At 39.5% G+C, this 72,089-nt stretch overlaps 1 long non-coding RNA gene across 2 annotated transcripts; it reads left to right on the top strand.

Annotated features, from left to right (window-relative positions):
• Positions 1-37,982: 37,982 nt before the first annotated feature.
• On the top strand, positions 37,983-69,899 carry LOC146396169 (uncharacterized). Of its 2 annotated transcripts, none has more exons than XR_014829622.1 (4): positions 37,983-38,109; positions 40,203-40,256; positions 41,742-41,806; positions 66,858-69,899. It is a non-coding gene; the product is annotated as an uncharacterized LOC146396169 (long non-coding RNA). The 2 variants fall into 2 exon arrangements; XR_014829623.1 differs by lacking the exon at positions 66,858-69,899 and adding an exon at positions 43,499-44,615.
• The last annotated feature ends 2,190 nt before the right edge of the window (positions 69,900-72,089 follow it).

Here is a 72,089-nt window from a genome sequence, read left to right as displayed (position 1 = left end):
TCACAGGTAAACTAACCCATCCAGAGCCCATACTCCAATCATCTCTTTTCCCTTACTTTTACACACTAAGCCAGTATTCCCTTATCCTAAATTAACCCCAGGCCTGGTGCCAGATGACTAGGGACAGCCCTTATTCCCCAAACTTGCTGGAATTATTCAAACTAGCCAGTCCTAAGCAGTGTACCTTGTCCTGCCTTATCTTTCCCACAAAAGTCACAAGTGAGTCTCTGATCTAGAATTTCCTCTCTCTCCTTCTACTTCCTGACCCAAGCTGGTGCATCCCCATGTGGCCCTGCAAGTGTGGCATTGCCCCTCTTCTAGGGAAATGTAAATAATAAAATTCTTCTTTCAATGGCACTGGTTTCTCCATGTCATCACTCAGTCACGTCCATAAATTAAAATCCTGTGGGAATGTTTTTGAGACATGCAGCCTTGTTGTGTTGTGAATGGGCAGGGGCAAGAACACTTCTCTTAGACTCTATTTTCCACTATTTAGTGTTATTTCAAAGGATCTCTCTTAGCTCAGCAAAGAATGGACCGAGCTTGCATGTCATCACCTTGGGAAGTTAGGGATATTTGGAATAGGCAGAGACAAAGAACTGGCTAAAGAATATCATTGTTCAGCAATAGTCTCAGTTCAGCCAATGCAGACAAAGAAACTGAGAGACTTTATATCAGGAGACCTATTTTAAGAATGCCTTACCCTTTTTCAAAGTCCAAGTTTTCTGCATTGGCTGGACTCTTAATTCCAAGCCTCGGTCTATCAACATACATATGCCAAGCACCCCGCTAAGTGCTGTGGAAGCTGAAAGCAGATCAAAACATTATTTTTACTCTTAAAAGCCACACAGTCTAACTAATAGTAACATCATTTGTGTAATTTTGGGTTTCCTAGAAGTGGAGGCCAAGATGAGATTTGATATGCAAGAAATTTAGTGAATGACATGGGTCTCTTACATTTCTGCATATCTTGTGAGGAAAGACAGTGAGGGCCCTTGGTCCAGACTATCTTTTCAAGGATGTTAGTATGGTGAACATCCTTGGGAATGAGAGATCGCGTTTCCTTTCAGGGTCTAGGACAGACTGCTTCCTGTCCACCATTATAAAGATAACGTTTCCCTTCAAGGTGAAGTTCAGGTGTGAGAGACTCAAATTTTCTCAGTTTGGGAAACATCTTCCATTAAAAACCTTCAAAAATCAAAAGCAAAAATTAAAACAAGTCCCTTCCCCCATCATGTTTAGGGCTGTCACCTGACTCTCCTAATGTCCTCCTAAGGGTTTGGATCTTGGGTAACTAGGGTAAGTGCTAATCCTCTGGCTACTGCTCTTGCTGTGAGCAAGACATTACCCTTTGTCTCTTTTCTTCTGCCGGCATCCATGAAGTGCTGGCAGGTGAACTTGCTAGTTTGCAAGTAGGGATAAACACTCCAGAACCTTCAGAATTTTGGATAGAAGGCCTGCGAAGGAAAATAGGGAGGAAAACAGGATAGCCCAGCCTGGGATGCAGGTCTGACCCTGGTATCAGAGAGAGGGAAGAAAAGAAGTTTAAGTGGACGCATCTTGGACAGTGTGCAGTTATAAGAAAGTTTCGTTAAGCCTGATAGGGCATCCTCCAGCCAAAGTCACTCTTCAGAGCTGTTTCACATCTTGCACAAATAGAATGGCCTGCCCTAGGATCTCTGCTGTACTCTGTCATTGGCTGGGAGCAGCCCTTGGGCAGCGTGGTCATGAATCAGAAGAGCTGGTGGATTCAGGACACAGTGGCTGGGGGCATCGCTCAGGTATCTTCCTCATAAATGGGAGATCTGAGGGGCACGGTCTCATGGCTGCCCCTCAATGAATCATCCTGTGATTTCCACACTCCCTTATTTTGTTTTGTTTTGTTTTATTTTATTTCATTTTATTATCTCTTTAGGGTCACACCTGCAGCATATGAAGGCTTCCAGGCTAGGGGTTGAACGGGAGCTGTAGCTTCCAGCCTACACCACAGCCACAGCAATATGGAATCTGCGTCTGCAACCTACACCACAGCTTATGGCAAGGCCAGATCCTTAACCCACTGAGCGAGGCCAGGGATCGAACCTGCATCCTCATGGATATGAGTCAGATTCATTACCGCTGAGCTACGACAGGAACTCCATCCACACTCCCTTATTTTAAAAATGAGATTGACCACACTGTAATTTAAACCTTTAAATGCAGGGAGTGTTTATAGGTTTGGGTGAAGAGTGTGCTGGACAGGACTCCTGGTTATAAGCATCTGAAACCCAACTCGTAGTAACAAGCCAAACAAACAAACAAACATAAAAACCAAAAAGGAGTTTATGGCTTCGTGTAATTGAAGAGTCCTAGGTGGCAGTGAAGTCTCTCGGGGACAGCTGGGCTGGACGATGCTCTTCAGCTCTGCTTTCCTTGGTGTTGGCTTTTCCTCAGGCAGGCTTTCCATGGCGGTGTTTTATTGTTTTCGTAGTTTTTAATATTGAAGAAAAGGGAGATTATCTTCTCTGATTATCTTCTCTGCCAGCGAAAGCTCTTGAGTTGACACTCATTTGCTGAGTTTGGGTCAAACGTCTTGTCCCATGCAATTGCTTTACTTGGGTGGCAGTGTTCTCTGATGGGTCAGCCTTGGCCAGGTGCTCAGCCTCATTTCAGGAGAAATACAACCAATGAAATCATTAACAGTCCAGCCAAGTGGAAGAACAACTGTTGTTTAAAAGGAAGGATACTGAGTAAATAAATGTGTTCACCAGGACATTTTTCTACTCAACGCTTCATTTACGATGATGACGATGGAGGCGGGGTGATTGGAGAAAGAAGTTGAGAGGTTTGGTGTCAGCTGAGAATACAAGGGTTAAGAAAAAGGTTGACAGAGAAAGCAGATGAAATCAGCAGTGCAGTGTTGGGATTTGGGACCCTCTCAGGCAGAACAGAGCCCGCAGGCTGCATATTGATGCCTCTGACATCATTGCTACTCTTTGTAATGTGATTTGGACACCAAAAGAGATCTCCAGATGACATGGCCTCTAAGAATGAAAGTTATACTGGGACATGGAAGCATAACTATGCAATACGACTTTTAGAAATTCAGAGCGAAAAGAGATACTGTCAAGTTAGCTTTTTTTGGTGGGGGGAGAAAATGTTTAAAAATCTCTCTCCTAAAATATTTGAGTAAGTGGTTAGTGAACTTGACTCTGAAGCCTGTCTTCAAATATGTGGGACTGAATAACAGTTTTTGGACCCCTTGTCATATTTCTTAACCTTCTTTGAAGTTCAAAGTAATGGTAGACTAATCTGACGAATGCAATTCTTGGGTGTGCATTTTATCTAGTATCTTTTTGGATACAATGGTCTCGATATTTCTTTTCGAACTCATTTGCAATGGCAACCACGGTTCTGAATAAGGCTACGTTAGAATACCTGGGTTCTGGATCCCTGCTCTTTGTTCTTAGAAAAACCCTTTAGCTTCTTGAGAAAAAAGATAAGAATGATAATACACTTCTTAAGCAATTGTTCAGCCAGTCAACTGAGATAAGACTTTCAAAGCTGTACCCACATGTAGAAGCCCAGCTCTGTTATCACAGCACTCTCAGGGGTGGAGCATTCAGGGTAAAGGTAAGGATTTAATGGAATCGTCTACTCTGTATCATTTAGATCACAGCATGTAGAATGGAATTTTTTTTTTGTTGCCTGCACATAGGATGATTTCTGCCATTCAGTTTTAAAACAAGAGTTGAGTTTTCACTGGAGTTCCCTGGTGGCTCAGCAGGTTGAGGATTAGGTGGTGTCACTGTTGTGGCTCAGGTTGCTGCTGTGTTGCAGGTTCCATCCCTGGCCCTGGAACTTCTGCATGCCATAGGCCCGGCCAAAAAAACAAAACAAAAAGAATTGGGTTTTCATAATTCAGAACTCAAGCAAACCTGCAAATTCCCATGAGTGGTGTGATGAAGGAACTCACTTGTATTCTCCTCTCTAATTTATTTCCTTTGAGAAAGAGCTATCTCACCATCAACTCATTAGTGACTTAACACAGAGTAAGTGGATCATGCGCAGGCTGAGCAGGGAAGGTTTGCGCTGCAGAGTGATCACACTAATAAAAATACCTTTTGAGAATCTTCCTCCTGGATCTGTCATTTTGACCAGTCTTTTTATATTGTATGTGTTTGGGCATCTTCAGGGCTTCTGACCACTCTGCTCTTGGGATCCAGAGTATACTGTGGTCTCCCCAGAAAATAAAGGCACATGATGCTACCTGTTTTAAGGGGAAAGGAAGTGAACTTGCTTATCCATTACCTCTTGGTTCTCAGTTTGTTACTTGGTCAAGATTTCCCAAGATGCAGTCCAAAAGGAAATATGAGAGAGTGTTTCTAAAGGGTGCAGAGATGAGTTGGAGAACTTAACTAAAGCGAAAGCAAAGAAGATGCACACTGAGACCCCAGGGAGAAATGATTGCATTTGAAACCCATCCGAACCTTTTCCTTTTAGCCTGTCTCCAAGAGGCTAAGACATCTGGTGACTCACGTCAAAGGTTCAATCGCTTTCATGATGCCAGACATCTGGATTGACTGAGCTTCTCTTCTCTTTAATGAAGTCAACTGGTTGTTTTGGCTTCCTGCAAAACCAGCTTTCGTCTAAATAATGCACATCGTCCTCCTATTTGTACTCTCACTTGGGATCCTTTTTGTTTTTGCTTTAATTTCTATTAATTTAATGATAGATTTAAAATAGTTTTGAATATTGTATTATACATTTGAGCATTAATATGCATATTAATAAATAAATCAGAGAAACAAAAATTGACTAGACTGTTTTCCTTTTTTCTAAAAGGAACTGCTGATATTGCCTACAGTGAATGGTCAGTGAGAAAGTTAAAGAACAATGTCAAGTAATTACACAGTTAGTTCTCAGCAGAGGTCAAAATAGCTGCTTTGATGTAAAGACAGCTGGTACTGACAGTAAATTTAACTGTGTGTAAAAAGAGCACACAATTTATATAATTTATGCATTCCTAGGCTTTTCAGTCCTCAGGAATTTGGTCTGGTTTTATATTATTTTCAGATACCCTTTGCATTCTTATCTGGAATGGCTTATGGGCAAGCTGAGGACTGGAGGAGATTTAAAAAGAGATGAAAAGAAACCGTGAACACACACTGGTTTAATGAAATATTATATTTTCTAGGAGAGAAATCAAACATCCAAACAGACAAAACAAAGTTTATCACTCTAAATATGTGACAGAAAACAACCCAAGAATTTCAGAATAACATTTCATACCTCACTCCTTTATGTTTTCGTGGGGCATGCCTAGAATTCAAGACAAAACATGGATGTTGATTTCTTACTAAGGCAATTCTGTTCTTTGATTTTAAAGAAATAAACTAGCAACAGAGAATAAAATGCTATTGACACAATTGTAGTTAATTTGGAAAGATGGATTACGATTTTAGGATTCTAAACACTGAGTTAAATGGGCTGTTTTATATTTAAGTTGTGAGAGTTATAAGAGATATATCTGCATAAAATACCTAAAAGTTTCCACCAAAATAAAACACCACATCATTCCTGCAGAAAAGTCCTCCAAGGTATCTTAAGAGAGGTAAGTCACTTGTTAAAATAAAATTAAAGTCCACTTCGATGCTTCCTTGCTAGACGTGGCTATATCTTTATACTTTTTCTAGGGTTGATTTTGCAGTTATTTCTAGCGTATTAAGCAGAAAAAATTATTCAAAAAGCCATTTCTTTTGCATATGACCTAATTTTTTGTGTATAAACGTCTAAGTACACACATATATATATATACACACACACAATTTTTAAACACTTACGTCCACATTTAAAACTTAGATTCAGAGAACATTAATTTTAATTTTCCTTTTTGTAAATATAATTGGCAACTTTTTCCATAGCATATTCATTTCTCTATAGCAGGGATCAAAAAACTCTTTCTGTAAAGGGCCAGATGGTAAGTATTTTATGATTTGTGGGCAAAAATATCTTTGTCCCAACTCTTTAACTCTGAGAAATCAGCCACACACAGCATACAAATGAATGGGTGAGGTCGTGCTCTGGTAAAACTTTATTGACAAAAAACAGGCAGTGGGTCAGCTTTAGCCTGTGGATCATAACTTGCGATCCTCGTGCTGCAGACTCCTTTTAAAAAATGATATTAATAGTCGTTTATCACACTGCTCTATTACTATTTACTTTTAAGCCTTTATTTGCGTCTGTTTAGTAACAAGATTACCATGAAAATTCATAGAACTGAAACTGGGTATGAATGTACTAGATTTTCCTCAAGATAATTCTCTAGAAGAATTTCTTAGTGCAATAGGAAGTCTTTTAATAAAGTGCTTGATATGTATTGCTAGATTATTGCCCACAAAGTTGTAATTTCCATTCTTAACTGTGCCATAAAGGAGGATCTCTTTATTCATATGCCCTTGCTGACAAAGCGGACTATAGTTTTTACAAAAATCTTTGCCAATTTGAGAGAAAAAGAAACAATAGCCACATTGTTAAGGTTTCTTTTGGATTGATTATTATTGAGATTAATTACATTTTATTTACATGCTTACTATTTGATCATAAATCAGCGATTTTCTTCCAGTCAACCTAATTTTATAAATGAGGGAAACATGCAAATTTAGTTTAAGCACAGTAAATGACTTTTATCCTAGTTAAGATGAACACAGAACATAGCACATTAACACATAGATGCTATTGAAACAGACCCTGCAAGTCTTCATTCATCTACTCTAATGATAAAATCTACGGTTTCTTTTCTAATCTTGATTCTTTTGACTTTTGTCCATAAAATAAGAATGTGTCTTTCTTGAAAGTCTCTGCCCTTCTTTTCCCCCTCACTAGACCCTCTCAGTGGAAGGCGTATTTTATTTGACTTACTGGAAGGCTCAGTTCTGACATCCTTTTATCCTGGCTTCTCTGTGTGGTGGGATAAATGTGCCAAAGGCACGGGCATTGGTGTGGGTTGAATTGTGCCCCCCCCCCCTCAAAGATACCTGGAACTCCTAACCCCTACTACCTAAGAAGGGTGAACTTATTTGGAAATAGGGTTTTTGCAGGTGTAATCAAGTTAAGATGAGGTCATTAGTTTGGGCCCTAACCCAATGTGACTAGTGTTCTCATAAGAAGTGGAGGAATTCTGGTCATGGCTCAGTGGTGATGAACCCAAGTAGTATCCATGAGGACGCAGGTTAGACCCCTGGCCTCGCTCACTGGGTTAAGGATCCAGCATTGCCGTGAGCTGTGGTGTAGTTTGCAGATGCTGCTCAGATCTGGCATTGCTGTGGCTGTAGTATAGGCTGGAAGCTGTAGCTCCGATTTGAACCTTAGCCTGGGAACTTCAATATGCCACAGGTATGGCATTAAAAAGACAAAAAAAAAAAAAAGGGAAAATGGCCAAGTGAAAAGTTGAGACTGGAGTTATGTAGACACAAGCCAAGGAACACCAGGGCTGCTAGAGGCCAGAAGATACAAGGAAGAATCCTCCCTAAGAGGATTAGCAGGGAGCACAGCCCTGATAACACTCTCATTTCAGACTTCTAGCTTCCAGAACTCTGAGAGAATGGATTTTCATTGTGTTAAGACACATGTTTGTTACAATAGCCCTAGAAAACTAACACAGGCATGAGTGGCCACCAGTTCTTTTGCAGCAGGACTGTCCAGAGGCTCTCTCTCCTCTTTTCTCCTTCAAGTGGAGCTCTTAGCAGCCCAGCTCTCTTTCCCTGATGGCTGATCTGCCTCTGGCCAGTGGGTTATTCATTTCAAGGAAAAGGGTCCCTGGGTCCAGACCTTCGTCTCAAACCTAAACATGTTATCCTCACAGCTGATTATTTTGATCTCCTATAAACATTTCTCCAGAAATCTCCACAGGTTGTATACGCTGTGGGTCTAAAGAAAGACATGAAGGGAATGGCATTTTGGTGACCAAAATAAAACCCATAGATGTCCAGTCCCTTGCTTTGGGTGTGGTGGCCAGGGTCCGAATGGGCGTATAGAATATTTAGCTTGGGTTTCAGAAATCTTGACTATAGAATCCTCTAGCTGATATTGATCCAAGAAGGCATATTGTGATCACATCTGGTATCACAGGATATTTGATTGTTGGAAAGGGTAACTTTTAATTCCAGTTAAGTCTTACCTTAACACACATAACACACGGTGCAGGCTTTTTAGCCACTGCTGGAGGAAATGATTTGTTTCCGTTTGTCTGTATCTTTTTTCAGACAAGACTAAATTGTGAAAGCAGGTAAGTTTTCCATGAGCCTCAGAAAATGTGCGTGAGGTTTGAACTTTTATTTAGTACTATCACGAGTAGGTAGCCCAAGGTGGGCTGCCCTAAATTGATTGCCTCTTGTCCTACGGTGAACTACTTCGAGGAATGAGGAAGGAGATAGGGAAGGGTGAACTTCGGGATTTCGTGGAAACAAGAAGAATGGACGTCCTTATCACATATCAGATATATAATCTTCTTGAGCCAAGAAAAAACTCAGCAATTATTCTTAGAAACTCAAAGGTTGGAAAGAAATTAAAAAGGCTTGTCCCTCGAACACCAATTTTAGAAAAACTGACCCAGAAAAGCTGGGGGAAGGGGAGAGCAATTAGTGTATGTAACACACTTTCACCCTAATGTCAAAACATGAGCAGTAGAAGAGAAAGTAAAGGGAGAGACACTAATTTCAGGGTGACAGGTGGAGGATTTTCTTATTAGAAACGTTAAAATCTTGGTGCTAGGTGAAAATGAAGTAAGTGAAGACCTAACTGTTTATAAAAGTGGGACCAGCGCATTCTTGGTGATGAGGGCAAAGAGCCAAGTGTGGGAGAGGACATGGGAAAGACTTGGGGTGGGCGGGGGGTCTTCAACGACGTGACAGAGAGTTGAAGTGAGGTCAGATCAGCTGGGGTACACAGCCAGCCTGTGACCAAGCTGGGAGAGTTCAAGCCTCCAGCTCTGCTATCACAGGCTCCAGCCACAGGGCAGGCCCAAGGATGTGGCCAAGAACAGAGCAGCAGGGTTAGGGTGGGGGCTGCTGGGGTCAGCCATTCTGCTGCAAGACCCAGGGGGTCACAGAGGGCACCACGTGGATTCAAGGACTTCATCCTTTGCTCCTTCATAAAGTTCCGTGCCTCTGCCCCATGTAGCCAGTGGCCATCACAGAGAAGAGTGTTTGGGAAACCAAGCTTTTATCTCAAGGGACTCTTTAGGCTATGGCTTCCAACCAGGTTAATCAACTGGACTGAATTGTAATTTTTTTTCCCTGCTACCCATCAGATAGGACATCATAAATGATGAGATATTTCTCAGTTATGGAGAAATAAAGGATGTTCTCTTCTTATTTTCTCTTATTTGAGCACAGTGTGAGAAAATCAGGTCTTCTAAGGCACAGAGATTTCTTTTTTTATGACTTTTAAATTTAATTTAATTTAATTTAAAACATTTTTTATTGTCATTTCCCCAATACAATTTTTTTTTTTTTTTTTGCTGTACAGCATGGTGACCCAGTTACACTTACATGTACAGATTCTATTTTCACACATTATCATGCTCCATCGTAAGTGACTAGACATCGTTCTCAGTGTTACACAGCAGGATCTCATTGCTAATCTATTCCAAAAGCAATAGTTTGCATCTATTAACCCCAAGCTCCCAATCCATCCCACTCCCTCTCCCTGCTCCTTCCCCTTGGCAACCACAGGTCTATTCTCCAAGTCCATGATTTTGTTTTCTGTGGAAAGGTTCATTTGTGCTGTATATTAGATTCCAGATATAAGTCATAGCATATGGTATTTGTCTTTCTCTTTCTGACTTACTTGACTCAGGATGAGTTTCTAGTTCCATCCATGTTGCTGCAAATGGCATTATTTTGTATTCCATTGTATATACATACCACATCTTCCTAATCCAATCATCTGTCATGGACATTTGGGTTGTTTCTATGTCTTGGCTATTGTGAATAGCACTGCAATGAACATGCGGGTGCATGTGTATTTTTTAAGGCAAGTTTTGTCTGGATATATGCCCAAGAGTGGGGTTGCTGGGTCATATGGTAGTTCTATGTATAGTTTTCTAAGGTACCTCCACGCTGTTCTCTGTAGTGGTTGTACCAGCTTACATTCCCACCAACAGTGCAGGAGGGTTCCCTTTTCTCCATACCCCCTCCAGCATTTGTTATTTGTGGACTTAATAATGATGGCCAATCTGACTGATATGAAGTGGTATCTTGTGGTAGTTTTGATTTGCATTTCTCTAATAATCAGGGATGTTGAGCATTTTTTCATGTGTAAAGTACAGAGGTTTCATTTTGCAAAAACTGGTTCACATGCATATGCTATTTTTATTTTTCATTTTTTAAAGTTTTATTAAAATATAGTTGATTTACAAAGTTGTGACAATTTCTGCCGTACAAAAAAGTGATTCAGTTATGCATGGACACACACCTATTCTCTTTCAGAATCTTTCCCCACATAGATTATCACAGAATATTGGGTAGAGTTCCCAGGGTTATACAGCAGGTCCCTGTAGGCCAATAATTCCATATAACTCAGTGTGCATATGCTATTTTTAGCAGTCTCCAGTAAGGAAGTGAGCTTTCTTCTTGCTTAATGGTTCCTATACTTTGTCCTAAGACCACAACCTCTGCATGCCCTCCCTTTACTCCTGGACTCTTCCAAAATGTTCCTTCCTTGTTTGGAATGCTCCAGAAATAAGCAGGGAGAACAAGGCATCAGGGAGAGCTACCATCTTCTCTCCAAGCTGTCCCTTTGTTCAGCTTTGGAAAGTTTGCTAACAGGCCTCAGGGATGTGACTCCCTCCATTATCTGATGTGGGCTCACGGACCTAACCCATGACCTGCCAGCCGTGAGTCTGGGGCTGCTGACCCCTCGTCCATTTATTTCTTCACTCAGTAAACACGTCCTGATGGGGCCAAGTAGTGACCCTACAACTGGGAAAGACAAATTGTGATACTTTTTTTCCCTCATGGAACTTACAGTCTGGGAGGTAAACAAGCAGCAAAAAAGGTAAAGATGCTAAACTAAATTGATGCTTTCCCACACCAAAGCTGCTTTAGAAGTTGAACCTGGAGTTCCCGTTGTGACTCAGTGAGTTAAGAACCCAACATAGTGTCCATGAGGATGTGAGTTCAATCCCTGGCTTATCTCGGTGGGTTAAAAATCTGGCGTGGCTGCACGCTGCAGCGTAGGTGGAAGATACGGCTTGGAGCTAGTGTTGCTGTGGCTGTGCTGCAGGCCAGCAGCTGCAGCTCTGATTTGACCCCCTAGCCTGGGAATTTCCATAAGCCACAGGTGTAGGCTTTAAAAAAAAAAAAAAAAAAAAAAAAAATTGAACCTGGGAAAATAGAGATGCGCAAAGCGTGGAAAGGAAACGGTATATTTGAGTTGAGTCAATAGGAAACTGGGACTTTCTGAATGGCTTTAGCAACCAGGTATTATCAGGATCAGAGAAAGAACACTGATCTACCATGACCTTATCCATCTCCGCATCTGATTTAATACAAGAGTTTCCTACTGAATGAACTACTTTATGCAGTAACAGTGAACGGAGGAAAGAGTGGCATGGTATCACAGAAACTTTTTGCTTAATTTGAAGAAAAAGAGGATTTTTCCTATTCATTTGTAATGTTCTCTTCGAATACCAAGGAAAAATTATATTTATACACACCAGGGAAATGAAGCCCAAGAATATTCAATATTTATGCAGGAAATGAGCACAGCATGTGGAACTCAAACTTGTCTTTGTCTTATTTTCCAGGCCTTCACTATTTGGCCATACTTGGCCACCCAGTTTCATTGACTTTGAGGCCCACCCAGGGGATCTTGGTGTCAGCAAGGAAGGATGCAATTGCAGTTAGGCGTAAACACGAAAATTTGTGTTAAATCACAGCTAATGAGATTCCAGGCATTTCTCTGGAATGTGCAATGGAATTTGTAACAATGTGCTTGTATAAAACTATGCTACTGGAACTCCTGGGCTTTCCTTATAAATAAAAAATAAAATTAAATATGAAGATACTTCATATGAAGAAATGTGGTGATAATACAAATTACACTTTCCAGAAGAAATGAGGGAGCTTTGATTTTTGGTCGTCTGACTTCTGTTCTCCCACTTTGTCTACAGAGCTAGAAAAACATATCTCTCAATCTTTTTTATTAGTGGTTAGACTTTTGGGGCTAGCTTAAGAATGGTTACAATGGTACCTTTAATTAGTAGGTTGTCCTGTGACATTTAAATCTATGATTATCTAGAATTTATTTTGGCTTAAACTGTTCTGGGTAGAAGAATACAACTTTCCACATTTTGTGGCACTTTGTGGTATTCGTTATATGAAAAAAGTGCCTCGATCGTCATGACTTAGTATCTACACCCGGTGAAATTAACTCTGTGAATGGAGCCATTGTTTCTTGAACTTTAGCTTATATGACCAAAGAAAAGGGAACTATGAGCTGAGAATGAGGGGGCCCAAAGCCCACTAGAAACAGAGAGTTGACCTGAGATGGGGAAAAACTGATGCTATCATGCATCTGTTTTCTGAAGTGAGAATGTTGAGTGCTGGAGAAAGTAGATTAGTTAAGCCCAGGCTGTGCTCTTCTTCCACATAAACTGTGCTCTTTCTGTTCTTGGTGCTCTGGGACCTGGAGTCAAGGTAGGCTAGGGCTTAATGCTAATTTTTTTTTGTCTTTTTAGAGCTGTCCGTCCAGGTTAGGGGTCAAATTGGCACTATAGCTGCCGGCCTACACCGCAGCCACTGCAACGCCAGATCTAAGACGTGTCGGCGACCTACAACACAGCTCACAGCAATGCCGGATCCTTAACCCAGTGAGCAAGGCCAGGGATCAAACCTGCGCCTTCATGGATACTAGTGGGGTTTGTTAACACTGAGCCACGATGGGAACTCCAATGCTAAAATTTTGTAATGGACTTATTGTCCATAAAAAGGTCACCTATATGGTTTCCTTCCTTTTCACTTGAAAAAAATCTAATTAAGGTACTTAAGAAAATGAAGTATAGTTGACTGATAATAGTTATATTAGTGTCAGAAGCATAGGATAATTATTCAGTATTTTTATAGATTATGCTCCATTTAAAGTTATTATAAACTGTTAGCTCTGTTGCCTGTGCTGTATGACAAATCAAGGTAGCTTATTTATTTTATACACTGTAATTTGTACCTTTTAATCTGCTACCTCTATCCTGGCCCTCCTCCATTAATTAAGGTACTTTTATAACATATTTTATTAACTGGAAAGTGCCTATTCATTATTCCTGGCTTTCTAAAGTATTCTGTCTATACACCTGTACTTATGCTTTCAGGTGAATTTTGAATGACATTAAGTTCCCACTTTCACCCCCATCCCCATAACCTAAAATTCCTAGCTTTTATTTGGAGTATCTTATATTTATAGCTTAACTGGAAGAGAACGAACTTTCTTAGAATGTTAGAACTTCCCTTAAAGGAAGACCCATTGGTGATAAAAGTCCGTCATGTATGGAAGTATTTTGAGTGCATGAGCAAGGTTCTAAAGTTACTTTTTAAAATCTGGGCCTTTAGCATTTATGCTTAAGTTTATTTAAAAGTATTCTAAGTATTTGTATGTAGAAAAAGATCTTTTATCTATTACATTTTAAAAATGGTAGTTATTAATATATTAGGTAGTGTTAATTCTGCTTTATTTATTTTGTGCTGATTCTATTGCAAAGAAGGATAGTTTTGTTTCTTTGAAATGTTACCCACTTTACTTCATTACAAGGCTAATTGTATTAGCTAGTCTTTCCATAAATTGTTTTCTAATGGTACAAATATGTCCAGTGTTTTAATATTAGATAGGCCCTTATACCCAACTCTCATAACCAAGGCATACTCTTCCTCTGAATTTCAGAAGTTATTCTGTTATAGTAGTTTCATGTTTTTCTTTTCCCTTTGCCTTTATTTCATACTTTTACAATGAAAGGCCATTTGCCATAGCAAGAGTGGTTATTTGTCCTTGTTACTGCCCTCTACCTTGCTGTGTAATGACCTATTATCTTTCTCAGATTTTCAGATGGGGGGGGCAGGCTGTTTTGAGCAGGATCTCATTTCTAGAAGGCTTTCATTTAGAGTTTTCCTGTACATTTACTCTACTGTGGAAGTATCTTCTCTGTGCACCTATTTTTTGATAATAATATTAAATATAAAACAGCAAAAAGTACTCCACCCCATCCTGCTCCAGAGTCTTGGACATCCCTGCCTCATCCCAGTGTGCTGTGCCTGCTGTCAGCACTGACTGTGCCTCGAAGTAAATGTTGGCCTCTTAGAACAATTCCCAGGGGTCCTAGTGCCATCTGCCTCTTCTCTGCTAAGTAGGGGCTCTGCAAATCTGCATCTGGCCAGCAGTGATGTGAGAGGTGCAAAGCCTCTTTGTCAAGCAGTCATTCTTCATTTACCAAGCCATGTGTTTAAGCCTCAATATATATGTCTCAATCCAGATCCAACTCCTCTATAATTTATGCCAATTCCTCCTAGATTCTGTTTTTAAGTTGGCTATCCATCATAGATTTTTTTTTTTTTTTTTTTTTTGTTAGTTGTCAAAGTGTCCTTTTTTGTAAGCGTTCACTTGTATTTAAGGAGAAGTTGGAGGAGAATGGCTTGCCATTCATCATTGTGAACTTGTCTAATGTATGTTTACTCCTAAAGATACCTGTTTATATTTAACTTACCCTGGTTGAATTTCATAGGTTAAGTTTGGTCAAAACATGTTGGTTGTGTTTCAAAACCTTGTACTCTGATCTCTTTGAAAAGTTTGCAGAGTCATGCTGAGTCATTTACAAGAGGTATTCTGGAGCTGGTTAATTACAAATAGTTTAAATGAAATCTTTCATAGGAATAAAAGATAGGTACAGAGGATAAGGCAACAGTGATTAAAGAAGAAAAAGATAATTCAAAATTTAGCAGTTACCAAGATCTTTTTCTCCTTTGCAGCGCTTATCTTATCACCATTGTGATTAAATTATCAAGCAATTGGATGTTAAATGTCTTCCTACTCCTTTTAGTGAAAATTTGATGAGGATTGCTGCTTTCACAGGTGTATCAACAGCCTCTAGCATAGGACTTTTCATATCGTAAGTGCTCAAAAATATATACCAAATAAATGAAGGAGGTTACCACTGGCCTGATCCACTCCCATGCCACACCCAAGAAGGCATTCCTGCCTCAGAAGAAACAGGGGTGTTGAGTAGAAACTAGTCCTTTTGACAAATCTCAGATGAGTCATGGCTGACAATTCTGTAATACTGCAAAGAAATGCATTTTGGGGCTTCACCTCTGGGATGAAAAAAGGCTAAGACAGAGGGGACCAAGGGGAATGATCACAATTAACTTTATATTTCTCTAAAAAAGTAAGACAGGAAACCAAAAAAATCCCTACCCCAACAGTAAAACAAAAACAAAAACAAAAAACAAACAAAAAAAACAGTCTAGCCTCAAAAATGTAAAGTTAGTTTAAAAAATTAAAAATAACTTAAAACAATAGTCTTAACCTCCCATATGTGTTTGTACATTTTTGGATCCGCAGATTTTTGGACAGTGTTGTTAGAAACATAAAGTGATTGCATCGTCTTTCCAAACATTCTCAAATTATGGTCTAATGTCTTAAATCCTAAGAAGTACCTCTAGGCACTAAAGTAAGCGTCTCCATTTGGCTTGATGTATGTTTAGTCTATTTCTTCTTGGCAAAAATATTTTAGCGTAAGTGTCCGAGTGTAAAGCTGACAAAATGTTTTCTTTCACACCCATTTGTGTGGCCTTGTATAAGAAAAATTATATAAGAAAACAAAGTAGGATTTGTTCAGAGGAGAAAAAAAATATATCTATATAAGCAGTTGACTTGGTATTAAGAATAATCCATGAAAGATAAGTGAGTTCTAAGTGAGAAAAAACAAGGGAACATTTCTTGACCTCATCCTCTGTTTCAGCTATTTAATTACAAGTTTGCTTCATTTCATTAGAGAAAGTGAAAATCACTCAGTGAAAAGGAACTCATTTTAATTTTTGTGAATAATTTAATTTATAATACCTTTCCATTTTTTTTCTACTTTTGTCTTTTTTGAAACTTTGGGCAGGAAATTCTGCGTTCCTATAATTTTATTCTTACAATATTAGCTTGTAGGTACCTGGGATGAAAACTAATATTAATTCAGAAGGGGTATATTGAAATTTTCTTGTGTTTATAATATGTTCCTGAAGCATTCTGAAGACTTCACAGTATAAAAGACAAGACAAGATATCCTCACACGTGATAATTGTATGTCGCACAAAGAAGGATGCGACAAGGTACTGCAGTGGACTGTTGAAATCACTATAGACATTAGTACAGAAGAGAAGCATCCTAGTGGGTTAGAAGAGCTTGAGGATGCCTAATTTTTTAAGCCTAACATGCATCCTGAGAAAAGAATGTTTAAGTAAAATAAATGAATGGGGGAAGGTCACCTCCTCTGGGGAAAATGGTGTGAAGAAAGATTATGAGCTGAGAGTGGGCTTAGGGCAGGAAGCTTGAGTGTGGTGAGGTTGGTCAGGAAGGGTGGGACTAATTTCAGGAGGATCCTGAGGACCAGACTCATGGGTTTGATTCTTTTTTAGTCCATTAAGAGGACATTTTTGAAAAGAGGAGAGAAATGTTGACATTTATTTAAATTTGGCAACAATATACATGCTCAATAGGATTATGGAAGGAGTCTACATACGGCGTTCAAGAAGTAACGTTCTGGGATGACGATTATGGCAGTGGATGGAAGTACCCTGCTTTACTTTCTTTTTCGTCATACACCTTGCGTTCTTAGATGGCTTCAGACTTTATCATGGAGCAACTAGGAAAATGAAACCGTTAGGGAGGTTGAGGTACAAGGCTTCTTTTTTTCTGGGTGATGAAGTTAGTTTTGGTCTTGTTAATTCGGGGGGTTGTGCAAATAGGAATGTTCCTTGAGGTGCCCGGAGATCCCAGGCTAAAATTATCCAAGAGACAGAATGGAGACATGGATCAGAAGAAGTGATGAAAATAATGAGACACTATAATGATATTTGATGCTTAAACAAAGGGTTAAAGACAGCTTTGGAGAATTTCTTGTTAGCGGCTGAGGGAAGGCGGGAAAAGCTGAACAGTAGGAAGCAAGAAAAAAAATCTTAGTCAAGGATAGTCTTCAAAAGAAATGGGTGTCCACTGCCCCATTGTGTTTAAAGGTCAAGTCTGAAAACTGGGAGAAAAAAATCTTGGCTTTAGTCAGAAGAGAGTAATTTAGCTTTTCTTGACCCGGGTGGGGGGTGGGGAAAGGGAGGGCCACACGGAGGTGGAAGAGCGTGAACAGAAAGATTGAAATTCAGAGCGCAGGGGAGTGAATTGGGATTGCAGAAACGAGTCCATGGTTGATGGAAGCATGGCTTTAATTAGAGAAAACTGAAGAGTCAAGAAAGACATTTTCCAAATGCTTTAATGTGTGAGATACACACCATGTAGTTTTCATCAGGGGAAATGGAGGTTTAGAAGATGACTGGAGAGTGGAAGAGTGAATATTGTGAGCTGTGCAAAGATAGGAATTAAGGTGATAAGTGGAGAGATCTTTAGACAGGGATGTCTTTTCAAAATTTTTTTTACACACATTGGGAATAGGGTAGATGAGAGAGCTAAGGGCTGATGGCCTTGTTTTTTTTTGTTTTTTGTTTTTTTTTGCAGGAAAATAAGGGCAGGAATTTGCTGGCAAGAATAGAATGCAGGAGTGAGAGAAATAGAAATATTTATACATAGAGTCTCATATATCAGTCCTACATTTAATTTATGTGACTACTCCCAAATATGCTTTGGGAATGAAAAGGCAAGGTAACAAGTGCCTTCAGTTTCATATGGATAAAATGATTGAATCTGTTTTTCATGTAAAGAATGATTTATTTTTAAGTTTTTCTTTGGCCATGAAATGAAAATACACTTATTTTTGAGTTTTTCTTTGGCCAGTGTATGATAGACACTGTGCTATACACCCAAATCTTCCATCTGGATTCAAAGATCTATTTCCCCACCTGCTGGGAATGCCAACAGACAATGCTCTTTAGCTGTCATTCCACTTTGGAAACTGCCTTGCCTGAAGATACATGCCTCATCGAACAAAAGTCATATCCCCTTCTAGGTGGCTCACATTTAGTGAACGATCAATATCCGATATACAAATCTGAACTCCTCCTCCACCTCTCCTGGTTATCAATCTGGGTCCATGGCTTTCCTTAACCAATAGAAACAGATAAATGGCCAGACAAGAAATTCAGGCAAGGCATTATTGGGGCCCTTGCTGCAGCAGGGGGGCACAAAAACTAGCAGTAGTTTTCCTTCCTTGCTTGCTTAATCCTTGAAGGGGATAGCTGGTTCTTTGTACGGGGTGAAGGTAGAGGGAGGTCCAGGGGTGGGCCAGAGGGGTGGTTAGGTAGTTTGCTGGCCCCTTTGGTGGTGCTGTGTGCAGGGGGCATGTGCAGTACCATGTTTTTGCTCCTGACACCCTGTTTTTTTCTCTCTGCTCTGTAGAAGTGGCATTTGGTTTCTAAGGTTTTTGTGTATGTGTGTCTTATTGTGCATTATTTGCCCCAGCTGCCAGGTACACAGCTATTTTTAGTCCCTTAGAGGTTCTTTGTATTGTGTTGCTAGAGGATATGTTTGTCTAGGTGAAAGCACTGCAACAAAAGGTCCCAGGTCCCAGGTTCCAGCCTGTCTCATCCCCAGTAGAGAGCTAGTCTGAAGGTCTAGCCTGTTCTCTCCTCTCCTCTTCTCCCTTCTCTTCCCTTCCCTCCCCGTCCCACCTTTCCTTTTCGTTTTAGGAGAGCATAAGTATTTTGTTAAGTGCATTTCCCATTCCCCCTTATAGCTAGGTATGGCCATGTGACTCAATTCTGGGGCTTTTCAATGTGGATGGAAGTGACACATGTGACTTCTAGGGCAGGAGAACTGCCTGCGGATGGATGTGAACACAATGGCAGGAACTAGAAGAGTGATCCTGGACCATCTTGAGGATGGCAGAAGAACAAGACAGATGACGTCTGGCTTTCAACACAGGCCACCACATCAGCCAAGACTTTTACATGAGAAAGAAAGAAACATGTCGTTATTTAAGCCATTATTATTTCGAGTCTTTCCATTACAGTAACCAAATCAATTCTTTAATCTTCTAGAAATATGCGTCTCTTAGGATACTTCCTAATGTTATATTCATGCAATCAGTTAGTAGTTGTTTGCCAATAGTTTGGAAAATACATGGATTCTTCTAAAACTATGCTTATTAACCTGGATTATTTGTGCCCTCATGGGTAAGTGGTGGTATGCCAAAGCTCAACGACCCTTAGGATCAATATAATTTATCTTCAAATAATGACGTTACTCAAAGCTAAATAATAAAATAAATTTCAAATATGTCCTAAAGAAGAGATCCTTCTGTGGTGCATAGAGTTAAGGATCCAGCTTTGCCACAGCTGTAGCGTATGTTGTAGCTTTGTCTTGGATTCAATCCCTGGCCCACAAACTTCCATATGCCCAGGGTATAGCCCCCCGAAAAAATTCCCAAAGATAATTAAATAAAATCATTTTAATAGTCAAATAGATATACATTAACAAATAATGCAAAACTACCATGATGTTTTAGGACAAACACAAAACCTCAAAGACATTTAATGTTTAAGATGAGCTGTTTTTAGTGTGTACCCCAGCCTACCGCTGGGATTATGTTCCCAACCCTTTGCTTTTATGGTGTTTCCGGGGAAATTTTTGAAAAGCACTTTCCACAGGGATATTCTGTCTCAATGTCAGAAGTTCCCAGGCTTTTCTTTATTTACATCAAATTTTGTTCCATATGGGTCATGATATCATGCATTAAATTGTTGCTTTGATATTTTAGAAATATATTTTAGAAATTGTAGAACTAATTTTTGTGATTTTTTTGACTTTATTCTTTGAGTTTTTTTAGATATCCTTATTACCATTTTCAACAGAGGTCTTATTTATTCCAGCTCAGTAGTTGTACATGGCTGAGTCTGGCTCAGACCACGGAGGCCAATTTATTGTTTTTGGCTGTCCTTTTCCAACTTTGTTATTCATACCCTTGGGTGGCTGCATGCTCGTTTTAGAGCGTCTGATAGAGTTTGAGAGATTCCAAGCTCATAAAACAGAACGTTGGAATGTTACTAGAGTTCTATTTGGTGACATAAGTTTTGGTATACAGTTCAGAACTGCAAATATAGATGGGTTTTCTTCCTGATTGCAATCAGACTTTATCCACATTTCATCCTTCAGAATATTCAACCTAAAAGCCAACAGTGGGGACAATGTTCAGATGGAAAGTTGAATGTGCCTAATAGAGTTTTGAAGAGGGACCTTTTAGGGCAGCTTTGGAATGTTGAGAGGAGCTAATAGAGATACACAGCACCTGGCATTTCTGAAGTCCAGGTAGAATACCTTTGCTCTGTGTCCTTCTAAAATGGGTATATTCATGAAGGGGATGCAGAAAAGTTTGGAGAATACTTTTGCTTCATATGAATTATCAGCAAGGGGTCCCTTCTCCTTAGCCCAGTGGCTACTGAAGCTGAAATGTTGGCTAACAGGAGGCAATATCCTGTATTTGTGGTTGCAGATCAACCTCAGAGTACGAACCTTATGCTGAATAGCATGAGGAGTGTAAAGAATAAAGGACAAAACAGACAAATGGGAGAGATGGTACATGGAACTAAGAACAATGCAAAGCCATCAGTGATCAACTGCCAAAATGCTGTGGCCATGGCATTTGGAGTATGCTGGCCAATAGATCATGGCACTTGGCAAAGTCAGCTTGCAGCCAAAGAAGAGAATGAAGAGAATGGAAGAATTGTAAAGGGACCCTTTACACAATCACAGTTATGTTTCAGTGACTCAGTGACAAAAACTGTCACTTGGCAAGGAGCATGAAGTGAAGACGTGAGCATGAGAGGGGTCCTGATAGGTGGAGAAGCTTGAACAAGTTTCCAGTCTGCTCTGGGTCTTGTTCTTGTCACTCTAAGATGTTTCTTGATGATTCAGCTAAGGGCACTTGGTCTGCAACCACAGGAACCCATTTTGCCTGCGTAAGCAGAAAAGCGATTTACTGGAAAGATGTGTGCTTGTTTACAGAATCTAGAAGCAGGCTGAAGAAACCGAATTCACTTTGGAAGTCCTAGAAGTAAAACAGCAAGAATGTGACCCCTGGGATGAATCCAGTTTGTGTGTCCTTTGCTCTAAGGTCAACTTTCAGACAGACAGAAGCCAATCCAGTTTGAGTCTTGAGGAGGAGACTGGGGATGGACAGAATACTTTGCTTAACAGACTCCCTATGCTGTATTCCATGAAGAGAGTATAAAACGAAAAATTGACGGTCCTTTGCCATCTCCCAGTTACTACACAGGACTCTTCTGGCTTTGGGTGTTGTGAGTTACATTACCTTGCACAAGTTAATTAAAACCATTTGTATATCAGTTTCCTCATCTGCAATGACAGTGCCTAATTCAAAGTGTTGTTGGGAGGATGCATTGATGTAATGATGTTAAATCTTCTGGAGAATAGAACCTGGTAAACACTCAATGAATAGTCATTTCTTTCTCTTAATGTTTGGGGAAGGACCGGTAGTATGGTTTAGGTGTCATGAATATCTACAAGCGTGTTCTCTGCACGGATATGTTCATGGCTCTATCATGTCTATCTATGCTTGTCTATTTCTGAGTGTGTCATTATCAATGATTGTTTATCAGTACCTCTTTGGGTGCATAGTGCTGAGCTACAAAGATGTATATATAATATGGTGTTTTGAAAAATTTTAAAATGCCAAATAAATGCAAGTTAAACATAAGTTAATAAAACATCAAATACAAAACATATATGGTAATGTTTCTAAGTGCTAAAGAAGAAATTCTAAGCAAAGTATAACTTCTGAAGGTTAGAGTGGTTATATAGTTTGTTTTTTAAAGAAAACTTACCTATTCAGAAAAATTCGCAGGTCATGAGTAGATGGCTCAATGAATTTTCAAGGAGCCCGCCCATGTAACTACTACCTGAGTTGAGAAGGACAATGTTTCCAGCAACCAAGAAATGTCCCCTTGGGCTCCTCCATCTTTCCTGAAAGGTAAAATATACCTTGATGTCTATCACTACGAATTAATTTTACCTGTTTCTGAGCTTCGCCCAAGTGGAATCGTACAGTGGTACATTTCTTTATATCTGCTTTCTTTTGCTCATTGTTATGCTCGTGAGATTCTTGCATGCTGTTGTAAGTAGCAGTACTTCGTTTATTTCCACTACTGTTCAGCAGTCCACAGTATGAAGATATTTAACATTTATTTATCTATTCTACTATTGGTGTACATTAGCGTTGCTTCTGGTTTGGGCTCTTATGGATGGAGACGCTATGAGCATTCTTGTATAAGTCTTTTGATGCACCTACGCACATATTTCTTATAAGTGTATTCCTGGGGGTCGAGTTGGAAGGTTTTGGCTATGATATCTTAAAGTTTAATAGATATTATTTTCCAAACCAGTCATACCAGTTTATAGTCTCATCATCAGTATTTAAAGGTTCGAGTTGCCATGCCTTTTAATAATGTGTTATGGTTATCCTTAATTTTATACTTTGTGGTGTGTGTGTGTGTGGTGGATCTCATTGTAATTTCAATTTGCATTTCCAGCATAACCATAGTGATCTTTAGCAAAATTTAGCATGCTAAAGGATGGTCTTTAGCATCCATAATGGTCTTTAGTATCCTTTCCTTTTGGTTTTTTGAGCATGTGGATATCCTTTTGTGTGAAATGCCCATTCAAGTCCTTTGCCCATTTTTTTCTATTGAGGTGTTAAATTTTTCTCATTAATTTGTAGACATTCAACATATTTTGGACACAAGCTGTAATAAAAATCTTTTCCTCAATGTGTGTTGCCTTTGTAATCTCTTAATTTACTGATGTACTGAGGTACATTCAGTTTTAATAAATTATGAAGTAATTCTTAATTTTAATGTAGTATAATTTATGAATCTTGTATGGTTAGGTCTTTTTTTTTTTTTGGTATCATGTGTTGGATCTCCATGAAGGACCTGACAGGGTTTTTCCCTTCTGAGGGCTCTGAGGACAATACAATCCTTGTCTCTCTCCAGGTTATCATCTTTTTTTTTGGAGACACGACTCAACACAGAGTGTGAGGTTCTTTCAGAGCACATTGTTGTTATCCAGAAGGGTCTGGTATTTCAAGTGGGAAAGAGAATTTGTTGTGGAATGATAGAATTGCATTGTCTCCTTTGTCCCTGGCCCACTATGGCAAAGCATTGAAGTGGTGGGCATGTTACAAATTTATTAAAGTGAAAATACATTTTCAGAGAGAGAGAGCCCCGTGAATAAGAGAGGGCCCACCCTGCTTTATTTTTTTTTATTTTTTATTTATTTTATTTTATTTTTTTGTCTTTTTGCCATGTCTTGGGCCGCTCCCACGGCATATGGAGGTTCCCAGGCTAGGAGTCAAATCGGAGCTGTAGCCACCGGCCTACACCAGAGCCACAGCAACGTGGCATCCAAGCCGCATCTGCAACCTACACCACAGCTCACTGCAACGCCGGATCCTTAACCCACTGAGCAAGGCCAGGGATCGAACCTGCAACCTCAGGGTTCCTAGTCGGATTCACTAACCACTGAGCCACGATGGGAACTCCCCACCTTGCTTTAAATTGTTTTTATATGCCAATGCTGCAGGCCTGATTGAGGACCTGATTGCTTCTTCCCCAGCCCAGGCCCACAGATTTCTATTGCCCCAGCTCCCTATGCCATAAGGGCTAAGTATCCTTTAATCTCTGTATGGGGCATATTTGACCTTCTGATTGGTCTTGGGCAGGATACCTTATTTGCATGGGGATTGGGTTATATAGAGGTGGGGTGAGGAATGGGCAACGTTCCTGCCCTCCAAGGAAGTGAGCAGGCCTGGTTGCTCAAGGTGGGGGAGGGGCATTACCATGAGACACGGCCAGAGGCTTTTGAGTTTAATCTCCTGGAAGTGGACTTGAAGCCTATAACAGGAATATGTTCAAATCAGCTATTTTATTATTTTATGATAATTTATCATATTTTATCATATCTTGTTATATATGTGTCTATGGACATGCAAATATTGACCATCAGATTGTAAGAATATCTGGTGACTGTCTACTTGTTTTCTACTGAGTAATAATTTCTATCTTAATTCCTTTTCCTATTCCTTCCAGAATTGCCTGCAGCTATTTGTATGCTAGATTCTGCCCAAAGATGTGTTGAATTTCACTATTGCTTTTAATGGAGAGTTTTCTCATCTGCAGCTGTTTACTAGCTCCATCCATTGTCCTTTCCTTGCCACTCTCTGCTTCTCAACAATAGGCAATTGGCTTCCTGAATTTGTATGTTTTTAAAAATATTTATTGGTGTCTAGTTGACTTACTATGTTGTATTAGTTTCAGGTGTACAGCCAAGTGAATCAGTTATACATGTACATCTATACCTTCTTTTTTCCCATATAGGTTATTTTAGAATATCGAGGAGATTTCCCTGGGCTATTCAGTAGGTCCTTGTTAGTTATCTATTTTATATACTTAGTGTGTATATGTTATTCCCATCCTAATTTATCTCTCCCCCATGATTTCCCATTGGCTAACCATAAATTCATTTCGAAATCTGTTTGCTTCTATTTTATAAGTAAGTTCCTTTGTATCGTTTTTTATTACATCCCATATATAAGTGATATCACAAGATATTTCTAATCCTACAGGTGTTTAATTTTTTATTATTTTTTTTATTTTTAAGGCTGCACCTGCAGCATGTGGAGGTTCCTGGACTAAGGATGGAATCAGAGCTGCAGCTGCCAGCCTATGCCATAGCCACAGCATCACTGAGTCCTTAGCCCAGTTAACGAGGCTTGGGATCAAACCTGCATCCTCACCGACACTAGTTGGGTTCTTAACCCATCGAGCCACAATGGGAACTCCAAGACCCTATATGTTTGAACCATTGGAACTGAGAACATTCTCTACACCAGCTGCTCCTGCCACCTCCACACTCTGAAAGTTTCTGCCAAGTTGCTAGATTATGGAATCAAGCTTGCCCAGAGGAAGGGGAACTTGGAAAGATTTTAGTCCAGCTAACTGAACTCACTGTGGCTAGTTCAATCGTAATCCCGTTTCGTGGTGTCTGCATTCCTTTGTAAACATACACTGTCCTTTCTCTTCATGTACAGAGTCTAGACCTTTCAGTCTTGCGCTTCTGAGTCCCATTTACTTGCACCTTATCTAGAGGCCTCGGCCCCCAACAGAAGACTCAGCCAGATGAGAGGATGCAGAACCGATGGGGCTAGACCACTAAGACATTCCTGCACTTACAGTTTTCTGTCAAATCTCTTTTGACATATCCTTTGTATGTGAGCCCCAGTCTGCTACCCAGCACTTGTCCTCAGAATATACCTTAAAATATATTTTAATTTTTGTCCTCGAATATACCTTTGAACAATATACCTCAGAGTAAGTAATAAATAAAACAATATACCTCAGAATGTACCTTACAACAATAAAAACAATGTTTTATTGTTGTCACTGGTTCTGTCCAACCAAGAAATACTCTCCCCAACACTCTCCATATTCCCTTTTCTGTGGTGTCATCACTCAAGCCCTGGGCCCTGCAGTGGTTAGCACTCTTGGAAGCCCTGTTCCCTCACCTGGAGTCAACACCCCTAGACTAAAGTCCTCTGCATGAGTCTCAGGGTTCAAGGCTGGAACCTGCCTACCCGCTTCTAAATGTGGGTGTGGAAGCCTTCATATAATTGAGAAAGCTGTCTCTTCCATACCCCTGGACATACTCTGTGGTGAGTGGAGTGGGGTCCCCTCACTCAGCGGCCCTCCCTCGCATCTTTGTGCAGGGAACAAACTGCAAAATGGGACAGTCCCGTGCCTGGGTGTTTCCCTTTTTCTCTTGAAGGAATTCTGCCCTCCTTTAGTTGTTTTTCTCCCCCTCTAAATCGTCCTAAAAGTTTATCTCCTGAATCCAAGCCTCTTAGCTCTGGCTCACCCTGCCACTAACTAAACCATCATTGTGGATTCAGGAACAATCATAGGGCAACTGAAATATTCATTTAGTCATGTTGGGTGGCCGGTCGGAGTTCCCAAAGTCATGGGTGGGAAATTTGATACCTAAGACGAAAAGTTTAAAGATATATGGATCTATTGAAAGACTGGGTCCAGTTCACATCTACTATTTCAATACCCACAAGCGAGTGAGATTTAATAAAACCAGAAAGGAGAGATTGATATTTCTTATAACATTACATATATACACTCAGAATCTAGGCCTCTAATTGATTCAAGAGAAAATATTAAGGCAGCCTATCCCTTACAACAAGGTCTTGGTTTATTAAAAATCCATTATACAGTTTGTAGTAAATTGACCACTTTTCACGAAGGAGTGTTTAAATATAGCAATAACAAAATGAATGCATATTAAAAAATTGGGTGCCAATAGCTGGTTCTGAAGCTCATTAAAACAAATGAAAGACTTGGAATGTTTTCTTGTTTTTTTTTTTTTTTTTTTTTGGCAGAAATTACGCATCCACATTGCAAGTTTAATGATTCTATGTTTGTGATTAAAACTTGAGTAATAATTTTTTTCCTTTGAAGAACATAATAAATGCATGTGGCATGCATAATATTCATTACTTCTCTGTCATATGGTAGGATTTCTGGGTGCTTAAAAATATTAACTCCTTTGCAAAATACCACTCGAGAATAATTTTCATCTTATGGCTCCCATTATAGCAATGAGGAAATAAAAGTAAAAGGATCATGTCAGGTCAGTGGTAGGATCCCAAGACAAATTCAATCACACATGTAACTCAAAGCCCAGGGTCAGGGCCCCCTGTGGGGAATTGGGAAGACCGTATTGGGTTGGCTGCCGTAGGGGTTGTGACGTCAGAACCATAACACCTTGCCTCCCTCCCCTGCTTCCTTTAACATGGACCCTCCATGGATGATATTTATTTATAAGATTGCACTTAATATACACAGAATTGAAAACATAAATCTTGTTGCCAAAGGGCAATGTAAAATATACTATTGATGAACCACTCTATGTTCCCACTTGTCTGTTTCCCAGACATACCAGTTTATTAATTCATTAGTGTGAATGAATCTTTCTCCTAAAATCTCCCCCAACCCCCAACAAAAAGCAAATCCAAAAATAAGCTGTAGGTCCCTAAATCACATAGAGACATAATCAAACTGAAACCCATTACAGGAAACCTAACGTTTTCTGCTTGATGGGCCTCACTTCCCATTCCTGCAGTTCTCAGCCTACCTGGGAACCAGCCTGGTTGGCTCTGGGCATTAAAGAATGACCTAGGTTGTATATTTGCCGAAGCTGGGGGGTTTATTCTTGGTTTTGCTCAGTTGCTTGGCCAGTCGAGTAGGAGTCTATTTAAAATAGCATTCCCTCTCCCCAATATTGGCCTCTGAAATCTTCCATAGTATTGGAAACCTGTTAAAGCATGAACATATGTCCTGCAGAGAGAGGGAGAGTCAAAGAAATCAGGTTGGCGGAGTCAAAGATGCAAATTAAAACCCGGGAAGAATCAATTAAATAGGCACCAAAGGTCTGTTTAAATGATTAAACAAGACGGAAGTGCATCTTGAGATGAATAAATTATAGGTATGCGTGAAAAAATGAAATGAGGGCATGAGAGACTTGTGAAGGGAGCATAAGTGAATAGATGTGAGAGAGGAGAGTTAATACGGGGGATGTGTGCTTGGTCTCAGGTTTTGGTTATTAGATTGATTAAATATGCAGAAATGTCACCATAACCTCTGGGTAACTGTGCAAAACAGGGGTACAAAAGGCGAACTCCCCCAGCTAGAAGAATAACAAGAAGAAGCCGTTGCATTCCTCACAGTGTTAGTGAGCACGTGTCTCCTGATACTCCACTGCTCCTCTTTGTACCCAGTGCAGTGTGTCCTCAAGCTTAATCATGAAGAACTGAGTCTTTCCGTCTCCCACCTGCATGGCTGAAGAGACCTAGGTTAAGCTGCTTTGTAATAATCTTTGTTATAGTAGATGCTTCCCTGAGTGCTTTTTGCGTACCTCACGTACTCGCCCAAACAAGATGAGAATGGCAAGCACCATTACAATTCCAGCTTGCTAGGGGCCGAAACTGCAAAGCAGAGAAACTTAGTTATGTCCACATAGAGCTAGGAGCTGCCCCACGGTGGCCACGTGCAATTGGGCAGGTTGTGCAGTGCACAAAATTGCTGGTTAAGAGGAGGAAAAGAGTCTCAAGTGCTTACAGTTGTGGAGTCTGGCTTGGAGGGCAGATGTGGATCCCTGGTCTGGGCTCTTTCCACCAAGCAATATTGTCTCGGGCCCAGCTTCCCTTGCCAACTCCATCATGGTCTCTCCCGGCCCCTTTCCAAGTGACTGTACCTCTTTTTACATCTTCCATGAATCTATTCATGGTTGAACCAGATAGGCCAATAATAGCCAGTTTCTTTCCTGATGAAATCTGAGGAAATGTCCACTTAGTCTTGGCCCAGGACTGGAGCCCTGGCTTAATTCCTTTTGATGATTTTATGTCAAGTTTCCATGGGATCTGTCACTCTTCCTCTCTCTTCCTCACATAAGCTTCTAAAGGGGCCAAGTGATCCCATCTAGAGGTTTCCTCCCACCAGACCGAATTAGTTCAGAAATCGTTTCTGGGGGAGGGAAAAGAGAAATAAGTTTTAGTTATAGGTATAAAGAGGATATGACTGAGATCCAGCACCAAGTTGTGACTACCCACCTTTCCTATCACAGGCTGTGTGGTGGGGGCAAGGCCTCCCACGAGGCAGGAGACGGAAGGAAGCACGTGCTTGCTGGAAGGGCAGGTTGTTTCCGGGAAGAGATCCATGAGCGAGATGCACTGTCCCATCAGCCCCCAGCCCCCATTCCTGAGAGAGGCTCTTGCCACCTTCCTCCTCACTTGGGATGAGCAAGTGCTTGATGGGAAGAGAATGGGAGCTTCTTCCTGGGTCCTTCCTTGAGAGGGTAGAGGGGGGGATGGAAGAGCCAGTTTTATGGGCCAGGGAAGGATGCTGGGCTGTAGGATGATTTCATTCGTAGGACTGGAAAGGCTTTAGGGGAGCACTACTTTCTCAGAGCATCTCTGAGGGCTTCCCTGCCCTCCGTTCCAACCCCCATCCAGGAACCTCATAGAGTGTACCACTTCTGCAAGATGCCTCTACGGAGAAAGGCTTTTGGAATAAAATGCAGTTTATAGAGACTGAGCCACTCCCGTGGCTGCTCTGTGTAAGGGGAGCTCCCAGCTTGTGGGTGTATTTGCAGGACTGATGTTCCTGGAGAGGGGAGAGGACAGGACTCTCCTTCTCCTCCTCTCTCTGTCTCTGCCCCTCCCTCTCTCTCTCCGTAAGCTATTGATGATTTTGCCTGACAATCCCAGGAGGAATTTTATCCTGTATGAATAGCAAAACAAAGAACACAATCATTATGAAGTTATTTGCATATCAATATGTTAGCAGTTGACTTGAAAGCCAGGAGCCCTGTCCTGAGACAGGGTGGACTCGCCTTCTGATGTGAGCACTGACTACCTGTGGGGGGTTGGCTAGGTCTGGGTGTGACCCATAACCACTTGGGATGCCAGTGCTGTTAGCTCCGTAACAAGATGGTTATATCCGCTGGATCCTTCTAGGCACCCTGTCTCCAGCATGGGATCTTCAGAACAGTAAGAAGGCTCCTGGTTGACAAGGCGTTAAATATCAGCTTGCTCGTCTCTGGGATATTTTTTTCCTCACTGAAAAACACAAGATATTTTTATGTTTTTTGTGTATTTTGGAAGTGAGTACCGCTAGAAGAAATACTTTTCCATAAGCTTTCAAACTGATATATGAATGTGATAAAGAAGGAGAGATAATACTATGGTTGACAAAACAAAATATGGGAGTGAAAAAATAGAAAGAAGCCAAATATTTAACACTCAAGGATAAAAACCAGAATGAGATCATACTATAGGAAGATAATTTGTTTCCCCAAATATTTATTTTAGTTTATCTTTATAGACCATTAGTTTTTTAAATTTAAATTAATTTTTTTATTTTTGATCGAGGTAGAGTCGATTTACAATGTTGTATTAGCTTTAGGTTTACAGCAACATGAATCAGTTATATATATATATACGTATATCTATTCTTTTTTCCTTTATAGATTATTACAGAGCATTGAGTAGATGCCCCTGTGCTATCATGAAATTTTTAATTGTACCTTTTCCAAGCACCTTCTGTTAAAATAGAATTTAAAAGAAATTTTTCTCTGTTGCAACTACAGAACATGGAAGTTCCTGGACCAGGGACTAAACCCACATCATAGCAGTGACCTGAGCCTCTGCAGTGACAATGCCAGCTCCTTAACCCGCTATGCCACAGTGGGAACTCCAAAACAGAATTTTCTAGGTGAAAAATGCAACAGAGTACGAATGCTCCACAACTCACTGTATAGTTGCACCATTTCTTCTTCTTTTTTTCCCAGTCTTACCAATTGTCAAAGGAAGGTAAATCAAAACAAAATAACATTTCCCACTTTTCAGATTAGCAAATAATGAAATAATAATACCTCTGACCCAGAATTTCTACCTCTATAAATATATCCTAAGGAAATTAACATTAGCAGGGGAAATTTTTTTTTTTATTGGAATATATTTGGTTTACAATGTTGTGTTGATTTCTGCTGTGCAGCAAAGTGAGTCAGTTATACACACATATACTCTCTTAAAAATATTCTTTTCCTTTGTGGTTTATCATAAAGCATTGAATATACTCCTCTGTGCTATACAATAAGCCCTTGTTGTTTATTTCTCCGCAATAATTTTGCAAAGCTGTTGAATTTGACGCAAATACCTAGACTATCTCTAGTTGTTACCGTCTTAGCAAAAGGCCCTTATCTGGTTTACACATGGAGATATTTTATTTACACACACCGTCTAATCAGAAAAGACACAGTGCACCTCAAAGAAAAGTGATGGTAACAGGTTCAAAAGACTGCTGGGTAATATTTCACAGGTAAATTATCTCTGTGAACATATCCTTTTTGCTGCTTAGAATGGGGCTATTGCTTTAAGTCTCTGGAGCATTAAGGAAGACATAGCTTTCCCACAGATATAAGTCAGCAGAGAGCGTGAATACCTATTTTATAGGAAAATCTATAGAAGAGGAAATAAGGGGAGAATAAATGGATTTCTTTAGTGGTCAGGATTAAGTATATGGAAGGCTGTATTGTTACAGATGTTCTCTTACTCATTTCTCAGTGGTAAATGAGGGCAGCCTTACAACAAAAAAAGGCATCATGCTAATTGGACCATGTCTCTTTTTACAGAAATGTGAAGGTAAGGGAAAAAGTGAGACAGCACTAAGCCGAATTCCAGGAATATATGTGGCCATGGTCTTTTCTTTAAAGTTCAAAATTGATATTCTGCTCCCCCTTTTTTTAAGGAAATATTTTGAAAACCGAAACTTGTATTGGGAACTGGTGACTAGTCATAAGTCTTTTCTACCCTGGAAACTTGGTTGAAATCCAGTTTGGATAGATTAGCTAAGTGTTATTTCAGTTACAGTCCAGCTTGGTTTTCGTTTTTGAAAGTGGGTAGTTTTATTAACGATTAATTCACATTAACTTCAGCTAAGAGAAAATATTACACCATCTGTCAGACTTCTCAGTTTTCTTTTAATCTTGTGACCTTTCATAAGTCTTGACAGCAGTATATGGCTTGTTCTTGCTGTTGAATGCACTGAGGATAGATTCTGTGTATTTCTGAATCTACTTAGTTGACCATCTCCAAACAATAAGTTTTATCCTCTTTAAATGAAATGTGCAACTTTAAATTATAGAAAGACTCCTAAGTGAAAGTGACTTGCAGGGGCTCCCATAATTAGTTCCTGACATAGGCAGGACAATTATTCTCTTGATTTATGAAGAACTTTCTTCTCGGCTGCCATGATTTTGAGATAAATGCATACTGTGTCTCTCTCTGTTACTGTCCTTTATCTCCATCCTTGTCTCTGTCTTTCTCTCTCTAACACACACACACACACACACACCCCTTTTAGTATTATATGTACTATAGGAAGAAAGAAGCCAAATGGATTTCTTAACATTATGAACAAGGTGTGCATATCTAGAAAATTCAACTTATCAAAGGAAAACCGTGGTTGGGGGGGTATGAATATCTTACGGCAGCATCCACCTTACGTATGCAAGAAATCCCAAGGCAGTTTACTATCTATTGAGTTGAGAAATGTCTGAAAGACTGAATCTAGTTTGAGATATATATGTGTATATATAGATGTAGATATAGCTATAGATCATATATGTGTGTATCTTCACAGACACACGCATACACAAGCTGCATTTTAAGAGAATGACCGATATTCTGTTCCACTGCATTGTCTGTCTTGAGAAGCCACCATTCACTGAAGTACGACCTGAATGGGAATCCCTGCCCCACTCCCTGAAGCTGCACATTGCATTTGCATAATGCTGGGCATTATATTTGCATATGTCAGAGACGTCATTACATAAATGTTTAATTTCATCCAGCATGTTTAAAGATTCTTTTAAAATTTCTGAATCACATATGAATATTTGGGTATCATTTTTTTGAGTGAAGTTATTTTGCCAGAAAACTAATTGTATTTAGAAAATCAATCTGATTTGGATGAGGCTGCTAGATTGGACAAGACTTATTTTAGAGGTTGTGAATTTGCTATAAGTAGATTCAGTATGGATGAAACCCATTCTACTTGTTGGCAAGATACATAGTGAAATCAGGAAGTTCCCAAATAGAACCCAAGCTAAGATCATTTTCCTCTTGGCATCTGCTGTAAAGTCTGGAATTCTTAGTATTAGTCATTTCTTTGAGTCACGGCATTGTTTCCAGAAGGGCTCCTACAGGTCCTTGTTAAAATTATGATGTGTCCTATTCAAGTGGGGCAACACGTTCCTCATTAACCATTATTATTAAGTCAACAAATAAAACATTTATTAAGAATCTGATATTTATCTGACAATAGATTTGGTTCACTTATCACTTCACTTACTTTCAAAGAGAATTTGAATCAACCTAAAGTAAAAAACATACAAACCAACTTGTTCTAAAAGGATAATGAAAATTATCTGAAAAGGCAGATGATGAGAAGGGAGTGTATTTTTTTTTTTTTTTTGTCTTTTTGCCATTTTTTGGGCTGCTCCCACGGCATATGGATGTTCCCAGGCTAGGGGTCCAATCGGAGCTGTAGCCGCCAGCCTACGCCAGAGCCACAGCAACGAGAAATCTGAGCCGCGTCTGCGACCTACACCATAGCTCACAGCAACGCTGGATCCCCAACCCACTGAGCAAGGCCAGGGATCGAACCCGCAACCTCATGGTTCCTAGTCAGATTCGTTAACCACTGAGCCAAACGGGAACTCCTGGGAGTGTATTTTGATGGGGTGTTTGAGGGTTTGAATGTGTTTAATAGTTAGGGTTGCAGCATAGGTTGTGGTTTACTATTATATTAGCTAAAGCATGATTTGTGGATAAATTTATTAATATGAATTTATGAACCTTTCTTCTTCTCCCCAACCCTGGTGCTAAACAGTGTTCTCAGAGCCATTGCACATTTTCCACAGTTGAGTAGAAAATTCTAAGATGGGCAAAAACCCTGTGTGTAGTCTGGTTGTTTCTTGTCTTTGCGTATATTTTCCCTGCTTAGCTTCCAGGTGTTGATAGGGTTAAGTGACGCCATTTCTCTCTCTTTTTTTAAATAAATGTTTGATTGAAGAGTCAGGACTTATTTTCTCTTTGGAAGCCTTCCCACATGGATGGACGCCCTGGGAATGAGAGCAAAATGCACAGGTGAGTTCAGGAGGAAATATTGAAGATTCAGAGTTTACATCAGAGAAGAACACAGATTCAAGGCATCATAGAACCACTCATTGAAAGACAAACATAGATCTAAGAATCAATTATTTATATAGAGGCTTTAGTTAAAAAAAACACAGTTATGTTTTTATGTTCCTATATTCCTCATTGATGTTGCTTTACGTGTGATTGGGATGAATGACGTATGTATATTTATTCGGATGGAGACAGTGTTCGTGGAGGACATTTGTCCTTCTCTTTGTGGGCCGTTCTCTTCCCTACTCTGTCCATGTGATTCAGGTAGGCTGTCATGTCTGACACCAGGAGTGGAATCTGTGAGCCAGGCTTGGCCATTCAGTGTATCAGAGCTGCTTAACCACAGTGATGCTTACAGAGGTGAGAGGAGTGAGCCCAGGGGATGTGCTGGAGCTCTTGGGAAGAAACATTTCCTCTTCTCTGCTGGACTACGCGTCAGGGGTTGCCACATGGAGCCTGAAAATTAAGTCAATGCAGGAGTATCAGAGTCAAGAGATGGAGAACTTTTGACTCTGATGCCTTTATGTGAGACCCTGAATCAAACCATACCTGAAGCTGGAGCTCAAGTGTGGGCACTGCCAGTGACAAACTCAACCACAACAAATGTTCTGGTTAAGTCTATTGGCTGCTTTAACGCTTTAATTTCCTTCTCTTCCTCTCCTTCCTCTTCTCACTCCCCTCCTCCTCCTCCTGGTTCTTCTTCTTCTTTTACATTTAAGCACCTGTGGCATATGGAGATTTTCTGGCTAGGGATTGAATTCCGAACCATATCTGTGACCTACATCACAGCTGCGGCAATGCCAGTCCTTAAACCGCTGTGCCAGGCTGGGGATCAAACCCACGCTGCCACAGAGACAACACTGCTAGAGAGTGTGACAGCAGGAACACCTCAGCTTCTGAAATATAAGCAAATGCTAAGGTTTTCAGACTTCAGGGACATTTAGTATTGTCCTTTAAAATATTTATGAAGTATAATGAATTTAAATTTTTAATGAATTTAATGTTGATTTCCCCCTTAAAAAAAAAAAAACTCGTCTTAAAGATTTCAAGTTAAATTAGAAGAAAAATTATCTTTTTGAATACCTTCAACTAAATGTAGCCTGTTTTACCTTTCTAACTTTCAGAGTCATTTACACCACTTTTGTAGTAAAGTCTCATTACCCTGAAAGAGTTTAAGATCCTTCTGGGAAAGGACAGGTCTTACCTGTATTATAATACATTCTTCTCACACCACACCAATAAACATTAAGTGAAGTTACTTGCAAGCGCTTGGAAAGTCAGGTTGTGGATGTTAGAAGTCTAGGAAGTGAGCCAAAAAATTAGGTAAAGAAATTAAATGTGCAGCCAAAATTTATTGATACTTGAAATTCGCCATATTTAATAGCTGACCACCCACTAATGAAGGGGAAGGGACGTAGGCAGGACCCCGCATAACACCAAGTCCTTGTCTAAGACAGGCTTTGTCTCAAAACCATTCAATGACAGGTAGCTGCACACAGTTATTTACAAAGAAGGTTGATTTGAAAGGAGGGAGAATATTCTTCACTTTGTCATTTGTGTGTATATTTCTTGCAGTTGACTAGCGGCTTCTCAATTTATATCCATAAGGCTTGAGCCTCAATTAATATTGAATGAACGACTTCAGTAGAGAATGAATGGGAGAGCTTTCCCTCCTCTTTTCAATGCTCATTTGAAGCGTTTCCCTCGTTTTTTTCCCTACTGCTTTCTGACTGTTTCTGCCTGCCATTTGGGTGGTTCATGGTAGGGTGTGTGTGTGTGTGTGTGTGTGTGTGTGTGTGTGTGTGTGTGTGTACGTATGCAGCAGTAAGGGGAATCAGGAGTATTGCGCACCTTGGATCTTTCCAGAACTCTTTAATATAAAAATATTTCTGCCTCTTTCTCCAGTTCCCTGTGTGATCTGGTTTGTATATTGCATTTACATTTTATTTCAGGTCTCAGATATGGCATCAGGGCACAGATGGGTGTCTTTGATAGTGCATATTTTGGTGCATGGGTTGAGAAGAGGGTGAAGCGTACAGGAGATGCCTGTGTTCTCTGCTTTGCCATGGAACTGGCCTTGCTCACAGGGATTCTGGCTTTGTCTGTGTGAAAGGAATAGCCAGACTGTGAAACAGTTTGCTTGTTTTGGCCCCTTACATTTTTGGATCGTTCCATAACCCAATCAATTGTGTAGCAATTGGCTCTAAATTTGCCCAAATGTAGTCAGCTGAATACATGTGCACACTTAGGTACTTGCACAGACACCCCCACTGTGCCTGGCCTGAGCATCTTGTAGGCAAGTCCAGACTCTCAATGGCTCAGGATCTGCAGGCATATCATGGGAGGCTGGAGAGTGTAGGGGTTAATGGCACAAGTTCTGAAGTTGGACCGTCTGGGCTCAAGCTCAGGTTCTGTCACATACAAACAGCATGTGGCCTGGAGAATAACATTTGCCTAATACTTCTATTCTTCAGTTTCCTTACCTGTTAAAGGGAGATACCTCTGACTGTATGGGGTTCTTATAAAATCTGAATAAGATAATCCAAGAAAAATGCTTCCTTCGCTTAATACCTGCCAAATAGTAACTCTCAGGAATTGTTGGCTTTCATGTTTATCACACAGTATCATCATCATGTTCATTATTTTCAATACCAGCAGCTTCACATGAAGGTTAGCCATGCTTGATAACTAGGCAGAGGAAGGGGTGTTGAAATTTGAGGAAGCAATGGTGATTTCATGGTAGTGCAGGTAACCTCTGAAGTTGAGGACAATAGGCAAATCAGGTTAGGCTTAGAGTCTGAGCTCCTGTGGATACATTTGCTTCTCCTTGGTGAGCAGCTACTTAGAGGACCAGGCCAAAAGCTGGATCATGATTTTTTCTTTGAAAATCCATAATAGTCCTTAGTAATTTATTATGGGTACGTTTTTGATGGTGAGTGGAAATATTACCTTTGTGTGAAAAGACATATGTATGCCGAAATGGTCACAGGGCTGTAAGAAGGCAAGATGGGGAAATAAGAAATCTATCTGTCTGTCTGTCTGTCTGTCTGTCTATCTATCTATCTATCTATCTATCTATCTATCTATCTATCTATCTATCCATCTATCCATCTACCTATCCATCCAATCTATCAATGATCTTTACATATACAAGCAGCCTTCATTGGTTTCTGGTTTCTTTCTTTCTTTCTTTTCTTATCTTTTTTTTTTTTTTTTTTTTTTTTTTTGGCTTTTTAGGGCTGAACCTGTGGCATATGGAAGTTCCCAGGCTCGGGGTATAATAGGAGCTGTAGCCACAGCAACATGGGATCTGAGTTGAGTCTGCAACCTACACCACATCTCACAGCGACGTTGGATCCCCAACCCCCAGTGAAGACAGGGATGGAACCTGGATCCTAGTCGGGTTTGTTAACTGCTGAGCTGGTTTCTTTTTTCTGATATAAATTTTGGAAATCTCTGTCATATCTTTATATCGTAATTTCTCCTACTCCATAAATGGCAGCAAAACAGAAAAGGGTCCTATGGGAGCTACTGCATTAGTGCATATATAACACGAGGTGTGCAGCTGTGAGATCTCCTGCAGGATTTGAAGGAAACTGGGAGGAGGCTGCTTCTTCCGCCGCAAAGCCTGGAATGCATGGAAGGAACACATCAAAACAAGTTCTCTAAATAGGCAACACACTAGAAGACTTTATTGTGCCTTTGTGACTCTTATTAGTTTGTTTTTGAACTGAGAATTGTCCTTAAATGGAAAATATAAACTGCAGTGATTTCTGAGGATGTCAGCTTTGTCATTCCTGTAACAACCTGTGTCCAGGCTCACTCCCTTCCCCTCCTCTGAACAACAGCTCTGCCTGAGCCTGATGCTGCCTGACTGCTTAGAATTCCTGACTTGTTCTTCCACATTCTTCAGCTCAGAAGATATCATAGACATTTACGCAGGGGCCACCTTCTTTTCACCCTTTAAGGAGGAGGGGGTTAAAAAAAAGAAGACGGAAAATGTGAGATAGGGTGACAAAAGCACAGAAACAGCCAAGACCTTGGACAGAGATAGGAGAAGCTGGTCCATTGTTGGGCTTGAAAGGAAATGAGTCTTCATAAATCCATGCGTGAGTGGAAATTACACTGGGTGTTTTTCCTCTCCTTTGGAATATTTTCCTTTTTACAGAGCTGAAAACTCTTTTGTTTTCCTCTTCTCTAGATGTCTCTCTTATCCTTGGTTTGGGCCCCCTCTTTGTTAGAGGGACACCGCGCTCATCTTTTGCGTATTTATTTTTTAAGAACATTATTGGGGTATAATTGATTTATAGTGTTGTACTAGTTTCAGGTGTATGGAAAAGTGAATCATATGGGTATCGCCATGCTCTTTTCCCATACGGGTTATTATAATAAGAGCATTTAGTAGGCCCTCCTGTGCTCTCCGATAGGTCGCTGTTGTTAGTTATCCATTTCATGTGTAGTGGTGTGTACGTGTTAATCCCATCCTCCCAGTTTATTCCTCCTCTCCATGGTTTCCCAGCCATCAGTTTGATATCAAAACATGTGAGTTTGTTTCTGCTTTATAAATAAGTTCTTTGGTATCATTTTTTTACTTGATTCCACATATAAGGGATATCATGTGATATTTATCTTTGTCTGATTTACTTCACTTAGTGTGATAATCTCTAGGTTAATTCATGTTGCTGCAAATGACATTATTTTTTTCGTTTTTTGTGGCTGAGCGATATTCCACTGTATCACTGTTTGCAGGTGTCGTGATACTGTACATAGACAATCCTAAAGATGTTGCCAGTTGTATTCCTTTTTTTGTTTGGTTGGGTTTTTTTGCCTTTTAGGGCCAAACCTGCTGCATGTGGAAGTTCCCAGTTTAGGGGTTAAATTGGAGCTGCAGCTGCCGGCCTTCACCACAGCCGGAGCAACGTGGGATCCAAGCCATGTCTATGACCTACACCACAGCTCACGGCAACACCGGATCCTCAACCTACTGAGCGAGGCCAGGGATCGAACCTACATCCTCATGGATACTAGCAACCTGCGGAGCCACATGGGATCTCCCTAGCAGTGTTCCTTTTTTAACATGTACTTCTCTTTCTCTTTTTAAAATGTGTCTTCCTTTTGCCTGCCTTCCACAAAACCTTTCTGGTTTTTCCTGGTTATTGTTGGTACGTGTGTGTGTGTGTGTGTGTGTGTGTGTGTGTGTTTTGTACGCATGCATGTCTATGTTTGAATAAGAGTCTAAGGGAAGGAAGTTTAAAAGTTGGGGAAACCAATTGCATTTGGGGAAAGTTATGTTCTCTGAGGCACATTCTTTCTGAGGCGCATTCTTTTTGCCCTGTGCCTGGAGACACATATTCCCTCAGTCGTGTGGTATACCAAAAACCCACAGTGAGTACCAACAGTGGAAAAAAGTCTCCCTTTCCAGCTTTCATATAGGCTACATGGGCTGAGGTCAGAGTCTCTAGGATGGAGTGGTGCCTCGTCTGCTTTCTAGGTGAAAAGTCAGTCAAGAGATAACCCTTGGTGGCTGTTGTCAGAGTCTGCAGCAGAACACAAACGTCGAGTTCTTCTACATGTTGCATGATGAAAGAATGTTGTTTGTGCAAAATCTGATGTGCAGAAGTGCTTATTAGGTGTACCTTGTTAAACCAGGGCCTGATTTAATCATAATGATTGTCTTGTGGTGGGGATTAAATTACAGAGCGTCTCCTATGTAAACAGGTAGACAATTGAAGTTCTCCTGAAAAGAAAAGCACCCATTTGGGCGCTCCTGGAAATATCTGATTTCTCCAAGGCAGAGAAGAATTTGAAAAATCTGACGTTACAGCTTTCAGGCAGCTGGGGAAAGGAGCTGCAGCATTCCCTCCAAGATACATATATTTTCTGTCTAGTGTTCACTCCCGCAGGATGAAAACCAAACCCAAACACAAGCTAACTCATAATCACTTTTCCTCTTCTGGAAAACCCTTAAGAAATGCTTTAAAAAGTTATGGTTCTTTTGGGTTTCTTTGACTTTTAAGTCTTAGGTAGAGGCTGCAATTCTAATTACTGTGCTGCTCCCTTCCAAGACCTGAAAAATTTAATGGGTACCTGAGCAGGAAGATTTAGTTTTTGTTTTAAAACTGTGCTAAGGTAAAGCCTGTGAATGGTTTTGTTTGTTTGTTTGTTTGTTTTTTAATAATGATTTTTGTTTTTTCCATTATAGCTGGTTTACAGTGTTCAATCTTCTACTGTACAGCAAGGTGACCCAGTTACACATGTATGTATACATTCTTTTTTCTCACATTATCATGCTCCATCATAAGTGACTAGACATAATTCCCGGTGCTAAACAGCAGGATCTCATTGCTTATCCATTCCAAAGGCAATAGTTTGCATCTATTACCTCAAATTCCCTCATCTGATCTTGGAAGCTAAGCAGAGTTGGGCCTGGTTAGTACTTGGAAGGGAGCCTGGGAATGTTGTTATTTATTTTCTTATTTCAAGTCAGAGTTATTATTAAAAATGACATATTTTTGAGAGTAAGTTCATATACGTCATGGCCATAAAAATTTTTTTCTAATGGAATTTATGGAATCTGAAATACAAGGATTGTTTTCATTCTTTGAGATTATCTTAAAAGTAATTAAAAGATTCTTTTTTCATCTTAAAGAACGAATACACACAAACATAACTCACTACATTTAGAATGATTAATATTATTTACCTACTGAAATTTATCTAATACATTCATCAATGGTCTCTTTTTAGCAATTGTTCTGCTTAACATGTAAAGTTCTGTTAGATTCTGCTGCATCATTTGGTGCCTGTAAGTTGAAATACTACTAGAAAAACTGTTATATATCATATAAAAAAAAGAGAAAATAATTTGAAACAAATATCAAATATATTTGCATTCAAATGTAAATGATGCCAAGGGGGAAAAAAACTGATGAAAAGTTTTATTTTGAAGTAGTGTTTTCATGGATTTCTTTTTTTAGGCCTTTTGTCTTTTTAGGGCGGCACCCGCAGCATATAAAGGTTCCCAGGCTAGGGGTCAAATTGGTGCTGTAACAGTTAGCCTATGCCACAGCAACGTGGGATCCGAGTCGTGTCTGCGACCTACACCACAGCTCATGGGAAAGCCAGATCCTTAATCCACTGAGCGAGGCCAGGGATCGAACCTGCATTCTCATGGATGCTGGTTGGGTTCGTTAACCACGGAGCCGTGATGGGAACTCCATGATATAACGTTTTCACGCTCTGTAATTTCATGCATGTAAAGCACACACATGCTGCCTAAATTGGCTGCAAAAGCCTTTTGTGATTGTTCATGACACACATGCCTGGTTCTAGACATTAATTTTTACCAGGACCCCCAATATATTATAAATTTTATAAGTGTGAAATTAAGTTAAATGATGTATGTCCTAGAACCCTTACAAATATGCAAAAGCATGACCTATTTTTCTTGATTTCCTTATTATATACTATTTTATTTTCTAATAAATATTTTTTTTTGTTCGAAACTCCAAAAGGCAGGAGTTTGAGTGATATATGACATTCTAGACCCACTATTGTGCAAATACTTTTTGTTTTCTTTCCTAGGAAGTATAACTTTTGACCCAATTGAGACGAACTCTCTCATCTGAGAAAACTTTGCTCTTAAAAGTGATAGTTTTAAGCTATAAAGCAAACACTACCATATCATTAGCAATTCAAAAGTAACAAAAATAAACTATCTCAACGTTTACTGTACCTCTAGATTTGAAGACAGTCTGTTATGAAATGACCAAGCTGTGCAATGAAATCTGAGTACCACCCCAGAAGGTAGGCAAAATAGAATTCCATGTCAGCCTCAAGATACAACAATGTAACATAGTCTGTCTTTTTAGAATGCCTTACTCTCTGTCCTTCCAACTGGCCTACTTTTCAAGGACAAATCAACTGCCCCGTTGTGAAGCTTTCCTCATGCCTCCTGTCTGATTTCCAGGACATGCAGAAGTTCCCTCCACAACATACCTCTTCATGCATATATTGTAGTGGTCATTATATAACAATTATTTCTATGTGTATATTGTTAGATGATGAATTCTTTCTGTACTAAACGTATAGCTGACTACATTCTCATGGATGCTGGTTGTAAGCAATCATGTATTCAGCTATACGTTTTCAGAACTGAATCCAATATTGGGCATAGGATAGATGTTCAATAAATATTTGTCACTTGGAACAATGTATTTATCAAGAAACTTCAAGTCCTGTCATTTGGTAATCAGTGGCTTTCGAGCTCTCTGTACAGTAATGTTCTGTAAAAAAATATTTATCACAACTCAGAAACACAGTCTTACAAACACAACCAGCATGGTATATGATACAGCATTTTCTCTCCCTTAATATGTGTGATGTACACTAGTTTGTTGTATTATGTTGTATTCCATTCCATCCCATTCCATCCTATTGTATTCTACTCTAATTTTTAAATTGGGCTCTAATTTACTAACTTGTTTTTCTGAACTACTTGATAACCCACAATTTGAAAAACACTATTTCATCTTTGTAGTTTTAAGCTATCTGTTTTTTAAATTATGGTTTCAAGGTAATCTGTCTTTTTTTTTTTCTTTCCCCTTTTTAGGGCTGCACCTATGGCATATAGAAGTTCCCAGGCTAGGGGTCAAATCAGAGCTGCAGCTGCAGGCCTGTACCACAGCCACACCACAGCCACAGCAACGTGGTATCTGAGCCCCATCTATGGCCTATGCCATAGTTGCAGCCATGTCAGAGCCTTAACCTACTGAGCAAGGCCAGGGATCGAACTCGTGCCCTTATGGACACTATGTCAGGTTCTTAACCTGCTGAGCCACAAAGGGAACTTCAGTCTGTCCTGTTTTTAAAGGTTATCAGAGATTCAGCTTCTTATAGTCATCTTCTAAAACTTATTCCACTGGAAATGACCAATGTATAAATAAAATATTACATCGAAGTAGTCCTATTATTAAATTTTTCCAAGGCTTCTCTTCTGTATCTTGGTAGAGAGATTAGCAAAAATTACCTAGTTCTGGTCTTACATAGTCTACTACAGTGTTCCATAAGAAGTTATAAGTAGTGAAGTATTTAAAAAGTCATATGTCCTGATAGTTGACTGGTAGCCATGACACATTGGGTATCTGAATTCATGTAACAAGGAATCAGTTACCAAGAAAATTGCAAAAGGATTTCCTTGGCATAACTACCTGGAAAACTCAAAGTTAAAGTCTTAGAAATTTATCATAATTCTTGACTCCAAACCCACAAAGAAAAAAATTATTGAACAAATGGTTTCTATGATCCAGGAAGTGAGCACCGCAAATAAGCTTACAAAAACAGTTAACTACACACCATGGCATCCCTCTGTGCTTCAGTTACAATGGGGCGGTGACTTACTTCGTTGGAAAATGCTGTCAGGAGGCAGATCCTTCTCTCTGTAAAGTCAGAGGGAACAAGTCAACCTCTTGCTGATTTCCATTATCTTATCTGCCACAGGTAGGCTATCCAAGTAGACATGGAGATGAGATGGTTCTTCTGGATAACTCGAAGGGATTCCCTTTGGAAGTGACAATGTTTTTGCAGTTTTATCATGCCTGAGCTAAATATAAGCACTGTATCTCATTACTTTTAATGTGGGGCTTTTGATATGTATGTAGGTATCATCTTTAAAATCCAGCAATGCCACTGCTGTTGGCTGATTAGTAGAAGAGGAATGTGAATTTTTCAAAAATGTTTTGATTCTGTTGACTCAATAAAGTTTTATTCTCTAGAGCTGTGCTCTCCAATATGGTGGCCTTAGCCATATGGGACTATGGAAATTCAATTAAAACCAAACAAAATGAAATTTTGATTATTGAGTCACAGAGGTCACATTTAAAGGGCTCAATATCCATTACTGCAGGAGGTCCTATTGGACAGCACAATTCTCAATAGAGAACACTTGATTTGATTAATATCTAATTTCCTCAGTCATTTGTCTGATTGTTGAAAAGGAAAGGTGGCAGGAAGGTTGAGATATGACAGTGGAGACATCCATACAGGGAAAACATTTATTTTCGTTCTAAGGGCCTCTTATTTTACAATGTTCTATTCCCACTGTAACTGTTCTTCTGTATAGTTTATACTCTGGTAATACCCTTCCTTGGGCCACTTCTCCCTGCATTTTTGGTCCTTGGCTCACTGCGTTCCTTGGAGCTCCAAGGGAGGTGTCTTTGCCTCTTGCTTCAGTGTATATGCCAGAACCTTTGTGAAAACTTCTCTGACCCCATCAAACCCAAAATTACCCTACATTTTTAAGTGCTCAAAGCATTTTACTTGTACCTCTATTACAGCATTTTCCCCTCTCAATTAAAGTTTTACGTGTCTTGGAGTTCCTAGTGTAGCACAGTGGGTTAAGGATCTGGTGCTGTCTCTGTGGCAGTGTGGGTTCAATCCCTAGCCTGGCACAGTATGTTAAGGATCTGGTGTTGCCACAGCTGTGGCATAGGTCACAGCTGCGGCTCAGATTCCATTCCTGGCCTGGGAACTTCCATATGCTGTGGGTCTGGCTGTAAAATTTAAAATAAACAGACAAATAAATAAATAAATGAATTTTACATGTGTAAGTCTCCCACTGGATTGTAAGCTTTTTGAAGAAAAAGAGGACCCGTCTCTCTCTCCCCTCCACAGCTTTTTATGCATAACTGCTTAACAAAGACTATAGAGAGCGAATTAAATTTCCTTTGGAGTGAGGAATAAAAAAAGCTGGCTGTTTGAAGTCAAGTGAGGGTTTGCCTAAAGACACACTGCTGGGGGTTGGGTAGGGTTGCAAAGGATGCAGGCAGGAGGAAGACAGAGCCAACCACGAGACAGCTAACCTTGTCTGGTCACAGACTTGAGAGGTGGCTGCAGGCTGGCCATGTTTCATAGGTCACAAAACACCACAGGGCATTCCTCCTGGCGGAGACCAACCCCAGGCAGCATGAGTCACTCTCTCCCAGAGCTCATGTGGCACTTAATCCATGTCTCTGCTCTATTCTGTGTCCTCAGGCCGGGAGCTTTTTGGTGTCAATGTCACTATCTCACCCTGTCACCCCTCCTCTCCACATGGTCTGCTCCATCCATTCTAGGTCCTAGGTCATACATTCCAGTAAGAGGTTCTCAGTAAATTGTGGCTGAATAAATCCAAATGGGGCTAAGAAATAAGTGAAAGATAGGTTCATTTGTGCCATATTTTAGATTCCACATATAAGGGATATCATATGGTTTGTCTTTCTGACTGACTTCACTTAGTATGAGCATCTCTAGGTCCATCCATGCTATTGCCAATGGCTTTGTTTTGTTCAGGGACCTGTATTCATTCTCTTGGGATAGAAGATAACGGAAAACAGCATGAGAAAAAAGAAGGGATACATACGAATGACTGGGTCACTATGCTCTATATCAGAAATTGACACAACACTGCAAGTCAATTATACTTTAAAAAACAAAGGAAAAAAAGAAAAAAGAAAAAAAAAAACAAATGAGTGAAAGATCATCACAGGTAGAATGTGAAATGTGTAAGATGGTGGAGTACAAATAGGAGTGCGGCACGTGTTGCCAGAGATATTTTATTTATTTTTAAATAGCATGGGGTCTTTGGGTCATCTCCCCCATTTAACCCAGCCGTATCTTGGCATGCCTGGAATTCTGAATGAGGTTGGATCCATCATCACGTCTATTTTTCCTACAAAGAGCCTGTTTTAACTGGAGATAAAACTCTCTTTCTTCATCTTCAAAAGGACGCTCAAGACGTTTTGAAGAAAAATTCTCCCCTTTGACTTTTCTCTCTCCATGTTTCCTGGGGTCACTGTGGAGTGAATTTGGAGACTCAGGGCTGGAGTATGTGGAACCTGGAACTCTTGCCACGGTGGGAGGGAAGTTCATCAAAGCACACGTGTGGTCAAGGAAACTTAAAAATACAGCTGATTTCTCAAGGTGAAAAAAAATTCATTAAGCTTTCAATAAGCTGCTTCTTTCTGAAGAAATCAGTTGATTTACTTACCAAAAAACAAAAAAAGCTGCCAGCTGAGGAAAACGCAACGCACTCTTCCAAAAGGATCCTTTGAGTAGAAGGAACACGTAAATTCCAAGAAAATTTAGTTAGAAAGAACAGTTTATTCTCACTGGTGCCTTCTCATCACATCAGTATTTATTCCCCCCAAATGCCCTTTATTTATTCATTTTAAACCATTGGTGTCTACATGTTGGTTCGTACATAAAGAACTTTTCTTACCACAAAGACCCTTTGGGGACACCACGTGGAGACCTCAGTTATCCTTTTAAACTCCCAAGAGTCTAAAACCTAATGTCTGCAGAGACAAACAGGAGGGCTACTGCAAGGAGGCAGAAGCCTACGTCGTTAGGATGTAGGCCTCTCACCAAGAAAATCACTAGCTGTTCCAGCATGAGCTGGTTTACCATCAATCCATAAGATGGAGGTAGGGTGTGCCAGTTTCAGACTGTGTAACTTCTATTTACTGAAACTGTAACACATAGTCATTGTAAGCTACAATTATCCACAGTTTAGTCTGTTTATGAAACCATTTTGTGGTTATTTATTAAAAATAAAATTTATGTGTGCTTATTGAAGCTATATTTTGGCAGGCAAAGGAGGTTGGCAGAAACGTTTGAGTCAACAGCCAGGATCCAGCCACTCTTTATGTCGTCATATAAAAACTTGTCAAATAATATTTAGTTTCTAATCTTCAGTTGCAAACATAGGGTTAGTCATGAAAATGTTCTGTGAGTAGGTCTCCTTGAAACAAGAACCTAGGTGTTTGGATTTCAGTAAAGGTGATAATTAGGTTTCTGGCTTGTTTAGGGGCAATCTGTTATTCCTTTTCTTCTACCAACTTCTATTACCTGTTTTTTTTTGTTTGTTTGTTGATTTATTTTTTTTTGTACAAGTTCCTCATGTCCTTAAAGAGTTGTTTTATAATGATTTGTAAAATATAAGCTGTTTGTTTAACCACCAATTCTAAAATCCAAAACCAAATATGTTACTCATGATTAAGAAAAAATTATCCTGCCAGAGTAGTCATTGTTGTCCTTTATTGGAGATCTTTCGAATGCAAACAGATTATTTATTTTTTATGGAACTTTTTAGTTATTTAAATCCCTATGCTTACTTTTCTAATGCCTTCTTTTTTGTTTTGTTTTGTTTTGTCTTTTCAGGGCTGTACCTGCGACATATGGAGGTTCCCAGGCTAGGGGTCTAATCTGAGCTGCAGCTGCTGGCCTATGCCACTGCCACAGCAATGCCAGATCTTTTTTTTTTTTTTAAATTTCTTAGTAATTTATTATTATTATTATTTTAATAGTTATTTCCCCAGTACAATTTTTTTTTCTACTCTACAACATGGTGACCCAGTTACACATACATGTACAGATTCTATTTTCACACATTACCATGCTCCATCATAAGTGACTAGACATACTTCCCAGTGCTACACAGCAGGATCTCATTGCTAATCTATTCCAAAGGCAATAGTCTGCATCTATTAACCCCAAGCTCCCCAACCACCCCACTCCCTCCCCCTCCCCCTTGGCAACCACAAGTCTGTTCTCCAAGTCCATGATTTTATTTTCTGTGGAAAGGTTCATTTGTGCCTTATATTAGATTTCAGATATAAGTCATAGCATATGGTATTTGTCTTTCTCTTTCTGACTTACTTCACTCAGGATGAGAGCCTCTAGTTCCATCCATGTTGCTGCAAGTGGCATTATTATTTTTTTATGGCTGAGTAGTATTCCATTGTGTATATATATATATACATACCACATCTTCCTAATACAGTCATCTGTCATGGACATTTGGGTTGTTTCTATGTCTTGGCTATTGTGAATAGTGCTGCAATGAACATGTGGGTGCATGTGTCTTTTTTAAGGAAAGTTTTGTCCAGATATATGCCCAAGAGAGGGGTTTCTGGGTCATATGGTAGTTCTATGTATAGTTTTCTAAGGTACCTCCACACTGTTCTCTGTAATGGTTGTGCCAGCTTACATTCCCACCAACAGTGCAGGAGGGTTCCCTTTTCTCCATACCCCTTTCAACATTTGTTATTTGTGGACGTATTCATGACGGCCATTCTGACTGGTGTGAGGTGGTATCTCCTGGTAGTTTTGATTTGCATTTCTCTGTTGAGCATTTTTTCATGTGCTTGTTGGCCATCTGTGCACCTCCCTTGGGGAAATGTCTATTCAGGTCTTTTGCCCATTTTTCCACTGGGTTGTTGGCTTTTTTTGCTGTTGAGTTTTATAAGTTGCTTATATATTTTAGAAATTAAGCCCTTGTCAGTTGCATCATTTGAAACTATTTTCTCCCATTCTATAAGTTGTCTTTTTGTTTTCTTTTTGGTTTCCTTTGCTGTGCAAAAGTTTGTCAGTTTGATTCGATCCCATTGGTTTATTTTTGCTTTTATATCTGTTGTTTTGGGAGACTGACCTAAGAAAACATTTGTAAGGTTGATGTCAGAGAATGTGTTGCCTGTATTCTCTTCCAGGAGTTTGATGGTGTCTTGTCTTATATTTAAGTCTTTCAGCCATTTTGTGTTTATTTTTGTGCATGGCGTGAGGGTGTGTTCTAGTTTCATTGATTTACATGCAGCTGTCCAGGTTTCCCAGCAGTGCTTGCTGAAAAGACTCTCTTTTTCCCATTTTATGTTCTGAAAGGAAATAAAATGTCATTAAGTAAAGGACTTTGGATTAGAGAAAAGAAGTGTACTGCGGACAAATAGAATAAAGTAATTCTTTGCTTTGGATGTACTTGCACAGTAGAATTGGTGGGAGAAAAGGAAGGACTTAGTATGAAATTATTCAAGAAGAAATCTGTCCTGAAAGGGAGTTTCTGAGCTGTGATAATCAGGAGTTGAAAAAAAGACTGCCCAGCGTACTTCTTGCTACTTCCTTAAATATCTTGGCTGTGAGTCATCGCTGAAATTGTGCTTAGTTTGCCTTGAAAGAATGTCTGATCCCAATTTTATGACAGCTATACATTTTACACATCAAATATTTCTTGTCTCTCCATTCCTTTTCTCTACTAGAATTTGGCTTTGGTTCTAGTAGAAGAGCTGTTTTCAGGGTTTCCTTGTTGATAGGGATTTGGTCCTACAATTAAATGCTTGTTACCAAAGCATAGTTCAATTCCATACATGTTTCATTTATTGGGCATGTTCTGTCAGGTTTTCTAAGACAGAGTCATTCCCAGAAGAAGCTTACAAAGTGATAAAATGTATTATCTGTGAGTGATCTGTATCCCACAGTTGGTGGGAGTTTGTGTACCATTAACATGATAAAACCTTATTTTGAATCCACCAAGTACAAGAATCCTGAGGCTGGGAGAAGTCTGATGTACTTGAAGACAGAGACTCAGCATGACTGGAGTGGGAACAGAGGGATCTGTCTGCATCAGTAGGACCTGAAAAATGTCATTGCAGGGTTTCAAGCAGAGAAACAAAAGACTCAGGCAGATTGTGTTTCCGAGGAAGCAGTTTGGGAGAGCGGAGTAGGAAGGATGTCTCTAAAAGAGTGATTTCTGTAGAAGTTTTGGGGAGAAGAAGAATTGGTCAGAGAAAATGGTGATTTGGGCTTTGGGTCCAGTAACAGCCTTGGATGACCCCACAGGAAGGAGTGGGGTCCTCCAGAGCATTCCTATGATGCTGAGATAGTTGGGCATTCATTACCTCCACACTCCATCATAATTGGATATGGGCCTCCACAGGATGGGTCGTGACCTGGGGCAAGGCAGCTCTTTGCAGCCAAAGAAACCCTAAAGGGGCTGACATCACACCCAATTTCTGGATAATAAGTCCTTCATTGAAGCAGAATCAGAGCGATGTGTCTCAGTGTCTACTGTACTAACTTTATCTGCATTAAAGCATGCTGACAGTTTTGGGGGAGTTCCCTTTGTGGCTCAGTGGTTAACGAATCCAACTAGGTTCCATGGGGATGTGGGTTTGATCCCTGGCTTCGCTAAGTGGGTTGAGGATGAGGTGTTGTCATGAGCTGTGGTGTAGGTCACAGACCCGGCTTGGATCCTGAATTGCTGTGGCTGTGGTATAGGCCGGCAGCTACAGCTCTGATTCAACGCCTAGCCTGGGAACTTCCATGTGCCATGGGTTCAGCCCTAAAAAGCAAAAAACAAACAAACGAATAAACAAACAAACAAAAACCCAAGAAACAAACAAAAAAACATGCTGACAGTTTGGGGAGAATGGATTAGAGATGGAAAAGAGTAAGATTGGGAAACCAGTTAGGTCGTCTTTAAATTGTTCAATGGGAGATGATGATAATTTGAACTATAGGGGGAGTGCTGAGTGCAAGGAAGAGAATGGAATCAAAAGATGGATTTTTGGCATAGATCCTATAGGAACAGAGGATGGAGCAGCTGAGGGGAGTAAGGGAGAGAAAGACACCGAGGATGATTCTCAGAGTTTTGGCATGAGCAAGTGGGAGGAGAGACACCATGCCCAGAGGAGAGGAATGCTCAAGAAGAAGACTTGTAGGGCAAAGGCAGTGATGGGATTAAAGGGTTTTCCTTTGCATAGATAAATATAATATGTTGGTGATTCAGCCAAGTGGAGACATCAAGCAGAAAGGTGGATGTATGACTCCAAGCTTAGGAAAGAGTTCTGCACGTTGCTTTATGTTGTTGTTTCTGTTGGTACAGAGCAAGTTGCAGGTGCCAACTCCTAGCAAAGGGATGTGGTAGAATGGGAAGGCAGTTCCACAGGGAACCCTAGGGAATAGCCATCTCTAGATGAGGAGAAATGAACAAAGGACCCTGAGGCACCATGATGGTGGAAGGAAGGAAACCAGGACAGTATGATGTCGTGGAAGTTTGGGAAGGAGGGCACTGTTAGCATTTCTGTTAGCAAGGGAGAATATCTACTTAAATGTTTATTAATAAGGAAAAATATCTATTTAAACATTTATTGATCATTATCAACATCTCTGTTGAGACATACTCAACATATCACACAATTCATCCATTTCAAGTGTACAGTTCAATGATTTTATTTTCTTTTTTTAGTAAATTTAACAAGTTGTGCAACAATCACCATAAATCAGTTTTAGAGCACTTTATCACCCAGATAAGATCTCTCATGCAGAGTCATTTGTTTTACTTTTCTTTTGTCTATTGCTTTCTATTTTTAAAAATATTGATTTTTAGAAACTTTAAAAAATAGGTATTTAAATTTTTCTGACACAGTCTTGAAACTAGTTTGTTTCCAGGTTGTCATTTATCCTTCAAACTGGCTTGTGGAGCTATTTTGCTATGTAGAAATTTTAGTTTTATGCAATTAAAAGTACTGATGTTTTCTTTCATGGATGCTTACTTTGTTTTTGATTTTTGATATTATGAGCAAGTCTTTTTTTCCAGGATTATAAAGATATTTTCCTGCTATTTTTAAATTTTTAAAGGTTTTTTTTGATGTAATTATTTTTTAAAAAAAATTGTATTGGAGTATAGTTGACTTAAAATGTTATGATAGTTTCAGGTATACAGAAAAGTGAACCTCACATATATATATATATATATATATATGCATATACATACATATATATATATATCTCCATTCTTTTTTTCCATACATATTATTACAGAATATTGAATCGATTTTCCTGTGTTATGCAGTAATCCTTTTAGTCATCTGTTTTATATATAATAGTCTATTAATATTATTAATATAATAGTGTGTCTATTAATTCCATCCCCATAATTTATCCCTCCACTCTATGGTTTCCCCTTTGGTAAACATAAGTTTGATTTCAAAATCTGTGAGTTTGTTTCTGTTTTATAAATAAGCTCTTTTGTATGATTTTTATTAGATTCCACATATAAGTGATATCATATGATATTTGTCTTTTTCTGTCCGATTCACTAATTCTCTAGGTCCATCCATGTTGCTGCAAATGGCGTTATTTTATTCTTTTTTATGGATGAGTAATATTCCATTACATATATGTACTGCATCTTCTTTATCCATTCCTGTGGTGCTGGACATTAGGTTGCTTCCATGTCTCGGCTATTTTTTTTTTGTTTTGTTTTTTGTTTTTTGGTCTTTTTAGGGCCGCACCCTCGGTGTATGGAGGTTCCTAGGCTAGGGGTCTAATTGGAGCTATAGCTGCTGGCCTATGCCACAGCCACAGCAATGCCAGATCCGAGCAGTGTCTGTGATCTACACCACAGCTCACAGCAACGCCAGATCCTTAACCCACTGAGCGAGGCAGGCCAGGGATCGAACCCGCAACTGCATGGTTCCCTCATTCGTTTCAGCTGCGCCGCAACGGGAACTCCCTGTCTTGGCTATTTTAAATAATGCTACAATAAACATCGAGGTGCATGTATATTTTTGAATTATGGTTTTCTCTGGATATGTGCCCAAGAGTGGGATTGCTAGGTCATATGGTATTTCTATATTTAGCTTTTTAAGGAATTTCCATACTACTCTCCATAGTGGTTGTACCAATTTATATTCCTACCAACAATGTAGGAGGGTTTCCTATTCTCCACACCCTTTCCAAAATTCATTGTTTGCCGACTTTTGATGATGGCCGTTCTGACTGGTTTGAGGTGATATACCTCATGGAAGTTTTAATTTGTATAATTAGTGATGTTCGCATCTTTTCTTGTGCTTTTTTTTTTGTCATATGTCTGTCTTATTTGTAAGGTTTCACTTTTTAATGCCTTGATTTCTAATTCATTTGGAATTTAAAACATTTTTTTTAATTAATTTAATTTTTGGCTGCACTGCAACATGTGGAAATTCTTGGGCCAGGGATAAAACTCATGCCATGGCAGCAACTTGGGCTGTTGCAGTGATAATTTTGAATACTTAACCTGCTTCACCACAAGAGAATTCCTGAATTTGTTTTGTTTTAAAGAGAGACATGTGATCTAGTTTTACCTGGTTTTCAAAATTACTGGTGAGTTGTTACAAAATCAATTATTCACTAATCCATGTTTTCTCTATTGATTTGGTTAAATTACCACATTCTCTTCATTGTTGAATCAGTCCTGCCTTCGTGCCATGTTGTTTTATTTACTGCTCCTAAGCAATACATTTCAGTATCTAATAGCGTGAAACTCTGATGGCACTTTACTAAGCCTTCATGTGACAGAGTTAATTCAGAAATTCATTTATTATTCTTCTTCTAGTGCTCCCCTCTTTGCCTTTCCCTCCTTTTACCAGCAATCCAGCCCTCATCCCAAGTAACTCCTGCTCACCCTCAGACATTGAGTCTATTTATTTATTTCACCAAACTTCCAAAATAAATCTGGTTCTTCAGCCAGACTATTAATTTGGAAATTTGACTGTTTTGGTTGCATGAACATCCAAATTGGCTTGATTGCCCTGTAATCTGAGGATAGTTCACCATCATCTGCAAGCATCCTGTTTTGTGGGTACCACAAAGTAAACAGTATCTTTTGATACCTGCAAAGAAGGGTTGACTATTATAAACTTCATTGGCCCATTGGCCTATTCAGTTGAATTCTCTGTAACAGACTTTTGTGTCAGTTTTGTGTTGTTTCACTGTCTTTCTGGTAGCCTTCAAATAAATCGGAAGTTGAGGGTTGTTTTTTCACTGACTGTTTAATGACATTGGCTGTCTTTATGCCCTTCATCACCTCAAAGTATTGTTCTGATTCTTCAGAGAGATTTTTACATTCCCATTTAAAAAAATTTCTTCTTTTCTTCAATCCATGAAGACTTCTATCTATCAGTATGAAGACCCTGAAAGTTCAATGACTATGGCCCTTGAAATTAGAACTCAGAAAAGGATAGGAAGTGGTTTTGCAGCCAGCTTCTATGCCTCACTGTTCATGAGTAGAGTGATGTTATGTGCAGTTCTTATATAGGCCTTTTCTTTATATAGATGAGGAGAGGTTGTCAATTACAATGAAAGTTGTACAGGTAGTGCTTATACCTTAGTTAGGCTAGTAGGACTTTTATCTAGAGCAAAAGGCTAGGAGTAATCATGGAGGGATAGTCAAAGGGCCGGAGCTGGTACCTGAAGACAGGCATTCAGTTCCTAGCTCCATGGCTTAGAGACTGTGTGCACAATTAACTTCTCCAAACCCCTGATTCCTCATCTGTGAAAAGACGTGATAATAGAGACTTACCTCGTGGAGTTGACATAAGTATAAAATAGCACATGTGGATATGAGCTATAGGATAAGATGCTGTAAGAAATCCTGAGTATTGAGGTTAAGTTTCTAGCTTCATCTCGGCTTGGAAGTGTTCATATTAATTGAAGGCAAAGTAAATAATGTGGTTTTATCTCATTTGAGATGCCATAGGTTGTAAAATACGTCATGATTTTATGTACCAGGAGGGAAAGATGCTCCCAATTTCAAAAATCAAGTATAAGACAAAATTTAATTCTTGAGATGATAAAATATGAAACAACTCTGTGTCTTAGAATGAATGAAATATAGTAAGTAAGGAAAATATTAAAGATTTGGATCCACTGGGAAGAAGGTCAGTCTGAATTAGTGATAAATCATAACATATAGAATCTTTAAAGAAGGGATGTGGTTTGTAATTGTCAAACTGTAATAATTGAGATAGATTAAGAGGTCACTAAACTAATTGCCATAGTGAATAGCTCATTGATTTAGAATTGGCATGTTTTACTGGAGTCAGAATATGATCACTGCTTGGGCCCATTATAAATCTGGTCCTCTGACCCTGTTGGACCCTGAGCTGGTCCTCTGATTGATATTCAGTATAACCAGTATAACTGAATACAATATCAGTACAGTATAACTGTTGTAAATTATATATGAAAGTTGTTAAGAGAGTAAATTCTTTTTTTTTTTTTTTTTTTCTTTTTGCTATTTCTTGGGCCGCTCCCGCGGCATATGGAGGTTCCCAGGCGAGGGGTCCAATCGGAGCTGTAGCTGCCGGCCTACACCACAGCCACAGCAACGCGGGATCCGAGCCGCGTCTGCAACCTACACTACAGCTCATGGCAACGCCGGATCGTTAACCCACTGAGCAAGGGCAGGGACCGAACCCGCAACCTCATGGTTCCTAGTCGGATTCGTTAACCACTGCACCACGACGGGAACTCCAAGAGAGTAAATTCTAAAAGTTCTCATCATGAGATCGTTTTTAAAATTTATTTTGTATCTATATGAAATGATGGATGCTTACTAAGCTTATTGTGATAATCATTTCATAATGTATGTAAGCCAAATTATTATCCTTTATACCTTAAACTTATACAGTGCTGGGTGTCAGTTAATATCTCAACAAAACTGGGAGAAAATAAATAAATAGAATAAGATGTGTCTGGTTTGTTCTGAGATTAAAATTACATCTGGTTTACTTTCAGATTTTTTTTTTTATCTACTCTCTTCCCTCAACTTTTTCTACTGGCTTTTTAAATTTTGCTTACAATTTTCCAAATTAAAAAAAAAAATCCTCATAGTCTGTTACTATTTAGAGGCACTGTAGTCAAGTGGATAAAAGCATGAGCTATAGAATTACAGTGTTTAAGTTCAATTCCCAGTTCATCTACTTAACAGATGGATACATTGGGCAAATTACTTCCCACATCTGTTCAATTGTTTTCATTTGGGCCATAATAGTCATACTTGCTTCAAAGAGTCGTTGAAGAATTGAGTTAATTCTTCACCTAGGATATTTCCTGGCACATAGTAAGTGCTGAATAAGTTTATCTATTATTATTATTATTATCCCTCAATTATCCAGTATGTTTCCTCTTTTTTATTCTTATCGCACCATCAACAAAAAAAGTTATTTTTTGAAACCATTGTGTTGGACTGACGGAAAGTTTTCCACTTCTGGTTTTGCTATATTTTCTTTCTTGTTACATCCTTTCATACCACTTCTTCTGGTGAAACTTCAGAAGGGAGAGGCCAATAGGAATCAAAATATTACATGTTCCTCGAATCTAGTTTATCTCAGTTTCACCTCTGATAGCTAAGACTATCTTTTTTTTTTTTTTTTTTTTTTTTTTAATAGCCACACACATGGAACATGGGAACTGTCAGGCCAGGGATTGAATCTGAGGCACAGCTGCAGCAAACACTGGTCTCTTTTAACTCACTGCACTGGGCTGGGGATCAAACCCACACCTCTGCAGCAAACTGAGCTGATGCAGTCGGATTCTTAACCTACCTCACCAAGGTGAAAACTCCAACCAAGACTATCTTTAACTGTTTATTTCTACCCGGGGCAGTGATTTTTCTACAACGTTTACAATGGTTGCAAAATTGATCCTTGTGTTTTTTAGCTATCAAGTCTCAATAGTTATATTTACAGAAAATTACATAAAGACATGCAAACATATTTCTGAACATTCCACTTTACCAACTCAAAAAACAGCTGAACATAAGTAGCAAACATCTCTTTGTATAAGTGTACACATTTTATTTCCTTTAATAGACTGTTCACTAGTATTCTCACTGTTTTCTATTTTCTCACTCTTGATGCCTTAACATTCTCCAGTATTTTCTTTGGGAAAGCAAGTTACATGATTTGAGTACAACTCAAAGCTCAAACTTGGTAACAGGAGTTTCCATTATGGCTCAGGGGTTAATGAAATACAAGATTGCGGGTTCGATCCCTGGCCTCGCTCATTGGGTTAAGGATCCGGCATTGCCATGAGCTATGGTGGAAATCGCAGAAGCAGCTTGGATCCAGCATTGGTGTGGCTCTGGTGTAGGCCAGCAGCTACAGATCTGATTCAACCCCTAGCCTGGGAACCTGCATATGCCACAGTTGAGGCCCTAAAAAGACAAAACAAACAAACAAACAAACAAAAAAAAAAAAAAAAAACCACCCAAAACAAAAAACAAAACAAACTTGGGAACAATAACATTATAACTGCTAAAAATTGGCTCTCATTATAAAACATGTAGATGGCTTTATTTACCCAAGAAGCAGTCTAAACCCTTGAAGTAATGGTTAACTGTACAGAGAAGACATAGGAAAGGAAAAGGCAAATTACAGCCCAGCTGCTCAGTCTGGCCCACCATTTGTTTTTTGTAAATAAATTTTATTGGAACACAGAAATATGCATTCATTTACGTATTGTCTGTGGTTGCTTTTGCCTTATAGCAGCAGAGTTGAGTAGTTGTGGAAGATACTAAATGGCCCACAAATCCTAAAATATTTGTAATATGTCCCTTTACAGAAAAAAAAAAAATCGTAGTGCCTGACATAGAGTATTAAAGAAATATTGCTTTTTACCCTAAATCTATATCTATAATATATATATACATACGTATGTATTGCCTTGGATTAGTGACCTAAATATCTGCCTTTTATAGGAAATGACTTAGTTTTTGTGTGTTGCCTATTGATGAAACAAAGATAAAAGACGTTAACTCTTAGAAGTTAAAATTGAGAATCCTGAGGTTGTCTCGCAAAGATCAGGAGAGTTATGTTTATCCTGAGGTTAAGTGAGAGCCATATCAGATGGAAGGTCTGGGGAGGAAAGGTTGAAGTTTTGAGAAATTGTTAAACTCTTTTGCTCTGTTGCTATCTTCTGTAATATTATTTAGGGAAAAAATATTTTGTATTTGTTAGGTCAAAAGTGATGCATCTTGCATATCTCCTTTTATTATAGAACTGGCCGAAGTTAAAAATTTATGTATTTTCCCAATGCACAAGCCACAATTACTGATTTTAATTTGCCTAAAAATATTCTGGAAGACGTATGAGTCATGATGTACAAGAGCATGAGATTTTTTGACATCCTGGTCTAAAGCAATCATGGTATCTGTCTTACTGTTCACCTTTAGAGATGTGGCTCATTAATTCATTCAAAAGTATTTACTGAATAACGACTCTGTTCCAGCACCCTATTCCATGTACTTCAGATTCAACAACAAAACAAACAACCAAAGCAGGCCATTCTCCCTTTAGGGAGCTCACAATCTTGTAAATTACATAGCATTTTAGAGAAAGATAGGAATGAAGGAGAGAAGTAAGGCAAAGGAGGGGGATGAGTGCTACTGGAAAGAAAGGGTAAGATCAACCAGACAGAGAAGATAGAAGTGAGAAAGTGAGTTATCCATTCCAGTCAGTGCAAAAAGACCCCAAGAAAAGGGCATGCCAGGCATACTCTATGAATAGCAAGGAGACAACCACGGCTGGGGCCGAACTATTAAAGGCAAAAAGAATAGTCCATGAGTTAGTGATGTGATGGAGAGCAGTTCTGATGATATAGGACTGTAAGTACTTTGGATTTCCAGGTAGATGAGATGGAAAGACAATGGACAATTCCAAGCAGAGGACTGCCCTGTTCTGATCTTCATATTGAAAGGATTGCTCTGACTGGTTGGCTTATGGGTGAGGTGACGATGTTAAGAAGGTATCTCAATAATTCAGGTGAGAGATGATGTGGATTGGGCTTTGTGGTATCAGTGAAAAGTGGTCAGATTCGAGGTGTATTTGGAGGATAGTGCCAACAGGACTACTGAGGAATTGGATGTGAGAGAGAGAAAATAAACCAAGGGAGATCTGAAAATTAAAACCACAGCAGCTGGGAGCATGTGATTCCTCCTACCAGAGATGAGAAGACTCCTGTTCTAAGAAAGAAGAGAAGTTAAATTTTGGTCATAATGAGTTTTCAGTGTCTGTTAGATATTGAGCACCCAGCTGACTCTGGATGAGTGAAGAATGAGAGGATAATAGGAATAAGTGCCGAGACCTGGGAAATTCCAGCGTCTAGTAGCCAGGGAGGTGAGAATAGAGACAGAGAAGGAGGGATTAATCAGGTGACAGGAACATGGGGAAAGCCAAGAGGAGGAAGGGCTGGTAGGGAAGAAAGAGCGTATCAAGTATAGTTGACAAGTCAAGCCAGTGAAAGGCGTCACAGGTGACCTTAACAGGAACCCTTTGGTGGGGTGAAGGGAGCAAAAGCTAATGAGAGGGTTCAAGGGAAAATAGGGCATGAGGAATTGTACAAGACAAGTACAGATAACTCTGTGAACGAACTTTTTTAGAAATAGGAAAGATGGGATAGTAACTGGAGGGGAAACTCATGTTAATATCCAGAAAGTTTTGTTATTTTTTTAGGATGGGAAGAATAATAGCACGCTTTATGTAGATGGAATGATCCAGGACAGAGGGGAAAACCGGCGAAGCAGAAAAGAGTGGATAGTTACCAGAACAGCATCCTTGAGGAGGCAAGAGAGGATGAAAAATGGTGCACACATAGAAAACGTTGATCTTAGAAGTGCACACAATTTGGAGAAAGTGGAGGGCAGGCAGAGCGTAAGAGTCAGAGGCTGACAGGTGGATAAAAGTAATGGTGGACGTTCTGCTCTGATTGTTGCTGTTTTTCGTTAACATAGGAAGCAACGTCATCAGATAAGAGTAAAGACAGAAACGAAGTGTGGAATTTCCTAGGAGTCACTCGATGGGGTGGGAGGAGGGATAGAGTAGCAGAATCTAGAATATTTGTCTTGTAGCAAGAAGGGCCCCCTGAGGAGAGTGGTCATAAATTTAAATTGTTATTAGACTTTTTAAACTGTATTAGCTCTTCTGATACAGGCTAGAATTGAGTTGTGAGGTTTGGTCTTCAGTGGGTTGAGCTTTTTGCCAAAAGAGTGAAATGACAGTAACATGAATGTGAGTAATATGAAAGAGTGTTCAAGGTATATTCAAGGGAGAAACGAGGTTCTTGCAAGAGCCAGGGCGTTATAGTTAAAGCCAAGTCAGCGTGTGGGATTCTTGGACTGGATTATAGATGTGCTATCGTTTTTGGTAATAATGAGGCCAAATTTGAGCAAGGACCAGAATCACAGGGAGGGCTTGTTAAACAGAAATTGCTGGACCCTACCTCATACTTTCTGATGCATTAGGTCTGAAGTGAGGTCTGAGAATGTTCTTTTCTAGCAAGTACCCAAGTGATAGTGAGGCTCAACTCTGAGAACCAGGTCGGGTCTAGGGGCGTGGGAAGTAAGTAGCTGAGATAGATGGAAGAATATGACCATCGAAATACACCGGGTTCAAAAGTGGAAGAAGCTGGGGAATTCTTGTGACTCAGCGGGTTAAGAACCCGACATAATGTTTGTGGTGATATGGGTTTGACCCCTGGCCTTTCTCATTAGGTCAAGGATCCAGCATTGCTGTGGCTGAGGCATAGGCCTCAGCTGCTCCGATTTGACCCCTAGCCTGGGAATGTCCATATTCTGCAGTGTGGCCATAAAAAGAGAGAGAGAGAGAGAGAAAAAAGGGACAAAACAAGCATGTAAGAAGCCAGAATGTTGGAGGTCTTACCTCGTTGGAGACAGGGAAAGGCAACGAGAGGAACAGTAGGTCCAGGGGCTAAAGTCATTCAGAAATGATGGCTGTCAGAGGGAGGGGCAGTGGGTGAGAAAGTTTGACAACATGAGATTAAAATGTGGATATTTTCATCAAGGAAGGGGGCCCGCAGGATCCCACGGATGGTTGTATATCCTGTACTCTCTGGGGAGTGCTGTACACATGGCAGTTCCTGGGAAGGAACATAGTCTGTGAATTTCATTGAGACCCAGGTAGAAACATCTTCGATTCCAAGCCCATAGCTACGCAATCTGTACGTATGACCTAATTAACTCTGCCCTAAAAGGAAAATGCTTTGGCCTGCTTAAAATTGTGGTGTATTTGGCTCTCCATGGAGGTAATCAATGAAGGAGAAAACCCACAGTCAACCCCCCCAAACGCCCCCACAGACCCTCTTTGCTCAAATGGGAATTAGTTCTTCTGATATCTAAGGTCATTAAAGGTGGGTTCTTAAGTTTCAAAGAATATCACAAATCCCTCCCAATGAAGATTAGACAGAAACAAACAATGCACTTTTGAATTTTAAAAATCTGCCTAATAATCCTGTAAGGCAGGAGGGTCATCTCATTTTACAGTCTGAAGAAACAGCAGCTCATGAGTATCAAATCTGCTTCCTCTCCATGGCTGCCTTCTTTTTTTTGTTTGTTTGTTTTTTTTTTTTGTTTTTACTTCTAACCTTCTCTATTTTTCCTCTCCTTTTTTTTTTTTTTTTTTTTTTTTTTTTGTTGTTGTTGTTGTATACCACCCATTAAAATGGATTTATCAATGCCCAAATTTTACTGATGTTCAGTGTGGTTCTGATGGAGGTTAAGAGAAGTCTAGGGAGCAGAAAGGATGCACCTGGTCCATCCCTTTCGTGAAGTTAAATGCATCCTGTGTGGGTCCATTTGCCCTAGTGAAGTGACTCCTGTCTGCTGGAAGGCAGATCTCTTGGAAGTATATAAGCAGTATTTGATGACAGCCCAGAATTGGCAAGTAAAATGGGATTTTAATTTTCATAATTTAAAAAAACTGCCTTTACACTGTAAATCAACTGTAACGGAAAAAATAAAAATCGTAAAATAAAAAAATAAATAAAAATCCTGCCCTTACTTTCAAGCTTATTGTATAGTAGTACTACCGCCACTAAGACAAAGGAACTAGTTTACAATGTGAGTTTAAACTGGCTGGTGGGGACCATCGCTCCCTCAAAACATGGTGCAGGGCATTAAATTTCAAATGGCCATGAAAATTTATATTAATGTCTTGTTTCCTCAGATAAGCTGAAATTAAGAAAATTATTTGAGGAGTTCCTGTTGTGGCTCTGCGACTTAAGAACCTGACCAGTATCCATGAGGATGTGGGTTTGATTCCTGACCTCACTCAGTGGGTTAAGGATCCAGCATAGCTGTGAGCTGTGGTGAAGGTCACAGACGCGGCTCGGATCCCATGTTATTGGGGCTGTGGTGTAGGCTGGCAGCTGTGTCTCTGATTCGACCCCTAGCCTGAGAAATTCTATAGGCCATGGGTGTGGCCCTAAAAAGAAAAAAAGAAAAAAAAATTATCTGAGCGTGAAGAAAACATGGGGCTAAAATTAAGTTTGGAGAAGGTTTTTGTTTTAGAGTGTCCCTTTGTGTTTGAATTTGTCTCTTGTTTTTTTATGTGTTTGGATTTTTGCTGTTCTTGCTATTGTATTTGAGGTCTTAGTGTCTTTGCTAATTAATTTAATACCTGCTTTAGTTCTGGGTTGGTTTTGATAGCTTATTTATCTCCTCATAATGGGTCATATTTTTCCCTTTATTTATGTGCCTGGTAACTTTTTTTTTTTTTTTTTTTGGCTTTTAGGCCACATCTGCATATGGAATTTCTCAGGCTAGGGGTCTAATCATCAGAGCTACAGCTGCCTGCCCACACCACAGCCATAGCAACGCCAGATCCGAGCCCCATCTGCGAACTACACCACAGCTCATGGGAATGCCAGATCCTTAACCCACTGAGTGAGTCCCAGGATGGAACTTGTGTCCTCCTGGGTGATAGTCGGATTTGTTTCCGCTGAGCCACAATGGGAACGCCATGCCTGGTAACTTATGATTAAATGCCAGACATTGTGATTTTTGTCTTGTAGGTGTTAGTTATTTTTGTATTCCTTTAAATATTCTAGAGATTTGTTCTGGGATGGAGTTAAGTTACTTGGAAACAGTTGGATACTTTTTGACTTGCTTAAGATTTGTTAGGAGAAATTGGAGCAATGATTGCTCAAGGCCTAATTATTGTGCACAACTGAGGCAAGACCCTTACTGCGTTCTCTGCAATTCCCCATACATCACGAAGTTTCTAGTGTGGCTGGTGGGAAAAGGTACTATTATCAGCTCTCTGTGAGAGAGAACTGTACCCTCTAATCCTTTTGGTCAGTTCTCTCTCTAGCCAGGGTGGTTTTCTTACGTGCATGTACTTAGCAGTATTCTGTTGAGTATTTGAGGGAGAACCTCTGTGGAACCCCAGGGCTTTTCTCCCTGCAGCTCTCTCCTTTTCTAGCCCTCCGTGCAGAGCTGTGCAGGTCTCCCCAAATTCTCAGTTCTTTCTTAACTCAGGGAGTTCCCTGGGCTCTACACGGTGTCTGAAGTTCCCTTCCTTATGTTTAAACTGGAGGCAGTAGGCTTGGGGTAATTGTAGAGCTCATTTGTTTCTCATCTCTATTTTGCAAACCATAGTTTCACATATTTAGTTAAAAAATGTTGTCTTAGGCAAGGGGGTAAATACAGTCCCTTTAGTATTCCATCTTGAATTCTTTTTTTTTTTTCACAGTTTCTGTGTATCTGCTGAAATTCTCCATTGGTACATATATGTGTAATACCCTTTCTACTAGATCCTTTACAATTTTTATTATATGTATTTTATTTTATTAATTTTTGTTATAGTTGAGTTACAATGTTTCTTCAGTCTCTGTTGTACAGCAAAGTGATCCAATCACACACAGTTTCCTGTGAGGTACATACAGTAGGACCCCATTGCCCACCCATTCCAAATGTAACAGTTTGATTTGATTTCTTTCAAATTTGGATAATTATAATATCTAGTTGTCTCTGAGTCTGTTGCTATTTTGCCACTTCTTATTATGATCTATCTTTCATTGATTCTTTGTGTGCTTCAGAATTTTTGATTTTATGCTAAACATTTTGTACACAGTAACAGTAGAGTTTGAAAGAAATTATGTTTTTCTCTAGAAAAGGACATGCCCCTGCAGTGGGATTTGGGGCCTGAGTCTGTCTGATCTGCAGCTGACCCTAGTCTAGGCATCATTGAAGTTTTTTTTTTTTTTTTAAGGGCTGCACCCGAGGCATATGGAAGTTCCCAGGCTAGAGGTCTAATTGGAGCTACATCTGCTGGCCTACACCACAGCCACATCAATGCAGGATCTGAGCAGCATCTGTGGTCTATACCACAGCTCATGGCAGCACCGGATCCTTAATCCAATGAGTGAGGCCAGGGATCAAACCTGCATCCTCATGGATACTAGTCGGATTTGCTTCTGCTGTGCCATAATGGGAATTCCATAAAGCTTTTGATTCAATTTAGTACTTGCCTCAAATATTTTGAACATAGTATCAGAACTTTCCCTTCTGTAGAGATTTGGGTTTGCGTAATGGTAAGATTCCTTTTTGGCTTTATAGTAGCCTACCAGATTTTCGAACTGCATCTGAACAGATATATTTTCATCCAGAATATACCAGAGAGATTCATCTTAGCTCTCTTACCTTGCCCCTGAATTTTGAGTCCTTTAGTACCGGATGCTGAAGAATCATAGGAAAAGATTTCATGCGGCTAAAATCTTGCTCTGTAGCTGAGGCTCTTTGGGATTCCAACCTGCCCTGCTGACCCACACATGGTTGCTATAACTTTGTTGACATTTTAGTTGCTTTCTCTAAACTGCCACAAATGGTGGATTGCTTTATTGCTTGTCTATCAGGATTGAGAACAGCTATTGTTCTCTTTCCTCCTGTAAAATGCTGACGACTTTCTGGAAATTAGTTCTCTTTCATTTCTTTGCATCATCATCACTAATGCGTTCAGGATTCTATGATTTTATAACTCTTAGGACTTGTTTTGGTTATCAGGGTAAGAAAAATGATCTCTTGCAACTTTCTATGTCCTCATACAAAGCAGAACTCTTCCTTTGATCTGCTCATTCTTTTTTTTTTTTTTCCGTCTTTTTAGGGCTGCACCCTAAAAAGGGCCACATATGGAGGTTCCCAGGCTAGGGGTCGAATCAGATCTGTAGTCCCTGGCCTATACCACAGCCACAACAACAGGGGATCCAAGCTGCATCTGGGACCTACACCACAGCTCATGGCAATGCCAGATCCTTATCCCACTGAGCAAGGCCAGGGATGGAACCTGTGTCCTCATGGATATGAGTCAGCTTCATTTCCATAGAGCCACAATGGGAGTTCCCTGATCTGCTTCTTACGAGTATAAATTTGAGTGATGTTTTAAGGTACAAAACCCCGCATTCACTCACATGGGGCTTGCTTTTATTCTCCTACATTTTAAATAGGCTGTTCATTTGTAACTGTATTAGCATAAATAATTAATTAACATGGATGTATTATTTCATAAAAATTAATAACCTGAAAAATTATATACTACTTTGCTAATGTTGTTTATGCTGAAAGGGGAGAGAAGATAATATATTATTTATATAGTGATGCACCAAACCCTCACACTGCAAAGTCGTTTAAAGAGGTAGTTGTCTTCCCTCTCTATCGTAGGAAAATTCTGAGTTAAAGCTGTATTAATTGCACATTTGTAAAAGTGAAAGAGGAGGAAGAACAAAGTTACTTAAGATGGCACAGGGATATTTTTGAAATCCCTATATTTAAACTCATTTTATGAAAGAATTGAAACTGTCATTTTAAATTCTGGCAGAATTTGCGAATTGATTAAGGTTGTATTTACTGTAGCCAAAGATAACATTTATATAAAATGACAAGAATCTTCTCCATAGCAAGTAAGTTATTATTTTCTCTATAGAGTTTAGAAGTAAGAAAGTGAAAACATCAGGAAATAAGGCAATGGATGTTTTACTTAGAGGAGTCAAAAAGGCCAGAAGATTATTGTCAAAAGGCTCTTTAAAGTCTCTCTTAAATAAGCACAGGGATATCTTTCAATTATGAGACCCATTACCACACACACACACAAAAAAAAGGTGGAAAAAATGAATAAAATTGAAACACTTAAATTACTTGGCTTTTGGAATTCCCATTGTGCCTCAGCAGAAATGAATCTGACTAGCATCCATGAGGACACAGATTCGAGCCCTGGCCTTGCTCAGTGGATTAAGGATCCAGTTTTGCTGTGAGCTGCAGTGTAGGTCACAGATGCGGCTCAGATCTGGTGTTGCTGTGGCTGTCATGTAGGCTGGTGGTTACAGCTCCAATTTGACCCCTAGCCTGGGAACTTCCATATGCTGCAGTGGCCTTAAAAAGACCAAAAAAAAAAAAAAAAAAATTTGGCTGTTAGCTGAAACTTCCTTAAATAAAGTATGTTTTATTTGGTCATGGCAGAAATCACCTTTGTGTAAGAAGACTGTGTATTCTTACCTACTGTTATAAGAGCCTCAGTGGGAGTGGTACGCATCCCAGCCCAGTGAGTAGAGTTTTGTCATTGACCTGCTTAAAGCTAATGAAGTGTGAATAGCAGTCAAAGTGATTCTATATGAGTCGAAACTCCAGGATCCATTGTTTAATTCTCCACTGCTCTTTCTCTTTGCCCCAGATTAGCACAATGGCTACTGGGGGCATCTGCTCACTGAATTGTCTTTTAGAAACATAGCACCTGAAATTTTGAGTATAATTTATTTTATATTTATTTATTTACTTTTTATTAGGGCTGCACTTGAGGCACATGGAAGTTCCCAGGCTAGCGGTCTAATAGGAGCTGCCGCTGCTGGACTATGCCACAGTTGCAGCAAGGCCAGATCTGAGCTGTGTCTGTGACCTACACCACAGCTCCTGGTAATGCAGGATCCTTAACCCACTGAGTGAGGCCAGGGATCCAGCCTGCATGCTCTTGGATACTAGTCAGGTTCGTAACCTGCTGAGCCACAACAGGGACTTAGTGTTTGAGTGTAATTTAAATATTTAGAAATTATGGTTGGTGACATTCTTTTATAATTGTAATATACATGTGGAAACTGATAATGAGTTGACATTTATTTGGTGAAATCATGCTATTGTTTTCGGGCAAAGTCTAAGGGTTTGTTTTTTTTTAAATAAGAAGACCCCAAAAATACAGTGCCTTGAAAAGAGAGAAGTTTTTCATTTCTCAGGTAACCATCAGGCCAATCTAGCCTGCTGGGGAAGCTATGTTCCCTGAAGTCATCAAGGGACTTGGTTTTCACCCCTATTATTCTTCCACCAACTGGGTCACAGTTCTTTTCTGGAGGATGACGTTTGGACATTAACTTATCTGCATTTATGGTTCATGATGAGCGGAAGGAGAAGAGTTCTGGGGCACACCATTTAAATTTTTTTTTTTTTTCCTAGGGCCACTCCAGGCTAGGGGTCGAATTGGAGCTGCAGCTGTGGGCCTACACCGCAGGCTGAGCAAGGCCAGGGATCCAACGTATGTCCTCATGGATACTAGTCTGGTTTGCTACCGCTGAGCCATGATGGCATCTCCCATTTCCTCTTAAATAAACAACTTGGAATTGTGCACAGATGATTTTCACCCATATTCCACTGCACAGGAGGCTAAAACGTAGTCTCCAGCAGGTTGCTCATGATTCCAGCCAAAACTAAAAGCAGAAACACTATGAGGAAACTATGAGGAAGAAGAGAGCTGATAAAGGAAGGCAGAAATCTTCGTTTCTTTAAAGCTGGAAATCTAGAGCATTAGGCCTCCTTACACATTGTATTTTTCAGAGTTTTTTAGTCAAAAGAGAGTCTAGAAGCAGTTACACTTAGGCTCCTGAGAGAGATAAATATCTACCTTAATCTTTATCTTTTTGAGAACAGAGAATTTAGAGCTCCTCCTGGTTGTCTGCTTTGTTATCCTGAGACACTAAATCATGAAGTTCTTTGCAATGCTTGACAGATAGACAATGCCCAATTTAAAACAATATTCAATGAATGTATAATATATTTATTAGCCTTTTAGGACAGTGCTTGTTAGAACATATTCAGTAATGTTTGTTGAATATGGAGTGAGTAGGTGATTAAGTAAATTCTCCCTTACTAGGTGTGAATAGGCTTCCCATTGATAAAGGTGAACTGAACATGTGGATTTATTTCTTCCGTCTCCAGAGACTGAATAGAAATGATAGTAAAGCAATACAAATCAAGTACAATCCTAGGAAAAATATAGCCTGGGCAGACGTAAGCACATAAGATATTTCAAATGTTTCCTTGAAGGATGAAATGTAGAAAAACCATGGATTTAGCACGCTCAGAAAAAGATGAAGGCAACAAGATTTTCAGGTCTCAGAGGCTGCAGGGAATGATGAGGTGTGGGCATGTGAAGGGGGTTGAAAACGGAGGGGCTAATTTAAAGTCTTGTATTTAGGCCCATCAGGGTTATACATCTCTTTCTCCCTTTATCTTCCAAGAGAAAAATCAGTTATTTTTTTCTAACTATACAACCCACTGCCCTAAACTGATGTTTTTGGTAAAGAAATTGAATCAACGCCTCAGCTTTAGGGTCTGTGGTGTGGAGTGAAATTGATGCCCCAGAGCAAAGCTTCCACACCTTGTGGTCTGGGCTATCAGAACAGCCACTAGCCTCGAATAGGCAAAGAGCATGCACGTCCAAGAGCCCCACCACACAGAGGGAAAGACATACAGATACCATCATGTGAATGAGGCCACTTTTAATATGGCTCTTAGGAATGGCTAAAGATAGAGAAGCAGCTATATTATCTTTTTCAATGGATTGAATTGTGTGTCCAACCCCTCCCCCCACCAAATTCATATGTGGAAGCACTAACTCAATGTGACTATATCTGGAGATAGCCCCTTTAGGAGGCAAAGGGGGACCCTAATCTGAGACTCCTGTGGCCTTACAAGAAAAGGAAGATCTCTCTCTCAATCATGTGAGGACCCAGAAAGGAGACAGCCATGTGCAAACCAAGGAGAGAATGCTCATCAGAACCTAACCATGCAGGTACCCCGATATTGGACATCGAGCTTCCAGAACTGTGAGAAAATAAATCTCTGTTTTGGAAGCCTCCTGGTCAATGATGTTTGGTCATGGCTGACTGATGTACCTTTCATTAGAAGCCCTTCTTTGCTATTTGATGTTTAATAATTTGTAGATGTCTACATTGCTTTGAAAATCCATGACAAAATAATAACAACCAAAGCAACAACAAGAAATAAACAAGACCTTTCAGCTCGTATAGAGTGGATCGATCTGTTTGCTTTTTTTTATGGTTGAAGAAAACTCCCAAAGAACAAAAGGATTTGCCTAGGGTCATTTTGAAATAGAGCCTGTTTACAACTACAATTTTTGTTTTTTTTTTTAAATTCTGAGTCTGTATATTCTGTAATATACTCCCATGTACTAATTCGAATATTTTGAGTAGATTCAAAACTTCTACCACATTCTGATTTAAGGTTGCCTGGTTATAGGTGTTCCCATCGTGGCTCAGCAGAAACGAATCTGATTAGTATCCATGAGAACGCAGGTTGGATCCTTGGCTTCACTCAGTGGGTTAAGGATCTGGAGTTGCCATGAGCTATGGTGTTGGTCGCAGACAAGGCTCAGATGCTACATTGCTGTGGCTGTGGTGTAGGCCAGTGGCTACAGCTCCATTTTGACCCCTAGCCTGGGAACTTCCATATACCATGAGTGTGGCCCTGAAAAAACCCAAACTAAGACAAAACAAAACAAAAAGATTGCCTGGTTATAAACAGTGGCTTCAGAATATTTTGATAGCTCAAAAGGAAAATTATCTGTATGGATTGCTCACACAAGGAAAATAATATGAGATATCTATAACATAACAAACATTCCAAAGACTTTAGACATAGATGAGCATTTTCACATGAATATTTTTGAGAAATCACCTTGTTCAATGAAAAATTATAAAAAAAGTTGGAATTGTGGCTATTCTATATATTATCTGTGTGAAAGTGGCACTCATTAAACTCTTCGGAGTCTCAGTTTCTTCATCTGTAACATGAGGACAAGGCTTGATACCCTACAAGGATGAATTAGGTGATGGATTATTTTTGTTGTGGTGCCTCATACTATTGGCTCTTTGATAGCTGACCTTAATTTTCTTCCTGCTCTGACAAATAGTTTCATTCCCTTCATTCCCTTCCTAGATGTACTGAAGAGGACTGAGAAAAATCGATGGAAATTTTTAGAATATTTTAATTATTCAGCCCTCCTGGTATTTCTTTAATTGGTCCCAGATGCTATTTGCTAATTCTTGAATTCAGTATAGATTCTTTGTAAAAGAAATGAATTAAACACTACCTAAAAGTTGTGAGTTTTTTTTCTAGTGTTGGTTTAGAGGACTCAGTTCCCCTATTTTATATTACAAAAAAGAATCCTATAATGTGAATAAAGATACTGTAACATAAGCATGAAAATATCGAGCAGAAAATGTTTTGTGTCCAAATGTATATGAGTCACTATTAATTATTGGTTAGCTTAGAGTAACAGCTGGTCAGCCAAGCATCTCCAATTGTCATTGAAAACGATCATAGTTTTTCTCCCTTTGTCACTTTTACATCTCTTGTTAGAGGAGTTGCTGACACAACAGGACATGCTGATGTCCCAAGCAAACTAACTTTTCAGAACCACGGATCCCAGGGAGATGCAAAATTGATTGCTTTCTCTGCAATACCTATTTTCTCTGAGCATGTAGCCAATTGTGCTTTTCAGTGTTTGTTGGTTGTGCCAACCTCCTTGAGCCAAACAATTTCCTGATTTAAAATCTCATGTGAGGAACCTCCATACTGTTTTCCATAGTGGTTGTACCAATAGACCATGATGGAAGCTAAGAAAGGGAATATGTGTGTGTGTGTGTGTGTGTGTGTGTGTGTGTGTGTGTATGACTGGGTCACTTTGATATAGAGCAGAAATTGGAATATCACTGAAAAACAGCTATACTTTAATTAAAAAAAATAGAAATTCCTGTTGTGGCTCAGCAAGATAAGAACCTGACAGTCTCCTTGAGGATGTGGGTTGATCCCTGGCCTTGCTCAATGGGTTAAGGATCCAGCGTTGCTGCAAGCTGCAGCATAAGTCGAAGATGCGGCTCAGTTCTGGCATTGCTGTGCTGTGTCTGTGGCATACGCCTCAGCTTCAGCTCCAATTTGACCCCTGGCCAGGGAACTTAAATATGCCTCAGGTGTGGCCACTAAAAAAAAAAAGGGTTAAAAAAAAATTCATATGATCTCGTTTTCTATTTACCCTTTGGATTGAAGGAATTTATGTGGTTGATTTCATTTCTGAAACTGGGAAACAGAAAGATTAGAGTTTATAGTAAATTACCCACCCACCTGTTCCCACAGACTTGGCTTTCCTCTACAACTTTACCAGGTCATCAAAATACAGAACCTATGGGGTTGCATCATAGCCTGGCTAAGAATGAGGACTCAAGTATCAGATTGTATGACCTTGGGTATATAATTAAGTTCTCTAATAATTAAAGAAGCATTAGTTTCCTTATTTGTGATATTTGGATAGTAATATTATTACTGTATAGAATATTTGTGAAGAGAAGAGAAATAATGGGTTAAGAATGCATAGAATTGTACCTGATTCATCGTAAGCGGTCAGAACATGCTCGTTCTTATTGCCATAGCTCCTGTGCTTAAAAAAAACTGAAACAAATTGTTTATGAAATAAGACCGAGTGCTGGCCAGAAGAATCCTAATAAACCTTACTTGCAGTACTTCCTTAATAAAACATTAATCAAAATGTTTAATATACATCTCTATAGAAACGAGTACAAAATTTATTTCACAAAGAATTGCTTTCCCTGGGTATATGTGTAGTGTTGGCGAAGTTGACACAAATGAAGCCCTGTTTTCAGGAGCTCACAATCTAATAGACGGGATGGACCAATTAATAAATTGCAAAGTTTTAAACAATAAAATAAATTATAACGACAAAATCCATATTGGTGCTGAATTTACCTAATGAACAATTATTGTACTGCTAGAACATGGCAGAAATATAGAATGTCAAAGTTATCAAGAACTTAATGCCAAAGTGAGTTTTATTTTAGCTTTGAATTGAATAATCTGATGAGTCAGGATTGATATCTCTTGACACATCTTAAATGCTCTGTTTGAAGAAACCCTTGTATTTTTTTCCGACAGAAGACAGAAAACCATTGCATATATTAAATTGCATTGCCTTACATGGTTTAGGAAAGTGAGGCCAAAAAACATCTACCGGATATTCTACTAACTGCTGTTTATGTGAGCCCACAGAAAGAATTAGTTTGCACATCCATATCAAATGCCCACATGCTCCACTCCCCAATTCTTTATATAGCTGTCATGAAACAAAGATATGCCTAATCGGCTTTGCCAGAAGTAAGGGATAAGCTGTCTTTTTTTTTTCTTTCCATCTTCACTGGCTGCAACTCTAATTCCTAATTTTATATAGAATACTTAGCTTCCTCTAATAAAGATCCCTGTTAAAAAGAATCCACATACAGATGCAATTTTGCATATGGTTTTCAAAAAGCAATGGCATGCTGGAAGTCTCTGGTGTTGTAGAAACTTATGGTTTAGGACACGTGACTGGCATTTCCT

This window comes from Sus scrofa, chromosome 15 (genome assembly GCF_054392235.1).
Source record: "Sus scrofa isolate SSC_HxYL_T2T_F1_AM1 chromosome 15, Sscrofa_HxYL_maternal_Yorkshire_Landrace_v2.0, whole genome shotgun sequence".
Taxonomy (NCBI): domain Eukaryota; kingdom Metazoa; phylum Chordata; class Mammalia; order Artiodactyla; family Suidae; genus Sus; species Sus scrofa.
The sequence above is the reverse complement of the archived record's forward strand: the minus strand, read 5'-3'. Positions and strand labels throughout refer to the sequence as shown.